General features: G+C 38.4%; 1 protein-coding gene and 4 long non-coding RNA genes across 5 annotated transcripts; 3 read left to right on the forward strand and 2 right to left on the reverse strand.

Annotated features, from left to right (window-relative positions):
• The first annotated feature begins 317 nt into the window (after positions 1 to 317).
• LOC110865107 (cytochrome P450 71AV8) lies at positions 318 to 2148 on the forward strand. The gene is made up of 2 exons (XM_022114323.2): positions 318 to 1222; positions 1421 to 2148. The coding sequence occupies exons 1-2, from the start codon at positions 329 to 331 to the stop codon at positions 2036 to 2038; spliced, it is 1512 nt and encodes a 503-aa protein (XP_021970015.1). The 5' UTR covers positions 318 to 328; the 3' UTR covers positions 2039 to 2148.
• A 5252-nt stretch (positions 2149 to 7400) lies between these two features.
• LOC110865112 lies at positions 7401 to 9570 on the forward strand. Its single transcript, XR_002550367.2, has 3 exons — positions 7401 to 7675; positions 8434 to 8491; positions 9243 to 9570. It is a non-coding gene; the product is annotated as an uncharacterized LOC110865112 (long non-coding RNA).
• Positions 9571 to 9761: 191 nt separating this feature from the next.
• On the reverse strand, positions 9762 to 12264 carry LOC110865134. Its single transcript, XR_002550393.2, has 3 exons — positions 10584 to 12264; positions 10374 to 10497; positions 9762 to 10255 (listed from the first exon to the last, which is right to left on the reverse strand). It is a non-coding gene; the product is annotated as an uncharacterized LOC110865134 (long non-coding RNA).
• A 5316-nt stretch (positions 12265 to 17580) lies between these two features.
• Positions 17581 to 20084, forward strand: LOC110865165. The gene is made up of 3 exons (XR_002550429.2): positions 17581 to 19262; positions 19349 to 19472; positions 19591 to 20084. It is a non-coding gene; the product is annotated as an uncharacterized LOC110865165 (long non-coding RNA).
• A 191-nt stretch (positions 20085 to 20275) lies between these two features.
• On the reverse strand, positions 20276 to 22457 carry LOC110865141. The gene is made up of 3 exons (XR_002550403.2): positions 22171 to 22457; positions 21355 to 21412; positions 20276 to 20603 (listed from the first exon to the last, which is right to left on the reverse strand). It is a non-coding gene; the product is annotated as an uncharacterized LOC110865141 (long non-coding RNA).
• Positions 22458 to 72089: the final 49632 nt, after the last annotated feature.

The following is a 72089-nucleotide window of genomic DNA, read 5'->3' on the forward strand; positions in this document are numbered from 1 at the left end:
CTATGATGTGGCGCCTACGTGGCGGATACTATACCCTCTAGCCTGATAAATGGATCATAAACATAAACATGTGGTTGACCTATTTGCTGTTATTTTAATTGTGTCAACATGTGTTAAATAATCATTTGTTAAATAAACGTTCTCTATTTTATTTCTTTACGTAATAGTGTCAACAGAAAGCATATTTTTCTCTATATTTTGAAGTGTACCCAAATTTTTTATCAGATGCACTTGAATTTGCATAAATTTAGAAATACAGGTGTAAGAAAACTTTTGCATTATAAATATACTCAAAATGTGCTTTTAAACTCGCTACAAGTTTTCTTATATGGATATCCAGTTTCTTTGTTCAGCCCTTTTCTTCTCTGCTGGCCTCTACTTCTTTTTCTCAAAAATAATCACTGGGTTTAGAAGCTTCAACCCACCTGATTCAAACAAAAACCTTCCTCCACAGCCATGGAAGCTCCCTCTAGTTGGCCACTTACATCATCTCCTAGGAACACCACCACATCATGCTCTAAGAAATATAGCCCGAAAACTAGGACCAGTTGTTCATCTACAACTGGGCCAAGTCTCTGCTGTCATAATCTCATCTCCTCCTTTGGCAAGACAGATAATGAAAACTCATGATCTCTCTTTCGCAAACAGGCCCAAGCTTCTCAGTGCTGAGATCATCGCGTACAACTACAAGGACATAGCATTCGCCCCTTACGGTGATTACTGGAGACAAATGCGTAAGATATGTGTCTTGGAGCTTTTAAGTGCGCGAAAAGTTCAATCGTTTAGATCTATTCGTGAACAAGAGTCATGGGACCTCATTGAGTCCATCTCTACTCAAAGATTGAAAACAATCAATCTTTCAGACAAGATTTTCACCATGATTAACACCATCGTAAGTAGGATTAGTGTTGGGAGCAGATGCAAGGATCAAGACATGCTTCTTGAATTGATTAGGGAGGGTATGGATCTATCTGGTGGTTTTGATGTTTCTGATCTATTTCCATCTATCACATTACTGCCTCGAATTACTGGTACAAGGAAAAAAATGGAGATGATAAGCAAAAAGGCGGACGCGATATTGAATAACATCATCTTGGAGCACAAAGAACGCCATGCCAGCCACGCGAATGAAGAAGATCTTGTTGATGTTCTATTGAGGCTCAAAGATGATGAGTGCTTCAATTTTCCGTTAAATCTTTACAACATTAAAGCAGTCATAGTGGTTAGTTTTACCAATTTACAGTTGCTAGAGTATTTTAATATATGGTTTAACATATCAAAAGGCAAGGTTTTTGTGAACTAAATCGAGTAGAAGTTAAAGGGCTTAATCACATACACACTGATTAACATATGTTTAACTCAAAGAAGCAAACATGGACTTAATAATATTCTTGTAATGACCTTGAAAACTATGGCACAGGATATGTTTGCAGCAGGATCTGATACTTCTTCGGTGACAGTTGAATGGGCTATGTCAGAGCTAATGAAGAATCCAAGGGTGATGAAGAAGGCACAAGATGAACTCAGGAATGTACTTAAAGAAAAGACAAAAATCCACGAGTCGGATATTCAAGAACTAGACTACCTTAAACAAGTTATTAAGGAAACCTTAAGGTTGCACCCTCCTCTTCCATTTTTATTACCTAGAGAGTGTCGTGAGGATTGTGAGATTGGAGGATTCCATATACCAATCAAAACAAAAGTTATAATCAATGCGTGGATGATTGGGCGCGACCCAGATTATTGGATTGACCCGGAAAGTTTCATACCGGAGCGATTTAGTGAGAGCACTCTTAACATCATGGGAACAAATTTTGAATATCTCCCTTTTGGGGCCGGAAGAAGAATGTGCCCGGGCATCCTCTTGGGGTTGGCTAACGTGGAGCTTCCTCTCGCGATGCTACTCTATCACTTCGATTGGGAACTTCCAAGTGGACCAACATCTAAAAATTTTGATATGTTCGAGTCTTTTGGAGCTACTCTAAAGCGAAAGAATGACTTGCTTTTAGTTCCACATCCTTACAACACCGACTATTAATGTATTTTGTATTGAAATGTTTGTTTTTGATTGAGTTTAAGCTCTTTAAATGTAACAATGTTGTGACTCAAGAAATAATTTAAATTTATAATATCTTTTTAAACAAAAAAGGATATCTTTTTAAACAAACCAATCGACAATATGTAAAAATAATTTGAAGGAAAAGAATCCATCACTGTTATCATCACCATTCAACACAATCCCTAAAACATCGTTAATTTCCTGCACTGGAATCTTAAATACTAAAAACTAACTCTCAAGATCCATTATTTTGGGACATTATATCTTTAACAATTAAACAAACCAAGATCTGGATTCGTGTAAAAGATTCTAAAAAATTAATACGATTTCTTTAAGATCAAGTCAATCATAAATGTAAGACCTTTTACAATGCTGGACCTCATCCAAAATCTAGATTTACCATATCAATTCAAATCACAATCATTCCAAATTCAATTTGTCCCCCAACACTAAACCACTTCAAACCTCCAATTCATTATCCATCTCATCTTGGGCTGTAAACGAACCGAACGTTCAGCAAATAGTTCGTGAACCGTTCGGCGGGAAGTTCGTTTATGTTCGTTCGTTTAGTTAATGAACGAACACGAACAAGATATTATGTTCAATTAAACGAATGCCGTTCGTTCTACTGCGTTTGTGAGCGTTCAATAATGTGTTCGTTTATATTCATTTGTTTACATTTATTTGTTCAAAGTTTTTTTTTTAAATTTTTAATATTTCACTCTCTCTCTTAAGTTTTACTTTCCCCACTTTTTATTTTACTTTCCTCCCTAAACAATAATTAATAATGATATTTTATGAAAATAATAAAATGCAAACCTTTATCTAACCATATGAAGAAGTTGGGACTAACGACAATTTTTGGGATATGTCTAAATAAGTTTAGATAATTATGTTTTAAGTTAACTAAACTTGTTTTATCGTATGGTGCATGTAGTGTACTTCCCATGTCTTGAGTTGTTCATTTATTATTTAATGGTTGTATTTGACTATTTTTCTCGGATGTTTAAGATTAATGGTGTTTTTTTAATTTCATGTTTAATGTTCGTTTGTTTGATTTGCGTTCGTTTATGTTCATGACCAGTGTTCATGAACTGTTCGTGGACAACTGAAATTCTTTAACAAACGAACACGAACATGACCTAGTTCGTATTCGTTTGGTTCGTTTACAACCCTAATCTCATCAGCAACTTTTCATTTTATTTAAACTTGTGGATTCGCCCCGAGGATCGATTCTTTAACCGTTGAATGCGATGACACGTATCTTGTGCGGAATCCAAGTACGTGTGTAGATTAAGCACAAAGATGTAATTAAATGTTGTTTTCTATTGATGATTGACAAGTACAGAACCACGAAAACAAACAACAAGAGTTTCCCCAGTCACAAAGATACCAAATGAACAAGACCCATCAACTATATATAGGAGAAGTGGGTTCGTACCAAACAAACTACGAATAGGCTCAGTTCGTACAAACTGACTCCCTTCGTACGAACCTGCTATTACGAACGACCTTGGTTCGAACGAACCTGCTTGTACACATGATCTCATCTGAATGTGTTGGTTCGTACGAACCTGCGAAGGTTCCTTCGTACAAACTGACTATCACATGTTTCAACATTATGTTTTGCTCTGTTCAGCACCAGTCTTGTCTCATCTGATTAAGCTACGACACGTGATTGACGGAAGTGATAAACATGCTGCACTCACAGACTCCCCCTTGGATATTACTGCAGTCAATCTCGTAGCTTTCTATCTCTCTCCAAGTCTTCCAGAACTGTTGATATCTTTAGCACCACAGACTCTTCGTAGCTCTAATAGATTCCCCGTGGATATGCGTTCTGACTCCTCAGCTCCCCCTTTCATCTGACTCCATCTCCAGGCTCCCCCTTTCTTTAAGCTTCTGGCTTTTCGGGATGGACACCTGGCTCCAACTCTCACTACTAGAAAATAGGTCTAATGCAACTTTGTTGAACATAAGGGTTGCATTAGATATCTAATGTAACCTTTATCGTAAAAAGGTTGCATAATTATATTGAAGTTGCAACCTTTTTATATAAAAGTTGCAAATTTTATTGAAATTTGTAACCTTTGCTAGAAATGTTGCATTTTGAACATTCAAATGAAACTTTTATTTTAAAAGTTTGTATTGTTAAAAGTTAAATGCAACTTAATTTAAAAAAAAAATGTATTATTGAAAATTAAATTCAAATATATTTTAAAGATGTTTCATCCATATTGCCTTGTTAAAATTTTAATGGAGGTATATTTCAAATTCGTGGTATCCATATGTACGAGCGATGCCATGTCATAACGTAGTTTTACTTATTTGCTTACAAGCTTTTACAAAAAAAAAAGGTTTTAAGTTGAGAAATTCAATAAAACAACAACAAAAAGTATAGCGCAAATGTCGATTTTAAAAATAGTAAAGTGATATTCGAAATTTAAATACTATTTTATTTTCATTGAAGCACTTATCGATGGATTATTATTGAGAAAAAAAGGCAAGGAGACTTGGTGTAATTGACTAAAAAAAGAGTTTACAAAACCCAAACTCGAACCTGGATGGGTTGCAACAAATAAAATTGTTGAAACCATTGGGCCGAAAAGAAATATGCAATAAATGATTATTTAAAATCAATCTTAAGTTGCAAATTGTCTTGACTTGAATAAATAAAAAACCTAATTCATTCCCCACATTCATCGCACAAGTATTCAATTACTAACTACGTAAATTAACGATACCGAACATTCTTGGCATAAGTATTAAGTAGAGCTTCCAAGAAATAGTAATTCAATAGAAACAGAAATAGGGTTGTTCAAGTTATTCAATTACTAACTACGTAAATTAACGATGCCCATTCAAAAAATGTTTGGAACTTACTCATCCCATTCAACTCAATTGAAAAAGGCGTTCGGATCGAAGGACGAAGAACGCTTGTTCAACTTTGGCTTGGTTGAAAAACAATCGGTTCGGTTCGATTCAGTTTGTAAATGAACTGAACACGAGCAAAAGTTCGCTCGATATTGGCCAGAAAGTCTATACCCTGTGTACCCGGGTTCCGGTTGGGTTCGGGTTTTCAATACCTGGGTATTAGAATACCCTATTCCCGGGTCCGGGTAGGATTCGAGTATGGTTCGGGTATAGATCCGGTTTTTCGATTCATCTTTTTGGCATAAAACGGAGAAATATAATGGAAACCTTTATTTATACATATTGTATGCCTTGAAATCTGCCCAAAAAAGCCTTACACAAACTCTAAACTTTTAAAAAAAATTGTTGTACACAACGGGTCCGGGTATTACGAAAACTCGGTTACGGGTATTATGAAAACCCGGGCACGAGTTTTATGGAATCCCGGGTACACAGAAAACCCTGGTACAAACCAGGTTTGGGTTTGGGTATTGAACATAATATGCATATCTAGTCCTTACCCTACGCGTAGGGTCGGGTTCGGGTATTATGAAAATCCGGGTACACTGAAAACCCTGGTACAAACCGGGTATGAAAAAACCCGGGTTTGGGTTCGGTATTAAACATAATATGCATATCCGGTCCCTACCCTACGGGTAGGTTCGGGTTTTTTGTGCACTTCTATATGCGATCTCTTATTGCTCATTATGATTAAAGATGACTAGCCACAACCCAATATAACTTATTAAGACTTTATATTTCATTATAAAGCCCATCACGGGCCATTAAGAGTTACTAAGGCCCGATATGGTCCATTTGATACATGTATGACATGTTATTACCCATTATGATATAATATGACTTGTTATGGGTCATTATAACTATGAAGGCCCAATATAACCCATTAAAACACATGTGATCTCTTTTTTTGGTAAGGATTTAGAGTTCTTAAACTTTAGGTATAATGTGCATGGGACTATCTTTCTGCACCTATGTCTATATGTGGTCTTTTGCCTTATATTTTTTGTTCCTACTTCACTATGTTACTCATACATAATCTTATGTATGTTATTTGGTCACGGTCTTTTTTTTAGTGTTGGGGGTCTCTCTGTAAGCAGTCTCTCTATCTGTAGGGATAAGGGTAAGGTTTGCCTACATCTCACCCTCCTCAGACCTTGCTAGTAGCTTCGTTATCAGTGGGACATTCTTGGGTATGGTTGTTGTTGTTGTTGTTGATCTCTTATTACCCACTATGGTCAAACATGACTGACTATAACCCAGTATAACCCAATATAATCCTATAAGACATATGATGACACAATAATGCTAATCATCGTCTACTAAGAGCCATCATGCTATTAAGAGTCATCGTGACTATTGAGGCTCAATACAATCCATTTAGTGTGATATATTATCGCCCATTACGGTCTAACACGACCCACACCAACCCGATGGAACCCTTCATGGCCCAATATATCATAATGAAGCACACCATGGTCCATTAAGAGTCACTATGGCTATTAAGGATTAATAGGGTCCATTATGACATGTATGGTATATTATTGTCAAATCTAACAACTCTAGTGGTACACTATGTTTCTCGTTTAGATCTTGTTGTTTTTGACGTGTCTAATGGTTAATCTGGTTGGGATGAAACTAATATTGGTAGTGATGTAAAGGATCACAATTGTGGTTAGCAGTTGTGATGGAGATAGAGGTGGTGTTAGTGGAGATGGTAGTGCTGATGGTGGTGGGCGGTATAAAAGGCGGTGGTGGTGGAGGTGCCAAATCATTGTCCACGTCAGCAAATAATAAAGTAGTGTGTCATGTCAACGTCCACGGCATCAATAACTAACTTGATTACAAAATGATCAATAAGGGCCAAAATCTTACAAGTTAGGATTGTCACAAGAATTTTTTAAAGTTGGAACTTTGGATTGATAAAATCGAATAACCCATTATTAATATATCTTTTATTTGATATATTAAATATGTATATACATAATGACTATTATTATGTATATAATTATGATAAAAAAATACTAAACAATATATATTATGGTATATTAAATTTAAAATTATTGTTAAGAATATATAGAAAAGTATCACTAATGTCTACAAATTACTAAATAAAAAACTAGCGGAGATTGAGTCTAGCTTGAAAGCTACTCACGAGCCAAGCTTTGAAAACACAGATTGAACTAAGCTTAGCTCGAGTTTGCATCGACCCTGTACAATCTATTAAGATTGTTAAATTTGAATAGTTATTTTATAATTTTTAAAACACAGTATTTTTTTTTTTTCGAGTTAGAAGATGTTAGTTATTTTAATATTGTAAACTTATTAAAGTCATGATTGTATGAACAATTTAGCCTAATGTTAAATTCCCGCCCCAATTCACCAGTTCCTTCCCAAAAAAAAAATTAATTCCCTCCTGGATTCTTGTCTCCCCCCAGATTTATTATTTTTTTTTTTCTAAAAGGGGATCCCCCTTTACCTAAATTCACGTCCCCATCTCATCCATCTCAACCTCCATTCCCCCTCTTAACCCTAAATCGGCCCACATCCCCAATATCGTTTCATCGATTTCCTGCTTTTATATAACCGCTAAGGATGAGGGCCAGCAAGAGGAACCGCAATTGTGATGATCAATGGTGGTTCTCTACGATGATTCTCGATTCGTCTACCGCCGTTATTTTGAAGGTGAGGGTTTTCAAGTTATTAATTTATTCATTCAAACATCTGCTTTGCTTATTTGTTTACTGGATTGTATTTTGATTTATGTTCCTTCATGGTTTTGAGCTATGTATAGGAAATTCTTAACTTCTTGTTTACAAGAACCCCAAAGCCCCTGATTTCACCTTCATGTTTGCATTCATTTTTAGGTACCAGAACAAGTTTCTACTTTACTTGATTGACTGGCTTGTTTTTTTTTTTTAAGATAAATTGTTAGTTTATAAAACATGGTATTAGATTCAAATGGTTTTGTTTGATATGTTTTTATGGTTTTCATGTTTGCCTTTTCTAATGCTAACTTTGACCATGAGGTTAGTGTTCACTTGAACCAACTCAATTGAAGTTGTTCCTACATATCACTTATTTTGACTTTGTCTACATATTGATTTCAATTAAAACCTAAATAGACATGCTATTAATAAACAATATCATTATCTTTACTTTTATATAAGAATCAACTTTGAATTTATTTTGATGCTCAAGGTATAAAATTGAAGTAACTGTCCTAAAGGTTTCTATTTGAACCTCATTTGGCGAATCACAAAATCATGGGTTTTTAGTCTGTAAAGAAAATATAATATTTGTAGGTGTTTACTTTTTAAACTAATTGCAGGCTTTTCTCTTCTGGTATGTTACTTCTAAATCATGAGTATGTTTTATACGCACCATTGCTCTAGTTTTCTAGTTTACTTTCTAAATCAATGTTTTTTTTTTGTTATTGGCAGCAAATTACCAGAAGTACAAAAGTTCTTGAATGCATCAGCATGTTCATGGTATCAGCAGGTAATTTATACTCATGCATTCATATTGATTTTAAGGTCTTTTTTCTTTAGGCCTACTATTGTATTTCGTTTGTATCAAAACAGCAATAATAATATTTATTTAGATTAATACGAAAAATCATATTTTTTTAACGAACACCCTCCCAAAAGGTTGAGTTGGCACTTGCGTCACTATTTTTACTTGGGGTTTCTACGATCAATTAAAGTTTAGTTGAGAATCTTTATCTCAATGGTTTTTCTAAAAAAATATGTTTTATACACTACATCTTATTCACCGTTTAAGGACTTAACTATTTGTTGATGGGGTGAGGCTAAATGTCTATTTTCTTGGCCTTAAGACCTGATCTCGTAAATAAATTTCATATGGAAGTTGACTTGTTGAAAGTCAAACTGATATGATAGAAATTTGAAATCTAAATTTGAATAAAATGGCATAGAGATTTATGGAGGCCGAGTCTTCACAAGAGCAAAACATTCAACAACGGTTAAAATGATTTGAATATTAGTTCGATGTGACTTCCAATCCTACATAACTTCTGTTTGTAAATAGTTTTTGGTATTATGATTTATGATTTCATAGAAAAGCAAAAGTAAAGATACTATTAGCAAGTTTAGAATGATGCAGTTTGAATTCTTAGTATGTGTGTGCTTATAGCTAAACTGATTTTTAAATATTTACTATGTTGGCTCTTTGTGCGCACATAAACAATCAATAATTAAAAACATTATTTCTCGTTATGTGGATGGTATAGGTGATTGGAACCTGCTGGTACTCATTCTCTGTAGATTGGGCTGAAATAGGAATTTCAAAAGATCAGCCCTATCTTTCCAAAAATAGGTTTGATTAATTGGGTTAGATTGGACGTGAAGGAACGAAGATAGTGACAAAGCTTGAAACCAAGGTTAGATTTTGTCATAATATTAACAGGATACTTTTTTTAATCTTATTTTAGGTATGCATTTATCTTAAGTTTTACCCAGACAATACTATATTGGTTTACCGGTTATTTAGATATGGATGTTGCTCTTGTTAATTATTAGATAACGTAATCTAAAATCATGTTGGTCTCTTAAGGTTAATGTCGATTTGGATGCTGGACAGTGGTAATTTTGCTATAATTTTAATATATTTAATTCACGCACATCATAGACTCAAATGCAACCTTTATTATGTATAATTTTTTTTTAAAATGCAACAGCTTTTTTAATATTTTAGTTACAACAAATGCAACTCTATAACATCATTGTTTGAAGTACTAAAATTTCCATTATTATACAATAGAATCTCAATTACACAAACACAATAGTAACAAAAGTATAGATAATCTTATATTGTAATTTCCAAACTCAAAATAATAATGTAATAAAACTGAAGTTGTTAACTAAAACAATAAAAAGTAACAAAAACCTCCTACTCATTTCTAAGATGTTGAAGTACTTCAATAGGTAGCTTTGCTATAATACTTTGCTTGGTAGCTTCAAAGTTTGCTTGTTGGTTGTCAAAATCTTTCTACATAACTTCTAGCTCAGTTTTGAGCTTGACTTTGTTTTCTTTCATGGTCCTCTTTTAACTTCTTGATGCATTTCCATAAGCCCCCCTAAATCATGTATGATGTTTCAACACCATCAGCTTTTTTCAACAATTTATTGGTAACACCTCTACCATAAAGTTTACGACATCCATTATGCTCCTTGTTCGTCATTACCACAAAAGAATCTACCGAAACACTTTCATCTTACAGATATTGTAGTTGTTCATTTGTTCCTTCAATATTGTTCAAAAGAGAATAAGATAATATTATAAAATATTTATACCTATGTTTGAACTAATAATGTGTGTGACTGCTAATGTGTGAGCTTCTACTACATGATATAATGTATACCTGAAAAATAAACAGAATAGGACTGGCTGGGTAATGGTTTTGCAGCCTAGTCAACCGAGAACAATATCTGCTCGATGGTTCTTGTGAACTGCATCATATTTGCAATTTATCCTAATAGCTGCCCCTGAAATTCATAACCAAACAATACAAGTATGAGTAATGATGTTCTTTTAATTGAGGAAAGATTAATGAATGGTAAGTTGGATTAACCTGAAATAAAAAGGTTATGTTTAGGAAATAGTTCAAGGTTTGAGTTGATTTTTCCCTATGAAACATCCAGTACAAGGTAAGATATATAAATGCAAATCATATAAATCACTAACCACAGGGCCGGCTCAACCATTTTAGAGGCCCAAAGCGAACTAGAGATCCGAGACCTACTAAATAAGGTTATTTTTGCTGGGCTTGTACCAGTTGGATTTTTGGCTTTGCTTTTAAAAATAAATAAGGAAAAACGCGGCCTGAGCAGGTCTCGAACCCCCACCTTTTTGGTAAACAAAGAGGAAGTGTGACAACTCGACCTTTCGACTTTAAATGCACGTTGACTTTGACCATTGACTTTGACTGTTTGACTTGTTTGACTTGTAACTGCACACGTTATGTTATAATGAAACGAATTGTGATTGCATGATTATGTGTTCGATTGTATAACTTGAAGTCTGTTTGATAAACTTAAACTAATAACACTTGAACAACTCAACGAAACACAAGTGTGTTTCGCCAAGAACAACTCGACGGATCAGAGTTTTGATTCGCCAAGAACAACTCGACGAAACAAAGCCTGTTTCGCCGAGCCCAGATTCGCCGAAGCCCAGTTAGGGCCCAATACGCTGTTTCGAGTATAATTACGTGAAACGGTTTCAGTTTCACATCTTTGGCAAAACCTAAACCCTAGAACGCTCCCCTCTTCTGTGTGACGGCAATCTTGTGTCTCCGAAGCCCCGAATCAATTTGATTGTTATCTTGTTCATTGTGGTAAGTGTTTAACTCTTACGTGATTTTTAGTTCGTCTATCGATTAACTACTTTGCTAGAAGTATAGGCTCATACTAGATGTGATGTTGATTATGCCATGATTGGTTGATATGTGATAATACTAGAATCTATCGTATCAGTTACAAATCTGGGTACCGAAATCAAATTGGTTGTTATTGATAATCTGATTAGGGTAATTGTGATATTGTGATCTCATGATCTAGGGTTCATGCTAGAGGTTGATTGTTGTAACATGATTTGGTTAACGTAGCGATATACACGATAGTGGACGAATGATTACATTATGGTACAAATGATTTTCATGATGATTGTATGATTATGGTTTGATGATTGATGACGGCAGTTAACATGATTAGGGTTTCCGTATTTGACTGCATGATTTCCTGTAACTGATGTGTTAACGTAACTGCTGTTTAACGAATCTGAATGTTGGCGAATTAGGATGTTGACGTAACTGGCATATTGACGAATGTGATTGTTTGACGAATTGGAAGTCTTGGCGAAACAGAATTAGTTTCGCCAAGGATGATTGACGAATTTGAAAATGTGTTTCGCCAAAGGAGGTTTGACGAAACAGAATATGTTTCGCCAAACCTGTGTTTCGCCAATTGATGTGTTTCGCCAACTTGGACAAACTGCACAGTAAACTGATTTAATTCTGTTAAGTGTAACTAAGTTAACTAACTGATGTCAAACACTATGCATGACTGGAATGATTATGATTACGTACAACGTGCTATGTGGTGATCATTGATTATGCTTATAAGTGAGCTGTATGAATTTAAACTGATTATGAATACGTGCATACTCTAGGACGTGATTGACTTTCTTTGAGCACATACTTAGCATACCGAGCAAACCCAAGGTGAGTTCACACAGCCAAGGCATGGGTTCCCGGGTGGGGAATGGGATTTGATAGATTGTTATGCACACTCAGATGGTAGAACTTAACGAATACGAACCTACTAGACTAGTAACACTCATTGAACTGATCTTCGCACACCTGCCACGGGTTGGCCGCGATACTATGACATCTTCGCACACCTGCCTTTGGAAGGCCGCGAACTAAACTTACTAACCTTCGCACACCTGCCTGGGAGGCCGCGATACAAATAAATCTAGTCTAGAATACTTGGGAAGAACATCCCCTAATATCTTCGCACACCTGCCTGGGAGGCCGCGATGGAAATATGAAACATGATATAAACGAACGAACTTACTATTACTCATACCATATTATTACTGAACTGTTAACTGTGAACTCGCTCAACTAGTTGTTGACTCTCTGCTGCATGCCTTGCAGGACCTTAGGTACTTATGGAGCTTGCACTGGAGAAGCGGGTCGTTGTGGACAAGGATCGTGATTGTTACGATGAACTATTATGACATTTAAACTTATGATTTACTTTGGGTTTCACATTATTATGCTTCCGCTATTGATACTATGTTTGGTTTGGAACATCAATTGTATTGAATGAGGTTTTACGAACTATTTTATTTATATTATGCTATGTTCAATATGATTGATGGCTTGATCCTGGTCAGTCACGCTCCCAAGCGGTGGTACTCCGCGTGTGGATTTTGGGGGTGTGACAGATTGGTATCAGAGCCATTGGTTATAGAGAACTTAGTTTTAATATGGGAAAACGTTTTTATTAAAACCAGACTATAACCAGAACAGTGCTCTCAACGATCCACAACGACGCTTCGCTCCACGTGCAAGACTCGACATCCTAGGTAATAAGGTTTATGTTTATTACCTGCTTGCTAGAACTGCTTAGAACTTTGCTCGTAGTATGCTTACCCTACTATTGCTCGCTATCTGTTACTGCTTGAGAACACTTATGTGCTTACACTCTTCTGTCATCGCACTATTCGCGAACCTTTCTCACTTATGTTGCCTTTGATGTGAAGATCAATGCCCGCACGAATTAACATGACTCAAGCCCAGCTAGAGGCTCTCGTTGCTGCGGCAGTTGCAGCCGCTCAAGCAGGTAGTATACCCTGCAGTATAGACTCATACTAGGGTCTTTAGATCCTACATTAACTCCCGTATTTAACTTCGTCCTATTCGTACAATAGGTCAACACGCGCAGCATCCTGTCTGCACATTCAAGAACTTCATGGACTGTCGTCCAAATTCCTTCAGTGGCACCGAGGGGGCAGTGGGACTCCTCCATTGGTTCGAGAAGCTAGAATCTGTGTTCGAAATGTGCGAGTGCCCTGAGGCTCGCAAGGTTAAGTATGCAACTGGCACCTTGGAGGGAATAGCGCTAACCTGGTGGAACGCGCAGGTGCAAATTCTGGGGTTGGCAGCTGCTAACGCCACACCCTGGAACGATTTTAAGGAACTTATCAAGAGAGAGTATTGCACGCGTGAAGATATTCACAAACTGGAAGACGAGCTGTATAACCTGAAAATGGTTGGATCAGAGATTGAAGCATACACTAAACGGTCAAACGAGCTGGCCGTGCTGTGTCCAACTATGGTGGACCCTCCATACAAGCGTATTGAGTTGTATCTCAAGGGTTTGGCGCCAGAAATCCAGAGCCACGTAACATCGGCTAATCTTGACGACATTCAGGCTATTCAGCGCCTCGCTCACCGCATCACAGATCAGGCAGTGGATCAGAACAGACTGCCAAAACGCATCAGTGCTACCACTACTGCTACTACTACTCCAGCTGCTACTACTTCTGCCACAACCAGCGAGAACAAAAGAAAGTGGGGTGGGGATTCCAGCAAGGGATCAGTTTCGGTTCAGTCCCAAACTCAGCAGCGTCGCACCAACGATTATCAGAGCCCGAATCAGCAATCATCGGGCAACCAGGGGCAGAGTGGTTATAGGGGAACTCATCCGTGGTGTAACAGGTGCAACAAACACCACAGTGGAAGATGTCGCAGGGAACGTTGTCAAAGATGCCACAAGCCGGCCCATGAGGCTAAAGATTGTAGAAGCTCGCGACCAGCAAACCAAAACCAGCAACTCCCACCGCCAGCTCCATAGAACCAGCAGCAGCAGCCACAGCGTGGAAACCGGGGATGTTTCCAGTGTGGGGCTGAAGGCCACTACAAACGCGATTGCCCACAGTTGAACTAGAATCGCAACAACAAAAACAACCAGGGCAACGGGAATAACAACAACGGGGGAAACAACAACAACAATGGCAACGAAGCTCGGGGTCGTGCTTTTGTGCTAGGTCGGGGTGACGCAGTGAATGATCCCAACGTGGTTATGGGTAAGTTTCTTCTCGACGATATTTACGTTACTGTCTTATTTGATTCGGGTGCTGATACAAGTTATATGTCATTGAAAATGAGTAAATTGTTAAAACGTACACCAACACCCCTAAACACTAAACACGTCGTAGAACTGGCAAATGGTAAAAGTGTAGAAGCGGCACATGTAATCAAGGGCTGTAACATCGTTCTAGCTGGTCAGACTTTCTCGATTGATCTTATACCCATAGTTTTGGGTAGTTTCGACGTCGTCATCGGTATGGATTGGTTATCCCAACATCGCGCAGAGATTTTATGCAAGGAGAAGGTTATTCGTATCCCTCGCTTTAGTCAGGAACCTCTCGAAGTTCAAGGTGACAAGAGTGGTGCTGTGGTTGGCATCATCTCTTTCTTAAAGGCGCAGAAATGTTTACGAAAGGGACACACTGCCATTCTGGCACTTGTCACTGACGCATCAGCAAAGGAAAAGAAGCTGGAGGATATCCCAGTTGTATGTGACTTTCCTCAGGTGTTTCCTGAAGATTTACCTGGTTTACCTCCTCATCGTCAAGTCGAGTTTCAGATTGAGTTAGCTCCTGGAGCAGCACCAATAGCCCGCGCACCGTATCGTTTAGCTTCAACCGAACTGGAAGAACTGTCGAAGCAGCTACAAGAACTCTTGGAAAAGGGTTTTATTCGTCCAAGCTCATCGCCTTGGGGAGCTCCGGTACTTTTCGTGAAAAAGAAAGATGGTACTTTCAGGATGTGCATCGACTACCGTGAACTGAACAAGGTAACGGTGAAGAACCGTTATCCCCTTCCGCGTATCGACGATTTATTCGACCAGTTGCAAGGGTCGAGTTACTACTCCAAGATAGACTTGAGGTCAGGGTATCATCAGCTGAGAGTCCGGGATGAGGACGTCTCCAAAACCGCATTCAGAACTCGCTACGGTCACTACGAGTTTCTCGTCATGCCATTCGGGTTAACGAACGCGCCTGCCGTATTCATGGATCTTATGAACAGGGTGTGTAAACCCTATCTTGACAAGTTCGTCATTGTTTTCATCGACGACATTTTGATTTACTCCAAGAATCAGGAGGAGCACGAGCAGCATCTTCGTCTTATTTTGGAACTCCTTCGGAAGGAACAGCTGTACGCCAAGTTTTCTAAATGCGACTTCTGGCTTCATGAAGTCCATTTCTTAGGCCATGTGGTTAACAAGGATGAGATTCATGTCGATCCATCCAAGGTAGATTCGATCAGAAACTGGCCTGCACCGCGTACACCGACAGAAATACGCCAATTCTGGGGTTTGGCGGGTTACTATCGGCGGTTCATCAAAGACTTTTCAAAGATTGCGCAGCCGCTTACGCTACTGACACAAAATGGTGTCGTTTATCGCTGGGGAGAACCCCAGGAGACTGCTTTTCAGTACTTAAAGGATAGGCTTTGCAGCGCACCTATTCTCTCATTGCCAGAGGGCACGGAAGATTTCGTAGTATATTGTGACGCATCAATACAGGGTCTGGGTTGCGTATTAATGCAGCGGGATAAAGTGATTGCCTACGCCTCTCGTCAACTCAAGGTTCACGAACGGAACTACACGACGCACGATTTAGAGCTGGGAGCCGTTGTTTTCGCGCTTAAGATATGGCGACACTACCTGTACGGTACCAGGTGCACGATTTACACTGATCACAGGAGTCTCGAGCATATCCTTAAGCAGAAGGATTTGAACATACGTCAACGAAGATGGGTTGAACTACTGAATGATTATGAATGCGCTATCAAGTACCATCCAGGCAAAGCCAATGTTGTGGCTGACGCCCTCAGTCGGAGTTAATGTAGGATCTAAAGACCCTAGTATGAGTCTATACTGCAGGGTATACTACCTGCTTGAGCGGCTGCAACTGCCGCAGCAACGAGAGCCTCTAGCTGGGCTTGAGTCATGTTAATTCGTACGGGCATTGATCTTCACATCAAAGGCAACATAAGTGAGAAAGGTTCGCGAATAGTGCGATGACAGAAGAGTGTAAGCACATAAGTGTTCTCAAGCAGTAACAGATAGCGAGCAATAGTAGGGTAAGCATACTACGAGCAAAGTTCTAAGCAGTTCTAGCAAGCAGGTAATAAACATAAACCTTATTACCTAGGATGTCGAGTCTTGCACGTGGAGCGAAGCGTCGTTGTGGATCGTTGAGAGCACTGTTCTGGTTATAGTCTGGTTTTAATAAAAACGTTTTCCCATATTAAAACTAAGTTCTCTATAACCAATGGCTCTGATACCAATCTGTCACACCCCCAAAATCCACACGCGGAGTACCACCGCTTGGGAGCGTGACTGACCAGGATCAAGCCATCAATCATATTGAACATAGCATAATATAAATAAAATAGTTCGTAAAACCTCATTCAATACAATTGATGTTCCAAACCAAACATAGTATCAATAGCGGAAGCATAATAATGTGAAACCCAAAGTAAATCATAAGTTTAAATGTCATAATAGTTCATCGTAACAATCACGATCCTTGTCCACAACGACCCGCTTCTCCAGTGCAAGCTCCATAAGTACCTAAGGTCCTGCAAGGCATGCAGCAGAGAGTCAACAACTAGTTGAGCGAGTTCACAGTTAACAGTTCAGTAATAATATGGTATGAGTAATAGTAAGTTCGTTCGTTTATATCATGTTTCATATTTCCATCGCGGCCTCCCAGGCAGGTGTGCGAAGATATTAGGGGATGTTCTTCCCAAGTATTCTAGACTAGATTTATTTGTATCGCGGCCTCCCAGGCAGGTGTGCGAAGGTTAGTAAGTTTAGTTCGCGGCCTTCCAAAGGCAGGTGTGCGAAGATGTCATAGTATCGCGGCCAACCCGTGGCAGGTGTGCGAAGATCAGTTCAATGAGTGTTACTAGTCTAGTAGGTTCGTATTCGTTAAGTTCTACCATCTGAGTGTGCATAACAATCTATCAAATCCCATTCCCCACCCGGGAACCCATGCCTTGGCTGTGTGAACTCACCTTGGGTTTGCTCGGTATGCTAAGTATGTGCTCAAAGAAAGTCAATCACGTCCTAGAGTATGCACGTATTCATAATCAGTTTAAATTCATACAGCTCACTTATAAGCATAATCAATGATCACCACATAGCACGTTGTACGTAATCATAATCATTCCAGTCATGCATAGTGTTTGACATCAGTTAGTTAACTTAGTTACACTTAACAGAATTAAATCAGTTTACTGTGCAGTTTGTCCAAGTTGGCGAAACACATCAATTGGCGAAACACAGGTTTGGCGAAACATATTCTGTTTCGTCAAACCTCCTTTGGCGAAACACATTTTCAAATTCGTCAATCATCCTTGGCGAAACTAATTCTGTTTCGCCAAGACTTCCAATTCGTCAAACAATCACATTCGTCAATATGCCAGTTACGTCAACATCCTAATTCGCCAACATTCAGATTCGTTAAACAGCAGTTACGTTAACACATCAGTTACAGGAAATCATGCAGTCAAATACGGAAACCCTAATCATGTTAACTGCCGTCATCAATCATCAAACCATAATCATACAATCATCATGAAAATCATTTGTACCATAATGTAATCATTCGTCCACTATCGTGTATATCGCTACGTTAACCAAATCATGTTACAACAATCAACCTCTAGCATGAACCCTAGATCATGAGATCACAATATCACAATTACCCTAATCAGATTATCAATAACAACCAATTTGATTTCGGTACCCAGATTTGTAACTGATACGATAGATTCTAGTATTATCACATATCAACCAATCATGGCATAATCAACATCACATCTAGTATGAGCCTATACTTCTAGCAAAGTAGTTAATCGATAGACGAACTAAAAATCACGTAAGAGTTAAACACTTACCACAATGAACAAGATAACAATCAAATTGATTCGGGGCTTCGGAGACACAAGATTGCCGTCACACAGAAGAGGGGAGCGTTCTAGGGTTTAGGTTTTGCCAAAGATGTGAAACTGAAACCGTTTCACGTAATTATACTCGAAACAGCGTATTGGGCCCTAACTGGGCTTCGGCGAATCTGGGCTCGGCGAAACAGGCTTTGTTTCGTCGAGTTGTTCTTGGCGAATCAAAACTCTGATCCGTCGAGTTGTTCTTGGCGAAACACACTTGTGTTTCGTTGAGTTGTTCAAGTGTTATTAGTTTAAGTTTATCAAACAGACTTCAAGTTATACAATCGAACACATAATCATGCAATCACAATTCGTTTCATTATAACATAACGTGTGCAGTTACAAGTCAAACAAGTCAAACAGTCAAAGTCAATGGTCAAAGTCAACGTGCATTTAAAGTCGAAAGGTCGAGTTGTCACACTTCCTCTTTGTTTACCAAAAAGGTGGGGGTTCGAGACCTGCTCAGGCCGCGTTTTTCCTTATTTATTTTTAAAAGCAAAGCCAAAAATCCAACTGGTACAAGCCCAGCAAAAATAACCTTATTTAGTAGGTCTCGGATCTCTAGTTCGCTTTGGGCCTCTAAAATGGTTGAGCCGGCCCTGTGGTTAGTGATTTATATGATTTGCATTTATATATCTTACCTTGTACTGGATGTTTCATAGGGAAAAATCAACTCAAACCTTGAACTATTTCCTAAACATAACCTTTTTATTTCAGGTTAATCCAACTTACCATTCATTAATCTTTCCTCAATTAAAAGAACATCATTACTCATACTTGTATTGTTTGGTTATGAATTTCAGGGGCAGCTATTAGGATAAATTGCAAATATGATGCAGTTCACAAGAACCATCGAGCAGATATTGTTCTCGGTTGACTAGGCTGCAAAACCATTACCCAGCCAGTCCTATTCTGTTTATTTTTCAGGTATACATTATATCATGTAGTAGAAGCTCACACATTAGCAGTCACACACATTATTAGTTCAAACATAGGTATAAATATTTTATAATATTATCTTATTCTCTTTTGAACAATATTGAAGGAACAAATGAACAACTACAATATCTGTAAGATGAAAGTGTTTCGGTAGATTCTTTTGTGGTAATGACGAACAAGGAGCATAATGGATGTCGTAAACTTTATGGTAGAGGTGTTACCAATAAATTGTTGAAAAAAGCTGATGGTGTTGAAACATCATACATGATTTAGGGGGGCTTATGGAAATGCATCAAGAAGTTAAAAGAGGACCATGAAAGAAAACAAAGTCAAGCTCAAAACTGAGCTAGAAGTTATGTAGAAAGATTTTGACAACCAACAAGCAAACTTTGAAGCTACCAAGCAAAGTATTATAGCAAAGCTACCTATTGAAGTACTTCAACATCTTAGAAATGAGTAGGAGGTTTTTGTTACTTTTTATTGTTTTAGTTAACAACTTCAGTTTTATTACATTATTATTTTGAGTTTGGAAATTACAATATAAGATTATCTATACTTTTGTTACTATTGTGTTTGTGTAATTGAGATTCTATTGTATAATAATGGAAATTTTAGTACTTCAAACAATGATGTTATAGAGTTGCATTTGTTGTAACTAAAATATTAAAAAAGCTGTTGCATTTTAAAAAAAAATTATACATAATAAAGGTTGCATTTGAGTCTATGATGTGCGTGAATTAAATATATTAAAATTATAGCAAAATTACCACTGTCCAGCATCCAAATCGACATTAACCTTAAGAGACCAACATGATTTTAGATTACGTTATCTAATAATTAACAAGAGCAACATCCATATCTAAATAACCGGTAAACCAATATAGTATTGTCTGGGTAAAACTTAAGATAAATGCATACCTAAAATAAGATTAAAAAAAGTATCCTGTTAATATTATGACAAAATCTAACCTTGGTTTCAAGCTTTGTCACTATCTTCGTTCCTTCACGTCCAATCTAACCCAATTAATCAAACCTATTTTTGGAAAGATAGGGCTGATCTTTTGAAATTCCTATTTCAGCCCAATCTACAGAGAATGAGTACCAGCAGGTTCCAATCACCTATACCATCCACATAACGAGAAATAATGTTTTTAATTATTGATTGTTTATGTGCGCACAAAGAGCCAACATAGTAAATATTTAAAAATCAGTTTAGCTATAAGCACACACATACTAAGAATTCAAACTGCATCATTCTAAACTTGCTAATAGTATCTTTACTTTTGCTTTTCTATGAAATCATAAATCATAATACCAAAAACTATTTACAAACAGAAGTTATGTAGGATTGGAAGTCACATCGAACTAATATTCAAATCATTTTAACCGTTGTTGAATGTTTTGCTCTTGTGAAGACTCGGCCTCCATAAATCTCTATGCCATTTTATTCAAATTTAGATTTCAAATTTCTATCATATCAGTTTGACTTTCAACAAGTCAACTTCCATATGAAATTTATTTACGAGATCAGGTCTTAAGGCCAAGAAAATAGACATTTAGCCTCACCCCATCAACAAATAGTTAAGTCCTTAAACGGTGAATAAGATGTAGTGTATAAAACATATTTTTTTAGAAAAACCATTGAGATAAAGATTCTCAACTAAACTTTAATTGATCGTAGAAACCCCAAGTAAAAATAGTGACGCAAGTGCCAACTCAACCTTTTGGGAGGGTGTTCGTTAAAAAAATATGATTTTTCGTATTAATCTAAATAAATATTATTATTGCTGTTTTGATACAAACGAAATACAATAGTAGGCCTAAAGAAAAAAGACCTTAAAATCAATATGAATGCATGAGTATAAATTACCTGCTGATACCATGAACATGCTGATGCATTCAAGAACTTTTGTACTTCTGGTAATTTGCTGCCAATAACAAAAAAAAAACATTGATTTAGAAAGTAAACTAGAAAACTAGAGCAATGGTGCGTATAAAACATACTCATGATTTAGAAGTAACATACCAGAAGAGAAAAGCCTGCAATTAGTTTAAAAAGTAAACACCTACAAATATTATATTTTCTTTACAGACTAAAAACCCATGATTTTGTGATTCGCCAAATGAGGTTCAAATAGAAACCTTTAGGACAGTTACTTCAATTTTATACCTTGAGCATCAAAATAAATTCAAAGTTGATTCTTATATAAAAGTAAAGATAATGATATTGTTTATTAATAGCATGTCTATTTAGGTTTTAATTGAAATCAATATGTAGACAAAGTCAAAATAAGTGATATGTAGGAACAACTTCAATTGAGTTGGTTCAAGTGAACACTAACCTCATGGTCAAAGTTAGCATTAGAAAAGGCAAACATGAAAACCATAAAAACATATCAAACAAAACCATTTGAATCTAATACCATGTTTTATAAACTAACAATTTATCTTAAAAAAAAAAAACAAGCCAGTCAATCAAGTAAAGTAGAAACTTGTTCTGGTACCTAAAAATGAATGCAAACATGAAGGTGAAATCAGGGGCTTTGGGGTTCTTGTAAACAAGAAGTTAAGAATTTCCTATACATAGCTCAAAACCATGAAGGAACATAAATCAAAATACAATCCAGTAAACAAATAAGCAAAGCAGATGTTTGAATGAATAAATTAATAACTTGAAAACCCTCACCTTCAAAATAACGGCGGTAGACGAATCGAGAATCATCGTAGAGAACCACCATTGATCATCACAATTGCGGTTCCTCTTGCTGGCCCTCATCCTTAGCGGTTATATAAAAGCAGGAAATCGATGAAACGATATTGGGGATGTGGGCCGATTTAGGGTTAAGAGGGGGAATGGAGGTTGAGATGGATGAGATGGGGACGTGAATTTAGGTAAAGGGGGATCCCCTTTTAGAAAAAAAAAAATAATAAATCTGGGGGGAGACAAGAATCCAGGAGGGAATTAATTTTTTTTTTTGGGAAGGAACTGGTGAATTGGGGCGGGAATTTAACATTAGGCTAAATTGTTCATACAATCATGACTTTAATAAGTTTACAATATTAAAATAACTAACATCTTCTAACTCGAAAAAAAAAAATACTGTGTTTTAAAAATTATAAAATAACTATTCAAATTTAACAATCTTAATAGATTGTACAGGGTCGATGCAAACTCGAGCTAAGCTTAGTTCAATCTGTGTTTTCAAAGCTTGGCTCGTGAGTAGCTTTCAAGCTAGACTCAATCTCCGCTAGTTTTTTATTTAGTAATTTGTAGACATTAGTGATACTTTTCTATATATTCTTAACAATAATTTTAAATTTAATATACCATAATATATATTGTTTAGTATTTTTTTATCATAATTATATACATAATAATAGTCATTATGTATATACATATTTAATATATCAAATAAAAGATATATTAATAATGGGTTATTCGATTTTATCAATCCAAAGTTCCAACTTTAAAAAATTCTTGTGACAATCCTAACTTGTAAGATTTTGGCCCTTATTGATCATTTTGTAATCAAGTTAGTTATTGATGCCGTGGACGTTGACATGACACACTACTTTATTATTTGCTGACGTGGACAATGATTTGGCACCTCCACCACCACCGCCTTTTATACCGCCCACCACCATCAGCACTACCATCTCCACTAACACCACCTCTATCTCCATCACAACTGCTAACCACAATTGTGATCCTTTACATCACTACCAATATTAGTTTCATCCCAACCAGATTAACCATTAGACACGTCAAAAACAACAAGATCTAAACGAGAAACATAGTGTACCACTAGAGTTGTTAGATTTGACAATAATATACCATACATGTCATAATGGACCCTATTAATCCTTAATAGCCATAGTGACTCTTAATGGACCATGGTGTGCTTCATTATGATATATTGGGCCATGAAGGGTTCCATCGGGTTGGTGTGGGTCGTGTTAGACCGTAATGGGCGATAATATATCACACTAAATGGATTGTATTGAGCCTCAATAGTCACGATGACTCTTAATAGCATGATGGCTCTTAGTAGACGATGATTAGCATTATTGTGTCATCATATGTCTTATAGGATTATATTGGGTTATACTGGGTTATAGTCAGTCATGTTTGACCATAGTGGGTAATAAGAGATCAACAACAACAACAACAACCATACCCAAGAATGTCCCACTGATAACGAAGCTACTAGCAAGGTCTGAGGAGGGTGAGATGTAGGCAAACCTTACCCTTATCCCTACAGATAGAGAGACTGCTTACAGAGAGACCCCCAACACTAAAAAAAAGACCGTGACCAAATAACATACATAAGATTATGTATGAGTAACATAGTGAAGTAGGAACAAAAAATATAAGGCAAAAGACCACATATAGACATAGGTGCAGAAAGATAGTCCCATGCACATTATACCTAAAGTTTAAGAACTCTAAATCCTTACCAAAAAAAGAGATCACATGTGTTTTAATGGGTTATATTGGGCCTTCATAGTTATAATGACCCATAACAAGTCATATTATATCATAATGGGTAATAACATGTCATACATGTATCAAATGGACCATATCGGGCCTTAGTAACTCTTAATGGCCCGTGATGGGCTTTATAATGAAATATAAAGTCTTAATAAGTTATATTGGGTTGTGGCTAGTCATCTTTAATCATAATGAGCAATAAGAGATCGCATACAGAAGTGCACAAAAACCCCGAACCTACCCGTAGGGTAGGGACCGGATATGCATATTATGTTTAATACCGAACCCAAACCCGGGTTTTTTCATACCCGGTTTGTACCAGGGTTTTCAGTGTACCCGGATTTTCATAATACCCAAACCCGACCCTACGCGTAGGGTAAGGACTAGATATGCATATTATGTTCAATACCCAAACCCAAACATGGTTTGTACCAGGGTTTTCTGTGTACCCGGGATTCCATAAAACTCGTGCCCGGGTTTTCATAATACCCGTAACCGAGTTTTCGTAATACCCGGACCCGTTGTGTACAACAATTTTTTTAAAAGTTTAGAGTTTGTGTAAGGCTTTTTTGGGCAGATTTCAAGGCATACAATATGTATAAATAAAGGTTTCCATTATATTTCTCCGTTTTATACCAAAAAGATGAATCGAAAAACCGGATCTATACCCGAACCATACTCGAATCCTACCCGGACCCGGGAATAGGGTATTCTAATACCCGGGTATTGAAAACCCGAACCCAACCGGAACCCGGGTACGCAGGGTATAGACTTTCTTGCCAATATCGAGCGAACTTTTGCTCGTGTTCAGTTCGTTTACAAACTGAATCGAACCGAACCGAGTGTTTTTCAACCAAGCCAAAGTTGAACAAGCGTTCTTCGTCCTTCGATCCGAACGCCTTTTTCAATTGAGTTGAATGGGATGAGTAAGTTCCAAACATTTTTTGAATGGGCATCGAGCAACTTGAACAACCCTATTTCTGTTTCTGTTGAATTACTATTTCTTGGAAGCTCTACTTAATACTTATGCCAAGAACGTTCGGTATCGTTAATTTACGTAGTTAGTAATTGAATACTTGTGCGATGAACGTGGGGAATGAATTAGGTTTTTTATTTATTCAAGTCAAGACAAGTTGCAACTTAAGATTGATTTTAAATAGTCATTTATTGCATATTTCTTTTCGGCCCAATGGTTTCAACAATTTTATTTGTTGCAACCCATCCAGGTTCGAGTTTGGGTTTTGTAAACTCTTTTTTTAGTCAATTACACCAAGTCTCCTTGCCTTTTTTTCTCAATAATAATCCATCGATAAGTGCTTCAATGAAAATAAAATAGTATTTAAATTTCGAATATCACTTTACTATTTTTAAAATCGACATTTGCGCTATACTTTTTGTTGTTGTTTTATTGAATTTCTCAACTTAAAACCTTTTTTTTTTGTAAAAGCTTGTAAGCAAATAAGTAAAACTACGTTATGACATGGCATCGCTCGTACATATGGATACCACGAATTTGAAATATACCTCCATTAAAATTTTAACAAGGCAATATGGATGAAACATCTTTAAAATATATTTGAATTTAATTTTCAATAATACAATTTTTTAAAATAAAGTTGCATTTAACTTTTAACAATACAAACTTTTAAAATAAAAGTTTCATTTGAATGTTCAAAATGCAACATTTCTAGCAAAGGTTGCAAATTTCAATAAAATTTGCTACTTTTATATAAAAAGGTTGCAACTTCAATATAATTATGCAACCTTTTTACGATAAAGGTTACATTAGATATCTAATGCAACCCTTATGTTCAACAAAGTTGCATTAGAGTCAAATGCAACTCATTTGAAAAGGGTTGCTTTTAAAAAGTTGCATTAGACCTATTTTCTAGTAGTGTATTTACAGACAATATTTTGTTTGAGTTTGTGCCAGAGGATTATATCAGTTTATAACAAGTCACTAGCACCGTTGACCTTTTTAGACTTTAAGTTCTAAACGATTCACTTAGATTGTCAGTATACTGGTCCACTTAAATTTTCACAGAAACTTCAATTAGTTCGAGATACGAGATTTACAGTTTTAAGAACTTCACTTATTCGCGTATCCCACCTCAGAATATACTCCCGTATCAAGATTCCCTAGATTCAGTCTTACAGGTGAGTATACTATATTGATATTTGTACTCTGGGTTAGTGCGAGGCCTTGAGAGCTCAGGTAAGAACTACCATTCAGTCAAAGAGATGAAGGTTCGACTTTAGGTGTGTTCCACTTAGGAATCTTCTATACAACTGCACTTGATTCATATCTTTCGATATTTTTCAATTTTTATGCAGAGGGAAAACATTAAGCATGCAAAGTATTATACGAGGTCTAGGCCATCGCTGACGCAAAATCAGAAGACCAAGGATAATACCACAGATATCAGTAAGTATAAAGACCTAATATCTCAGAATCAAACAACCTCTCAAACGAAATTTCAGAGTACTAAGTCCATATATACGAGAGATGTTCCCCACGAGATAAGTGAGTTATTGATATTTAGATATATATCTCGAAATCAATTTACTGAGTGTGTAAAAACCTACTGGCATATCATCAGTGAGACCGTTTATCACATTTTGACATTTTAATTCTTTAGCATGCTGTGATTGTCTACTGATGTACTATCATTTCCTCTTTTTATTTTTTTGGGTAAAGGGTTACCCCGGTGAATCTATTAAAATGCAACCGCAAATAAGTACAAGTAGTGAGGATGTGTTCCACACTAATTCATATACAGGACATGCCCTATATATGTAGAACAAATAAAAACCAACGACCTATAACACCCCATAACCTAGTCTACTATACATCATGACACGACATCAGTAGACAAAAAATGCAAATTTTCAAATGTTTTTGTATTTTATGAAAATATATACTCCCCCTAAAATTCAAACATTTACGGAAAATTTGATAACCGATGTAGATAGCTTCATCTCGCCATCTATTTTCTGCTTGACATGTTCTGTTTTGCATAAAGTACCCCCATGATTTACAACACATTGATTTTTAACAATGTTAAAACCATTTTCAACTACTTGCAAAATTAGTCATGTTTGTTCAGCCGTGAGGGTTTCGGTGTATTCAATCAACATTTTTTAAAATTTTTGATTTTTTGACAATTTAAAAACAAACATATTTTTTCAGCTTTTTCAATTTTTGATAAAATAAAAACATATTTTTAGTTTTTCAAATTTTTATTTTTAGGGTTTTTAATTTATGTTTTATTTATATACAAAAACAAACAAACTCCCTGTTTTTCATTTCCAGGGTACTGCCTCCTCTTATGCCAGGCTGCTCCCCTTTTCAGGTTGACATTCAGCTTCTTTCTGGAGCGCCTGCACATTCAAGCAACTCAATCATTTAAACAATGCAACCCAAGCCTGTTTGACCTTGGGTATTGTGACACAATAAGAATTGTTCAACTTCGGAAAATCCTTTTCATTTTTAACAAATACTTTTTCGTTCTTATTTTCAACCTTCTTGGTTGAATTGATTTTACGGTTATTGTCGCTCACAGAAGTACTTGGTTTCTTGACCACTCGAATCTGTCCTTTAGAAACATTTCTTTGATAAAATCTTGAATCACTTTGAACGTTTTGTTTTGACAAATCATTTTTAAGTTTCCAGATTTTTTTTGGTTGAAACTTGGAAGTTTTTGATTCCCAAGTTTGTTTTGATTTTGGTAAATCAACATTTGGTTTCCAAATCTATTTAAATCCAAACTTGGTTGACTTATGTTGTTCAACCTCAGTTTTCTTTTCCTTAACATCAACAGGCTTTAGATTCGGACATTTGCGACCAACATGTCCAATTTGATCATATTTAAAGCATGTTTTCTTTGAAACATCTTTAGCCTGTTTTTGTTTCTTCCTCTGAGCATAGAACTTTTCATTAGTCTGTCGACTAAATTGGAGTTCTTTCTCTTCTTCTGAACTTGTTCCGTGAACAAAGTTCATCTTTTTTCTGAAAAATTTGACTTTTCAGCCCTTTTCCTTTGATATGATTCTTTTTATAACCCATCCCAGACTTCATGTTTTTCTTTTTGTATCCAGGTTTGTTATAAAAAGTTTTCTTGCTCGCTTTACCGGCAAATTTATCAATTTCAGCCTTTTCAATTTCTACCAATTTAAAGACTTTGTCGATTTTGTCCGTAATCACATTTTGAATCGGAAATTCAATATCTAAGAATAATTTGTCCAATCCAGTCATGGTATATGCTAATCGTATTGAATCATCATTTGCATCTTTCTCAGATTTTGAATTCTTTAGATAATTTTTGTGAAAACTTTCCTCATCTTCATCATGTGATTCAGACTTATCTGTTTTAGTAGAATCATTGTCATTAAACATTTCCAACGACCTTACCTACCACCTCTGAATCACCAATATCATTAGATTTGGAATAGATTATGTCAATATTTTCTGGAAATTGATCAACCATGTTGAAAGCTTTTTCCACCTTCTCGTCATCATAGAATGTGAACTTTTTCTCAAACGGTGGTGGAACCTGATGATATTCTGAACCAATTCCTTTCTTGTTTCTTTCAGAATCTTTCTCATTAAGTTTTATATTGAAAATACGTTGAAGAACATATGAAGAAGCGTGATAACTAAGCAACTTGTTATTATCTTGTGCTAAATCAGCCATTTTATGTTTAAGCTTAGCAACTTCTTCAATATAATAATTTACAACTTGTTGTTTTATTTCATGCTGGTTTTTATGTGTTTGTGATATTTCAGAACATTGTGAAAGTCTAGATTGAACCAGTCTCATTTGACTTTTCACAGCTTTCATATGATTCTTTTGTAATATGATATGCCATTTTTATTGAATCATATTCCTTTTTCATTTCTTCAACCGCATTTTCTTTTTGTAAACATTCTTCTGTCATTGTTGAACACTTTTGTTTCAAAATTTCGTTTTCTTTTTCAAGAAGATTACATTTTGTGTCAGCTTTACATCATTATCTTTCAAAACCTTTTCTTTTTCAAACATTTCTTTACATTTATCTTTGAAAACTCTTTCAATTTTAGAAAATTCCATATCTCTGGTTTTAAATTTTTCGTCCTTTTCAGTACAAGCACTGCACATTTCCATTCATTTCTTGCATTGCTTATCATTTTTATTATCAATTTTATTTAACAATTCAGAAGATTTAGTTTGAGTTGTTACTTCAGTTTTTGGCACCTCGGCTTCTTTTACCGTCTGCTTCTGACCTTCTTCAATCACCTGTTGTTTTTCAGCAACAGCTTCACCAGCCAGCTTCTCCAGATTTTCATCAACCTTCTCCTGATTTTCTTTTTGACGTGTGTTGGTGTGTATATATTTTTAGCCCTTTTTACACTTTAGTCAAGTTTTAAATTTATAAAACACGATATTTTACTAACACTAAACACACATATGGGCAAGTGCACCCATCGTGAGCATAGTATAGCGTTGGTAAGATACCAAGGTCGTCCAAGGACACAACAGCTTTTAGTACCGGTTTATCCTCAACGTCTAATCAAATCAAAATTTTAGAAAAAGGTTTAAACATGAAAATAAAAACTAAAAATACTGAAAATAAAAATAAAATAAAAAACAGATAGACAAGATGAATCACTTGGATCCATGTTGGGAAATAGAAGCTTCTACAACTTTGTCTCCATATATGCAGACACTTCGGCACGCCCCCGTGCTCAATGAGCACGGGGCGTGTTCAGCCTTCTATTCTCTTGTTTTTTGCTTGGGGAGATGCTGTCGAGGGGTCGGGCATGCCACGTTTATTCCTTTTCTTGTATTATTGTTAGATTTGGCTGCATTTTTGCTTCTTTTGTTCATTTAAGCTCATTTATCCCTGAAAATACAAAAGGAAGACAAAAGCACACTTTTTCCAACATCAGTACTAAAAAAGGGTTAGTTTTATGCCACGTTTGATGTAATTTATATATTGCATTTTGCACACATCAAATACCCCTACACTTGAATCTTTGCTTGTCCTCAAGCAAAACTCTTTATAATGTGGCTTACACTCCCAAATGGAATGGGTAGAAGAGAAGGTTTTGGCTTGTCTTAAGTGTCGGGATTTCCAAGATTTTTATTAGGTTTTATTTTTATGTTATTTACAATCCTATTCGTTATGATTTATTTAGAACATTACATAAGAGAAATTACTTATTTAGGTATAACATGCCTCTTTAAAATTCCATTTATAAAAAAGTTCACATACCTCACGGGAGATCACTCAACACTCGACCGAAGATGTATTTTTGTGAAACACTCGGGACCGGCATGGAACTTACTTCTACCATATGCATGCCAAGCAATCAATCCTCCTCCTTTTTAACTATACACCTTTGTAAATATCAAGAGGACTTTGGGGAAGGGTTAGGCTTGGGTTAAAGGTAGGTGGTTGGGTTAGTGGTTAGTAGAAAAGGGCGAAAGGTGTAAAAAGCATCGGTTTTTGTAAGACTTTTTATTTTTGTAACTTTTTATTTTAATGAAGCAAATCTTCAAACAAAGTTCTTTTTTATGAACTTATTTGTTTATTTCTTGATTTCATCATCATTATATATATATATATATATATATATATATATATATTCGATAAGGAACATCATATGAAAAACCAAGCTTTTTACTAAAATAAAGGGTTTAAAATGAAAAAGGGTTTTGGTGGGTAAAGGGTGTTTGTTTTGTGGGTTAAGAAATGAAAAGGTTTAGGCTCAAAGGGGTTAACTAGGGGGATTTTGGGTTGGTGGTAAAAAAAAGAAAAATAATGGTGTTGAAAGAAAAAGGGTTAGTCCTAATGCCTCCATCATTTACTTACTTGGGTTTAAGTTGGTAAGGACCGGGAATGTATTGTCATGGCAAGTTCTAGAGTCATAAGAAACCAGGCAACTATTCACACAAGAAACGAAAAATGAGCATTTAATTTAAAGATGTGTATTTGTATGCTCAATAAAGGCTCAAAACTCACTTTTTGTGGGAATGGGTTTTTATGTGATCAAGTATATATAATCAAATTTTAACTAGATTTGTCATGCCATTTCATAATTTTCTTATATTGGTTCTTTTTATCATGACGCTATCGGTTGTAAATTTGTAAAAATATAACCTTTTTAAAGCTTGTAATTCCCAAATTAAACTAAGACAAGTAAAAAAATGAAAAATTTTTGAAAAAAATATGGGGTGTTTAGCGGTTCCAATAGAGTTTTGTGTAAGGCTTGTGATTAGGACTTGCAAAATTCAAGGTTTTAGCATCCCCCCTCCACACACACACACTTAAATTACACATTGTCCTCAATGTGTCCCAAAAATAAGTTTTTAGGTTGATTGAATGTGTAAAAGTTGTGTTAAAAACAAAATTTAATGTTACTGGGCATCTGGACACGGGCCCGTGTTGGATGAACACGGCCCCGTGGTCAGATTGCCAGTAACGGGAACTTACAGAAGGTGGACACGGGGGCGTGTCGGGTGAACACGACCCCGTGTTGGGCAAAAATATGCAAAAATTAGACAAACAGCAGGTCTGGGCGGTGGGCACGGGGGCGTGTCGGCTGGGCACGACCCCGTGTGGACAACTGCAAAAGTGTAAAACAGGTTTCTGGCTTCGGTTTTCCTGTTCTGGCTTTAGTAGCACTAATGTTTAGTGCTCTAAGCCTCGTATGTACCTATTTAACTAATAAATACCACATCAATCATAACAAACATCCTAAATTACCAAAGTTCATCATCCACGTCACAAGTTAAAATGAAAAAGAAATACAGAAATTAAAAAGAGTTAAGGAAAGTAAATTGTTCAACAAGTGGCATGCAGGCAGAAATTGTTCATAAGATAAGGGGGTTAACCTGTAAGACCTCCAACCGTGGGATGCTACCTCCTACTCCTCCCGCTCAATCCATGTCCTCGTCTTCATCATCATCACCTCCTCAGTGGCCCGCCATATACTCCCGGATGTTTCCAGTGTCATCCTGCATGTCGGAGATGTTTCTCTCTATCACTCCGACCCGGGCGTATGTGTTGATGGCCATATTGTAGGTGTTCCTAGTGCACATGAGGTTTTCCTGCAAAATCATGTAAGCTTTGAAAGTTAGGAAAACCGCCTCCTTGTGAGGAGGATTGACCCGGATCACCATGGTGCTAGTAATGGTACTGAGGAGGAGGATGGATGTGTGGAGCGTGTAAGATAAGTGCTTCTTGTGGGTTCCATGCATGCCCTTGAACTCTTTGAAAACTGAACGTCCCGTCATCTGCTTCATAAATCAAGTTCATGGAGCGGCAAATGACCATATCCACTCTCCCCGACCATGGGCTCTTTTGGAAAGACCTCGGTATCCTATCAACAAAGTGTTTGAAAAGGCCGTAAATCCACCTTCCAAAGAAGATAGGAGTTTGGGGAGTAGCAAGTTGGTTCAAGTGCATGTTTCAGAGTAGCAAGTAGGGCACATCAAGGTTGGTACAGGTGTGAATGCAATAGAGGACCACCAGATCTCGTAACCCTACAATGCCGCTGCTGTCGTGCCTCTGGCTAAGAGAGTAGGTGAGGACCCTGTGGATGTAGCGGTAAAGAGGGTCTCTTAACTGTGTGCTCTTAGTTCGGCTCGGATTATAGTTGCCTTCTCCTATTTGAGCCCAAGCAGCTTGGCGTTGATTTTCTGGAATCTCACGTAGACCGCCGGTGTTCTCTTCATCCCCAGCATCCTCTTCCACATACAACCCAACTATTGCCCCGAACTGTGCGATCGAGATCGAGTACCTAGTCCCCCCACAATGGAACTCTACCCCATCATTGTCAAACGGATCAGCGCTTGTCTTGAAGACGAACGTGCTGTAAAATTCCATGTTGTATTCATGCACGGAGCGAAGTCGAGTGCAAAGGGCAGCTTGTAGTGGGCCGGTGACAATGTTGTTGAAGCGGTCTAGCTGGTTCACTGTTTCTAGAAGATTCGTGCATACTTGTCGTGGATATTCCTCGGGCGTAGTTCTTAGCACATCGTATCTTGCTTGAGCATCCAACTCATTTGCATTGAATCGAGTAAATTTCTTGGCCATCTGAAAGAAAACACCAAACAATTAGCAAGAAACAGTGAAATTTTCGAAGAAAACTGAAAACAGTCAGCTGAACACGGCCCCGTGTTCAGCGGACACGCCCCGAGTTCGTCTGGATTTGGCTGGACACGCCCCCATGCTCAGCGAGCACGACCCCGTGTCCAGACATTTGTTTCCCAAAAATCACATTTTTTGACCCGGTCCCGAAAACTTGAAAATTTTTGGTCCAGTAGGGGCGGTTTTCCCCGAAAATGAAACCCCAAGTGCCGTTTTTCCCAAAACAAACCGTTTACCCCTTCAATTTTATCTTTTTCGGTTTAGAAAAAGGGTTTGGGGTTTTTGTGAGAAATCAGGTGAATCTACAAACAATACAAGTTGATTTACTTCCTATAACATGTATCTATACTAATGCTAACAGATTTATGCAAAAATTTGAGGTTCGATCCGGTTCAAGTTGAAGAACCCTAGATTTTTCCCCAAATCTTGATGTTAAATTACATGCAAATACTTAATCTAACTACTAATGATGATCGAATCATACCTTGATGTTGTTAGAATTAGGGGAGATGTCGAAATCTTGCAGAAAAATCGCCGGAACTAGAGAGTTTTTGGGGAAACGGGGCGTGTGGAATGAAGAAACTGTTTTGAAAAAGGGGTTTTATTACGACAGTTGCGCGGACACGGCCCCGTGCTCGCTAAGCACGGCCCCGTGGGCGGGAAAAATTAAATTTTTTTAGTGCTCGTGTGAGTGCCCTGTTTCCCAAAACTTGGTTTTAGAGATCTTACCGATTCAGATGTTTTCCCGATTGTTCGTAACTTACCAAGTATGATGTTGATGCTTGAACCTTTGTTTCATTCTTCAACCATTTGAAGCGAGATTTCTTTCTCTTCATCCTCAATGAATCCTTGATAGAGCTTCAGCCGTTGGCAATTGACTTTGAATGGAATTCCATTCCGAGATTTAATTTCGACTGCACCGTGTGGGAAAATATGGGTGATGGAAAAAGGTCTTGACCACCTAGACTTTAACTTACCAGGAAACAATCGAAGTCGTGAATTAAACAATAGAACTTGACCCCCTACTCGAAATTCATTAGGTTTAATGTGTTTGTCATGCAAATTTTTCATTCTTTCCTTATAAATTTCGAAGTTAGAGTATGCATAATTCCTTAATTCGTCTAATTCATTTAATTGGCAAAATCGATTTTTACCGGCAAATTCTAAATCCAAGTTTACATTTTTAATTGCCCAGTAGGCCTTGTGTGCTATTTCTACTGGCAAATGACAACTTTTTCCATAGACGAGCTTATATGGGGTTGTACTTGTTGTTTTATAAGCAGTTTGAAAAGCCCATAAAGCATCGTCTAACTTATCTGCCCATTCTTTTTTATTTAACCCTACGGTTTTTTCGAGTATTCTTTTTAAACCTCTATTAGTCACTTCGGCTTGTCCGTTTTTTGAGGGTGATATGCTGTTGAGACCCGGTGATAGACCCCATATCTTGTTAAAAAAATTTCAAGTTGATGGTTACAAAAATGGGTACCTCTATCACTAATTAATGCTTTTGGTGTTACAAAATGAGAGAATATTTTTTTCAGAAATCTTACCACGACTCTTCCATCATTTGTTGGAAGTGCCTCAGCCTCGACCCATTTAGACAAGTAATCTACCGCGACAAGTATATATTTGTTTCCTTTTGAAGGTGGGAAGGGTCCCATAAAGTCGAGTCCCCACACATCAAAAATTTCACACACAAGAATGCCGTTTTGTGGCATTTCGTTTTTGGAAGAAATATTACATGTTCTTTGGCAAGCGTCACATGTCTTGACAACACTTTGGGCGTCTTTGTAAATGGTTGGCCAATAAAATCCTGAATCAAATACCTTTCATGCGGTACTAGCGGCACCATGATGTTTTCCGTATGGACCTTCATGACAATGGCGGAGAATTATTCTTGCTTCACTACCATGTACGCATCGGCGGATGAGTTGATCGGCACACATTTTGAAAAGATAAGGATCTTCCCAAAAATAATGCTTTACATCAGCAAAGAATTTCTTTCTTTGATGACTGTGGCCATCCTTTCACGACTATACCGCTAGCTAGGTAATTAGCATAGTCGGCGTACCATGGCTCTTCTCGGTATTCCACCATTTCTAGGGGCTTTGTTGGGAACTTTTCATTTATTTGCTCATCCCTTGTTGCCTCCAAAGCTGGGTCTTCCAAGCGCGAAAGATGATCTGCTGCGGTGTTTTCTGCTCCTCTTTTGTCTTTTATTTCAATGTCAAATTCTTGGAGGAGTAGAATCCACCGAATCAAACGCGGTTTAGCATCCTATTTTTTGAAGAGATATCGAATGGCTGTATGATCTGTATAGACTATTGTTTTAGAAAGAACAAGATAAGAACAAAATTTATCAAAAGCAAATACCACGGCTAGTAACTCTTTTTCTGTTGTTGTGTAATTTTCTTATGCATCGTTAAGTGTTTTACTAGCATAATAAATTGGGTGAAAATGATTATCTTTTCTTTGTCCCAAGACGGCTCCAACTGCAAAGTCACTTGCATCGCACATAATTTCGAAAGGTAATTTCCAATCAGGCGCTATCATGATAGGTGCATTGACTAGCATTTCTTTTAGTGTTAGAAATGCTTGATTGCAATCCTTGTCATCTATAGAATCCGGCATGCCCTAGGAAACTTCTGATAGCTCTAACGGAGGATGGGGTGGTAATCGAGAAATAGTGTCTATTTTTGCTCGATCAACTTCCATTCCTTCGCTTGAGATTTTGTGACCGAGTACTATTCCCTCCGTTACCATGAAATGGGATTTTTCCCAATTAAGGGCGAGGTTAGTTTCCTCACATCGGGATAGCATTCGTTCAAGGTTATCGAGGCATTGGTCGTATGAATCTCCAAAGATAGAAAAGTCGTCCATGAAGACTTCCATTGTCTTTTCTATCATATCATGGAAGATGGCCACCATGCAACGTTGAAAGGTTGCGGGGGCATTACATAGACTAAAAGGCATGCATCGATAAGCAAAAGTTCCATAAGGACATGTGAATGTTGTCTTTTCTTGGTCTTCGGGTGCTATCGGGATTTGAAAGTAACCTGAAAAACCATCTGAGAAACAATAAAATTTGTGACCGGCTAATCTTTCTAACATTTGATCAATAAAAGGTAAAGGAAAGTGATCCTTCCTTGTTGCTTCAGTTAATCGACGATAATCTATACATACCCTTCATCCTGTGACGGTTCTCGTTGGTATTAATTCATTTTTCTCATTAGTTATTACCGTCATACCTCCTTTTTTTTGGAACTACTTGGACGGGACTTACCTAAGGACTATCGGAAATTGGGTAAATAAGTCCGGCATCAAGTAATTTGATGACTTCGTTTTTAACCACTTCTTGGACATTTGGATTTACTCTACGTTGTGGTTGTATTACCGATTTATAGTCATCATTCATCAAAATTTTGTGCGTGCACATGGAAGGACTTATTCCTTTAATATCTACAAGCTTCCAAGCGATCGCATTTTTGTGTTTTTTCAAAAGTGTAATTAATTTTTCTTTTTCTAAACTACTTAATTTTGACAAAATAATTACAGGTGATTTACCATCTTTGTCTAGAAAAGCATATTCCAAACCTTTTGGGAGTTCTTTGAGCTCAAGAGGTGGGTCTTTAGGAGACTCCTTATTTGGTTGCTCATTTTTGTCAAGAATCACAAAGGTTTGTTCTGTGGTGACCTCTTCTTCAACAAAGTGGTCAAATTCTTCTCTTTTATCGGGTGGTTTATCTTCATCTTCAATTAGGGGGTCATTATTGCCGAATGGATATTTCATTGAGCGCTCAAGATCGACACTCTTTTTAAATGCCCATAATTGAATAGATAGATTGTTGTGCTTCCGGTTTTTCAAAGCTTCGTGGGTTTTTACAAAAGGTCGTCCCAACAATAGAGGAGCGTTATCAAGGATGACAAAGTCGGTTGGGATTACCATTTGGTTGGTTTGGACCAAGACATCCTCAACTACCCCGATTGATTTTATTACTTTCCGATTAGATAGAAAAATGGGTATTTGAAGTGGAGAAAAATCACTAATACTTAATTTTTCTAAGATGTAATTTGGCATTATATTAACACAAAGATCTTTATCAATTGTGATATTACTAATAAAGGAATTTTGAAAAAAAAACATGGAACCGGTGTAATGTTAATTTCAAACGGGTCTTCTTTTATTAGCGAAGTTTGATCATTTGTTAACTTAATGCTTGTCGTTTCGTCAATTTTAGTGTTATTGTTTAACTCTTTTAAAAACTTAGCATGAGTGGGTACTAAACAATGATTTTCGAAAGAAGGTGACAAGAGATTAATTTCTTGAAAATTAGACTTTTCTTGAATTTTAACGTTGTCGGACTCACCTTTTTCGTTGTTTAACTCATGTGCCGGTTTTTCACTTACTTGTTCTTTCATTTTTACATTTTCAACTATCTCTTCTTTATTACGAGTTAATTCTTCTCTTACGCGGGACTCCTCTTCCCTTGCGCGAGATTCTTTTATGCAACGTTCGATAGTTTTAATGTGTTCTATTATCTTATCGTCCATGTGGGTGATAGAGTAAGGATTAGGATCCTCAAAGCTTGAATCCGGATGTTCGATCCTTTGTTCCTCATAATACTCATAGGAAGTAGATGGTTCACACCATCGTTCTTCATTGTAAGTATATGATGGATAAGGGTCGTAATTTTGTTCTTCATAATATTCATATGAGGTGGGTTGTTCACGCCATGGTTCCTCATAATAAGCATATGAAGGTGGAGGCTCATATCTTGGTTCCTCAAAGTATGAGTATGAAGGCCCATACCTTGGTTCGTCAAAATATGAGTATGAGGGAGAAGATTCATACCTTGGGTCTTCATAGGATGTGTATGAAGTTGATGGCTCGTACCTGGGCTCCTCATAGTAGGTATATGAATTGGATGGTTGAAGTAAGTCACAATATTGTACCGAGTGAGGGTCACCACAAATGGTGCAATAGTCTTCCCTATAATCATCCTCCTCATAGGTGTAGTTGTAGCCTCCTGAGTATTGATCCATAAAAATCACTCAGCAGACCACAACAGAGTCTCGAGACTAGAAAACAAAAATAAAAACGGAGACAGAGGCTGGACACGGCCCCGTGTTCAGTGGACACGGCCCGTGTTCAGGTTCTGTATCTGGGCGTTTGAATTAAAGTGATTGGTTTTGTGCAGTACGGGGGCATGTTTAGTGAGCACGACCCCGTGTTTTGACTCTGTGTATCTGGGTGTTTTATGAAAAAAAAGCAGCACGGCCCCGTGTTCAGTAAACACGACCCCGTGTTCAGGCTACTGTAAATGCAAAAACTAACTAAAATGCAGAAAATGTGCGCGCGTTTTAAAAAGGTTTTGAAAAACTGATTAGGCTGTCGATTTTAAGCTTTCTTAAAATCCTTGTGTCCGCGGAAACGACGCCAAAACTTGATGTGTGTCGGTGTGTATATATTTTTAGCCCTTTTTACACTTTAGTCAAGTTTTAAATTTATAAAACACGATATTTTACTAACACTAAACACACATATGGGTAAGTGCACCCATTGTGAGCGTAGTATAGCGTTGGTAAGATACCGAGGTCGTCCAAGGACACAAGAGCTTTTAGTACCGGTTTATCCTCAACGTCTAATTAAATCAAAATTTTAGAAAAAGGTCTAAACATGAAAATAAAAACTAAAAATGCTGAAAATAAAATAAAATAAAATAAAATAAAATAAACAGATAGACAAGATGAATCACTTGGATCCGACTCGCCTTTAGTGTAACCTTTGATTATTTCTGCACTTTTGCACTTTTTAAGAGATTATCTTAGTTATAGCAGTAGGCCCCTCTTTTGAAGGTGACGTTACCCTCAACCCAGTAGTTTGAGTCAACAAGGATACAATCCTAAAGGGTTGGATTATTGAAAGATAATTAATTAAGTTATTAATGCGTAATGTGGTAGGCCCCTCTTTTGAAGGTGGCGTTACCCTCGGCTAAGTTGTTTGAGTCAGCAGGGATACAATCCTAAGTAGCCGGGTTAATGTTTTAATAGTAGCTTACATATGAGGGGATCAAGAAATTCGAACCCCCGCCATCCAATACCAGTGGGTATTGAAGGAGGTCCTACTAAGCTTGACTCAGGTCCTTGCAGGATCTCTACACTGAACAAGGCAAGACTCTTACCAAACCATTCCCTTAACCCCCGACCAGGTAGCCAACATATCTCCATATAGACCGTGGAGATATGAATCGTGTAAATCTTTTATTTTATATAGACAGTAAAATAACGCCAAGACACCACTGACAAATGATAAGGAAGATTCACCTTCAACATAAGAAACTAGTTATTAAAGTCATTAATACATAACCAAATAAAAAGTGCGAAAAGATTAAAAATAAAAAGTATTACACAAAATGCTTGTCTTCACCAAGTGATGTAAGAGACTTAGGCAAACATGGCCTTTGATTGTCAAGAACTCTTACTATCAATCTTGGATCCCGAGACTACTACACACACTCTATGATGGATGATGGATGATGGTGGTGGATGTGGGTTGTGATGGTGGTGGTGGGTGGGTGAAGTGTGAGAGAGGTGGTTTCCCAAGGGATGATTTGCAAGTGAGCCAAGCACCCCTATTTATAGTCTGTACAGAAGCCCGAACACGGCCCCGTGTCCATTGGGCATGGCCCTGTGTCCATCCCTCTTCTCTTTCTTCATTAAATGCAGTTTGTCTGCATTAGTTGACCACGCCCCCGTGTCTGCTAGGCACAGCCCCGTGTGCAGAAGCGTATCTGTACTATGAAGATTTGCCTGGATTTTGCGAATCTTAGCGGTGATCACGGCCCCGTGTCCGTTGGGCACGCCCCCGTGTTGGGAAATAAAAGCTTCTACAACTTTGTCTTTTCTGCAGACACTTGGGCACGCCCCCGTGCTCGGGGCGTGTTCAGCCTTCTGTTATCTTGTTTTTGCTTGGGGAGATGCTGTCGAGGGGTCGGGCATGCCACGTTTATTCCTTTTCTTGTGTTATTGTTAGATTTGGCTGCATTTTTGCTTCTTTTATCCATTTAAGCTCATTTATCCCTGAAAATACAAAAGGAAGACAAAAGCACAATTTTTGAAACGTTAGTACTAAAAAAGGGTTAGTTTTATGCCACATTTGATATAATTTATATGTTGCATTTTGCACACATCACTTTACCAGCTTCTTCTTCTTTCTTCTTCAACTCGTCAACCTTCTGTTCACTTTCACCAGCGTCCTCTGTTGTCTTCTTCAACTCATCCACCATCTTCTCTACACTTTTCTGTAGTCTCTCTTTTTCTCTCTTTCTCAAACTTGTTGTCATCACTTCTCTGATTTCCTTATCCAACTTTGAAAGATAATCTTTATCTGCTTCTTTCTTCGAGTAATATTCTCCCGAAAGAGGAATGACTGCAAGTAGATCATCATCCATCATAAACTACCTCACTCGAATCTACAACCGGATTCCATTTTTAATCGGTGTAACATTCTCTCTTCTTGTCCCATATTCCCATTCTCCTAGCTTCATCGTAATCTTTTTGCATTTAATCTAATCTGATATCTGCAAATTGTCTTTCTCTAAGTGTTTTCTCTTGAAGAATTTTCTTTTCAGCAACCAAAGCAAACTTTTCCTTTGGTAGATACTTGTTCCAGTTAAACCCTTTGTCATCATGAATTGTCGCTAAAGCCTGTTTCTTTTCTCTTGTTGATCCTTCACCAATTTGCTTTACAGTTGATCTTAACGATTGTTCATTGTTTTTATGATAAATGGCTTTCTTGTAGTAATCGTCATGAAATGGATTGACATGATCAGCTACTTCCCGGTTAACACACTCTCTTTTAAAATGACCTTTCCGCTTACATCGAAAGCAAGTAACCTTCGACTTGTCAAACTCTAGCTTTGTATTTGAACCTACTGCCTGCCTGTTATCTCCATAAAACACTGTGCTCTTCTAATGCCACTAGCCAAACACCATCGGATGTCGATAAGTTCCATCTCTTCCGAATCTATCTGGTCATAGTCTTCTTTTGTCATTTATGGGTTTCCGATTCTACCTGCCACCAGACTTTCATACGACTCCAGAATTGATGCTAAAAACTCATTTGTACATATAGGTCTATATGCAGCGTATACGCTCACATGCGACTCCTTTGGCAGAAGATGTCTAATATTGGAAATTATATAACACTATACGCTCCGTATTGGTCTATACGCAAAGCATATATGGTGTCAAAATTGGGATTTGGGGTGTTTCCTTTTTTAAATTTATAAGAACCCTATAATTATAATAATAATAATAATAATAATAATAATAATAATAATAATAATAATAATAATAATAATAATAATAATAATTTAAGTGATTTAAGAGCATTCACATCATATTTTTATCCATGTAATTTAACTAAAAATAATTATTCCATAGGTTTAGGTTCTTGTAAAAATGACAATTTTGTGAGAAGTGTGAGAAGGCATAGGAATTGACATGTGGGCATCACGTTTTGGACTTAAGTATGATGTTTTTGGTTGTTTTGGCAAGAAAAACACTAAAAATAACAATTTAAGACACAATGCAATGAACTCTAGGCTTAAAAAAACCATGCCAAGAACGTTTCGTGTATTTTAATTGTTAAGCAGTGTGTTTTAGTTGTATTTTAAATTTCATGCCTATAATACATTACATTGTGTTTTAAATTGTTATGTTTGGTGTTTTTCTTGCCAATACAACCCAAAACATCATGCCTAAGTCCAAAACATGATGCCTACATGTCAATTCCTATGCATTCTCACACTTCTCACGAAAAATGTCTTTTTTACAGGAACCTCATATTTAGAGTTAAATGCCCGTGGAGTCCCTGTGGTTTCCCCTCTTTCACCTTTAGTCCCTAACTTTCTAAAATTACAGCTATAGTCCCCAACTTTTGCAATTTCGTTCCCGAATAGTCCCTAGGCCTAACATCAGTTCGTTTTCTCAGTTTAGAGGATGTGAAATGACAAAATACCCTTATTATAAAATAAAATAACTTAACCTATTAAATAGATTTAAGTATTTATGAGACCCACTCATTTTATAAAAACAAAATAACAACCTCACCCTCACCCCACCCCCACCTTCCTCTTTCTTCTCTCTATATCAGGGACCACCACCACCTAAAGCATCACCATCGCCGTCATAGCACCACCGCCATCAGATCACCACCCACCTGCCACCACATCCTCACTCCCGAAATATCTCCCACCAATTTCACACCTGATCTCCTAATTTCTTCATTCCAAATCCAATGCCAAATTCCTTTTCACCATGTGTATATACACAACATAATCTTGAACCATATCAAGAAACACCCAACAGTTTTCTTTAAAATCCCACCTCAAAAAGGAACAAATTTACAAAATGCTGGCAACCCACTTCATAAAGATCCCCAACTCAAAAAAACCCAAATGGCAAAATGGATGTTAGAATGTAAAGATTCAAACTTTATTCTCATACTGAAAAGATCTGGTTGTGTGTTGTTGTTGAGTCTTTACTCTTTAACATGTATATCTTGAAGAACACCTCATATAATAATAAGAATAATAAGATTGAGATTGAGATTGGGGGTTCACAAGGAATTTAGAAAAAGGAACAACGAAGACAATTGCTTTATATTCAATGAAATGTTACATAAAAGTTTTTTTTTTTTTTTTTTTTTTTTTTTTTTTTTTTTGCAGGTAAAATCATGGCAGATCACGTGCTTGCTTGTCTTCATCTTTGTAGTGTTTTTGGTTGGTGGTGACACGTGGTATATGGAGTGTGGAGGTGGTGGCAGGTGTGACAACCCTCACAAATCCAGGTATCCGTACAAATTAATTAATATTTAATTAGTGCTTAATTACTGTGCTTGATTACAATTACGAGTAAACTACTTTCTGATACATACATACATACTCATGCATCATACTTTATTACTGTCACTTCATTTATTACACACAAAACATTAGTGACAAACTTGATGCACGAAAGCACAGTTAGCGTAGTGAGCGGATAACCCAGTAAACATGCTGACATTGCCAGCACTAGACAGACATTGTTTTGAGGTCAGTATGAGCCGGGAATAGATTACTACACTGGTAGGGAGTGTAGGGAGGTGAGGATCATAAAACTGTGTCGCTAGGTGATAGTTATAGTGACCGGAAGTGCCTAAAACATACTTTAATTACAAAATTCTACACTACATACAAAAATTCAGCTTTTAACAAAACTAGTAAAGTGCAAAAACTTGGTAAAATAGTCCTAGACACTTTCCAAAGTGTTAGGAATTTAATGTGTCACTAAAAATAACATAAAAGACACTTTATAGCTTTACTTAGCACTTTAACGGATCAATATCCAACCGAACAATCGGACTTTACCCGGAACATAAAAATATTGCCAAAGATATTGTTTCTACTTTTCTGAGCCAGTTAGGGTCCCCGAACACCCTAACACCCGTTATATTAAATAACATACTTAACATACTAACTAATACCACTTGATTTCAACTAGTTTATAACTTAACCATCACCACCCAACCCTTACCCCCCCCACTTGACGGTCACCCCAAGGGGTGACCCACTTCCATTTTTGTTGATTATTTTATTGCCAATGTTGGGTATCTAGACTACACTTTACATGATGGGTTTAGTGAACTTGGTCTATAAGAATGCATGGAAGTTAAACCATCTCTCACTTCAAACACCACAACATCAACCAACTTATCTTCTCTCCCTCATAACCACCTACGGCCGCCACCCCTCTACCACACCACCACCACTTCCAACCATTGTTCAAGTATTTCTCATACATCCAAAGGTGCAAGGAGCTCTACAAACAAGCCCGGTGCTTTCAAAAGTTCAAGAACCGCTCTAGATTTCTTTTATCCACCACATTTATATCTTGTTTCTTCCCTAGCCTTGAGCTAGTAGTAAGTGTTTCTAATCATCATCTTGATCTTGTTTATGGTGGTTAATAGTTGATTTAATGGTTAAAAATTAAGAACACCAATGAACATAACTTAAAGTCTTGAACATAAAATGAACAAGGTGGATAAAGAGAAGCTAGGTTGTAAATCATGTGAATCTTGTATAGTTGTGATTATTTGATATCGTTTGTTACTAAAAGTATGATGGATCATCATCTAGACATACTAGATCATGTTCAAGAACATGAACTAGTAGTATGTTAGTGTTAGAAATGTGAAAGATGATGAAACCATCCACCATGAACTTGAAACTTGAATAAACATAATTTTTCTTGTAAAATGAAGTTGTAAACTTGTGGATCTAAAGATCTACAAGTGGTTTTTCGGAAGAACCAAGCGGAAAATACTAGTTTTGTTAAAATCCGGATATTTTAGGAGCTAGAAGCATTTATAGTAACTAAACAAGTGTGTAAACACTTGTGTAACAATGAAATTTCATGAAGAAGTATTTTTGTAAATCTTGACTAGAAGTTGTGAAACTTCAAGTTCTTTAAAAATGAAGTTTTCAAGAAGCTAAACATGTTTTTAGAGATAACAAGACCCACTAAATGTGTCGGTGACTTACTACATATTTTAACAAGAACCTTCAAGTTCATGAGTTTATGATTTATTCCTATTTTTGTCAAGTTTGATGAATAAATATTGTGTATTGTTGATTGGTAAATTGTTTGGTTGATTTTAACAAAAGAAAATGATATGCTAAAAGCATGGACCCCTCCAGTTACAGAGGAAACTCTAGCGAAATTTTTCCAGAAATATTACACCTAGAAATATTTTTCTAACAAATATTTACAAATCTATTTTTAACTTGTTTTTCAAAAATAAACTTCGCCATGATTTTTATTACAAAATTTCAAAGCATCGGAGGTGGATTTTTGCAAATAAAACTTGATAAATATATATTTAGAATATATTATTTATAGTAAAACGCTTATGTGACTTTGTGGTTATTTTGTGAACTAGATATATATATATTATTTTTAGGGTTAAAAGAATATTACTTGAAATATCGTGACAATATTACTTCCAAAATAATATCAACGCTCTCACAAAAATAAATATTTAAGTTATATAAGTATCGTAATATAACGCGAACATTAAAAATGTAACTTATGTATTTTTCGGAAAAATACTCTTATTAGAATATTTTTGGTGAAATATTATTTTGGGAAAAATATATATTTTGGAAATTAAAACAGTTTTAAACAAAGTAATTAAAATATATTTTTCAAATGAGACTTAAAAATATATTTTTGGAATTATAAAGCACACATGTATTAATACCCCCATCCTTGAGAAGGAATATCCTTATTTAATAATTAAGAAGTGTAAATACGAAATAGTTGTCTAACTATTTCCAAAAAACGTTAAACCTTAAGCCAAGGCACGGCCGTCCGTCTAATAGAAGTTAGTACGTGTAGGTCGTTATGCAGCAGGTTGATTTGGGATCGACTATTTCGAGACGCACTTCTGTGAGTTCATGTCCCCCTTTTCTCTTTACTGTTTTCACTTTTATACTTCGGGGGTGAAATACATGCGACAACTATTACAAACATTTATTACATGGTATGGTTAGCGTAGGGAGGGTTTATACAACTAGATCATGTGAGGGGTGGGTACAACACTCGAGGCCATTAATCCTCTTTGTTAGGACCGAGGGACACAAGAGTGATAGATCTATTTGGGTGTAGCGAGCCCACACCCGTGAGGTCGGGGAGGCCTATAGAGGTTACTGTGTCTTACAGCCGGAAGCCCGGTACAAATTTGCTAGGTTTGAGTTTCCCTGCACTTTCTCACACATACCAGTGGCTTTGCAACCCATTGGTGATCTCTTTTTCCTTATTGCTACATACCAGGGACTTTTATACATACTTTAAAGGTTTATTCATACTCACTTTTACATGAACTCGCTCAACTTTTGTTGATTTTTCAAATTACATGTATTTCAGGAAATTAGGGATCTGGCAAGGTATGCTATGTCGTCAAGCTGCGTAGGAGAGATGATCTCATCCGAGGTTAGGGATTGTGACTTTTGCCTGGACAAGTCACAAGTCTTAAACTGTGTTTATTTCATGTCTTATGGTTGTGTCGTATGAACAATATTTTTAATGTGTCGTGTTGTAATTTCATTGCATGTGTCGACTTTGAAAACAATGTTGTCGTATTTTATTTTTAAAACTTGAATTAATGGATGAACATCATGGTTTTACTTTCATATAGCTTTGTTGTGATTAAGTTATGGTATTAAGAAGTCACACCAAATAAACCCACGCTTCCGCAAAGCCAGGGTGTGACAGCTTGGTATCAGAGCATTGATCATAGCGAACTAGGATTCCTTCTCGAGTCTAGACTATGATCAGTAGGGCTCTCACAAAAACATTTTTACATTGCATACATTATGTCCAGATCCAGGATACAAAACATTTTTACAAACAAAAAGTATGAGCACTTTTCAAAATTTATGGTTCAGTCATGTTGACTGAGGAAGTTCAGCCCTAAAGGCTGGGGAGGTTCAGTCATGTAGATTGAAGGGCCAATCTTTGAGATTGGGGAGGTCTGGTTTTAGAGGCCAGGGAGTTAGTCTGAGAGACTAGGAGCTTCAGTCTGAGAGGCTGGGAGGGTAGTCTATTGAGACTAGGAGAATTACTTGTTTTCTTATTGGTGACTAACATGTTTATTTGATTATATGTTGATTATTTGTCCATGTGTGTGATTGTGTTACAGACATCATGCCTTCTTCATCAGACACTGGAGTTTCAGATACTTTAGATCCCATGGCGATAGTATCAGATGACAGAGTTTCGTCAGAGCGAGGGGTCTACACTTCTGACACCACCAGTACCGATGATGACGATTTCCAGCCCTTTGCGCTGCCTGATGTCGGAGCCGAGCCTGCTGATGGCCATCCCGCTGGGGATTTACCACTCGTGGTGATCCCTGCTCCTATACCCCTTGCTGCTTATCCAGTTGTTGATATGCCCCTCGGTGTCGTTTCTGACGACGATGTCGATCTGTTTGAGGAGGACCCACCTGAGGCTGACCATGAGGGCGGGGCCCCTATTGTTGCTGATGTCATCCTGCCCATTGCCGATGCTCCTGCAGAGGAGGCTCCTGTTCATTCACCTGTCCCAGATTCCTTAGAGTCTGTGGCGTCTACATCCTTGCACACTTAGGGAGCGCAGCATCACTCTCACGACGCCGACCCTGACATGGCGTCATCAGCTGCACCTGCTCCCGCACATGATCTTGAGTTCGATCACGAGGTTGACAATGATTTCGATCATGTCTTTCCCCCTGGTTTTGATCCTGACCAGGATATCGAGTTCATTCACTTAGACCAGCCCCTAGAGGAGCCTGTAGCCCCTATCGATCCCTTGTTTGATGATCCAGCTGATTTTGATATGGATTTTGTTGACCCGGAGCCTGTCGTGGCCCCTGAGCCAGTCGTTGCTCCTGACCCTGCATTAGAGCATGACCCTGTTCATGATGATGCACCCGCTGTTGCTCCTTTTGTTGATGATATACCCATTGCCGATCATCCTGTTTTTGCTCCGCCATTGGTGGATGATCATGTTGTTGACGCTCCTGTTGACGCTCCACTCTTGATAGAGGATCATGTTGTTGCACCATTTCCTGATCCAATGCCGGTGCTGTTCGACCATGCACCTTTTGCTACCCATATAGATCCACGTTACGCCGACACCCGTAACGGGTGGATTGATGACGATGACGATTACCCACCATTCGTGTTACCTGTTACACCTCCAGCACCACCCATTTCAACACCCATTTCAGCACCCACTGATATCCCACTAGTTCCCCCACATACCACAGATGTTCATCGCACAGTTCTTCCTGTTACGTTCCTTCAGGACATACCGCCACCGCGTCCTGGAGAGGGGTCATCTAGACAGCCTCCTGTCCGTGTTCCACCCATGATGTCATCCCCTTTTCCATTCGCGTCTCAGTTTCCCACTGTTACACCACCTACTGCACCGTCCTTCACTCCGTCGAGCGAGCCATTTCTATGGACTACGCCCCCTATCATGCCACTGTCTGATCCGTATCACCCATACCATGTTGGGTACTCCACGGAGGACATCCTTACTTCTCTGATGATATAGCAGGAGGCACTGACCCGTCGCATACAGGAGTTGGAGAGAGCTCAACGACCACCTTGCCATTGTCAGACCCCGTTTGCAGCATCACACCCTCCACGTCCACTTTCCCCTGACTCAGACGCTCGCTTTTGGACTTTTGAGCAACATATAGCATATTTGCTGCGCGTCTGTCGCGCTTTAGAGCAGGATTGGTTACATGTTGGACCGTTCCGATGACCTTAAACGTCAGTAGAAGTAGTTCATCTCAGTTTACTATGGCGGAATCAAAGTAAACTAAGTCAAAACAGCTTGTTCCTTCCAATTTCTCTTTCTATTACTGATTGCAAGTCTTTACAATGATTCTGATACAAATCCGGCAGCACCTCGACTCACAAGCACACACATCTACTACTGACCGTTTGAACTAAACTAGCTATTTATAGATCCAGGCTGTCCGTTTGAACATGTTCAAACGGACGTGCTTCAAACGACCAGAGTTCAAACGGCCAAGCATCCTTTCAAACGACCAGGACTATTTCAAACGGCCAGGATACTTAAAACCTATACAAACTCTAATTTAATCACGTTTATGCACCCGTTTAACCTATCTAGACACAAGACTTAATAAGACGTAGTCAGCAGACATTTCGTGCACCAACAGACTCCCCCTTGGATGTTGACGTAGTCTTTAGCGCCCGAGTCTTTAGTCTTGGTCTTTTCTCCAACTTTGTCTCCTCATTGTAACAACTCAATCTTCACAGGTTCAAAATCTTTTCCGATCTCCATCTTCAGACTTCCCTTTTGTTGTTGATCCAGACTCCCCCTTTCACAGACTCCCCCTCTCAGTATGCTGGGATCTGAGGTTTCTGGTTCAAGCTTTGACAATTAGCTTCTGTGAGAATGATGAAGTCTCCAAACCTGTTACTCAACCAATAATCATTAGACTTTATCTTTTCAAACAATAAACACAAATTCAATCAGCTCTAGAAATCCACTCAAGTATTCAAGTTCAAATTAATGACCCTGATTACTTGATTTATCTACCAAGTTCAATTTAATGACCCTGGTTGTTCTTTTGACGAAACCAACTGATTTTAGTAAAATCATTTTCAACTTTTTCTAAAAATAACAAGTATCAAGTTAATGAACTTGTTTTTGTCTTTGAAACAATTCAACTTCCAACAATGCAAGCTCTCCTCATTCTTCAGCTCAGAATCTCCTGCATCTGCTTCATCTTTCTAGAATCCGACAATCAACTTTCCACTCTGGTTTGTCTAAAATAAAGCAGAAATAAAATGTTTTTGGATTTTAATGTGTTCTAAACTAAGCAATGAAATAATAGAAAACTTAAATTGCAGAAAGTAAACTATTTACAAATTTATTTTTGGCGAGCGTGTCAGGGAATCATATCAGCTTTTCAGACAAAATACTAGTACCGTTAAGCAACATTACATACTCAGACTTAAAAAATTCACCTCGATTGTCGATATACTGATTCATCTTAAATTCTCACACAAACTTCAATCTATTCAGGATACAGTTTACGTGTCTTAAGAACTTAGTTCAATTCATGTGTCCCACCTCTTGAATATACTCCCGTATCCAGAATCCCAATATTTAGTCTTACAGGCAAGAATACTACAATGATATCTGTTCATAAATTAGGGGTTAAATGCGAGAACTGAGGAATCTCAGGTCAGAACTTCCGTTCAGCAGAGAGATATCAGTTTCGACTTTGCAGTATGTCCCCTTTACAGGATCTTTTCAGCTACAACAGATGATTATCAATTTTATTGTCTAATCAGCTGAGGGCTTTATGCTATATTTCAAGCATTTTTGGATAAAGTATTAGCCAAGGACTAGGTCAGGACTACCGTTCAGCAGAAGTCCCAGAATAATACCCCAGACATCATAGAGTATAAACACCTAGTATATCAGAATACGAGACCTTTCAAACGAGATTTCAGGGGTTACCTATATATCCAAGTAGTGTTCCCCACGAATTTCACAAGTTTGAAATTTTAGGTTTATATCCCGAATAAATTTACTAAATGTACGAAAACCTATCGACACATCGTTAGTGAGACTGTTTAACTCATTTTGTCTATCCAAATCTTTAGCATACAGAAATTGTCTAGCCGATGTACTATCATTTTCCCTATATACACAAGCTCTTTTTCATTTTTATCATGTTTTTGTATTTTTCATTTTTTTAACTGTTTTTGTATTTTCTGAAAGTATAACTATGTACAACTATCTATCTCCCCCTAAATACCAAAACACGTAAAAAATCGACAAACCATCGCAGATTGTTTCTCGTCTTCATCCGCAACAGTACTCTCATCAACGCTCACAATTCCATCCGACACCGAAAGCAATTTCATACCATTAAGTTTTAACAAATATTGAAACCGATTTTTATCAAAAGCTTTGGTATGCAAATCAGCTTTTTGTTCGTCAGTGCGGATTTTCTCAATTCGTATCAACTTTTTCTCGAAGCAATCGCGAATAAAGTGATGACGAATTTCTATATGTTTAGTTTTAGCGTGATGTACTGGATTTTTAGTAATGTTAATTGCGGCCTCATTATCAACAAACAGAGGTGTGTTAAGAAACTGCAAACCGTAGTCGCGCATCTGTTGCTGTATCCACAGGATCCGAGAGTAGCAACTGCTAGCAGAAACATACTCCGCTTCACATGTAGATAGCGCCACAGATGTTTGTTTCTTACACTGCCAGGTAACCAATCTCGGACCAAAGAACTGGCATCCTGCAGTTGTTGATTTCGCGTTGACTTTGCAGCATCCGAAATCTGAATCGGAATACCCTTCGAGCGTAAAATCGCCTTTCCTAGGATACCATAACCCCAATAACGGAGTACCTTTCAGGTAACGTAATATCCTCTTGACAATAGTCATGTGCGATGCTCTCGGGTTAGACTGAAATCTTGCTGCGAGGCACGTTGGGTACATAATATCAGGACGTGAAGCAGTTAGATACATCAAAGAACCTATCATGGAACGGTAGAACATTTCATCAGCCTTGTCTCCGGTGAGATCTGGGTGAATCCCATGATTAGTCGCAAGTGGGGTAGCAGCTGGAGTAGAACTTGACATTCCAAATTTCTCTAGAATATCATGCACGTACTTCGTTTGATGAATGAAAATTCCCTCAGGAAGTTGTTCAACTTGTAGACCCAGAAAGAATTTCATCTCCCCCATTGATGACATTTCGAATTTCTGCTTCATCACCTGTTCGAAATCTTTGCACAATTTCTCATTTGTTGACCCAAAAATTATATCATCCACATAAATTTGTACTATCAGAAGATGACCATCAACGACTTTAGTGAAGAGAGTGGCATCCACTTTTCCACGTATGAACTGGTTAGCGAGTAGGTGTTGAGACAAAGTCTCGTACCAGGCTCTCGGCGCCTGATGTAGACCATACAACGCTTTGTCCAGCAGATAAACTTTGTTCTTGTGGATTGGGTCAGTAAAGCCCGGCGGCTGACCAACATAAACCTCCTCTTTGACCTTCCCATAGAGAAACACTGATTTTACATCCAACTGATATACTTTAAAATTCTTCCAAGACGCAAATGCTAGGAAAATTCTGATAGCCTCTAGTCGAGCGACAGGAGCATAGACTTCGGTAAAATCAATCCCCTCCTGTTGACTAAAGCCCTGAACAACGAGTCGAGCTTTGTTCCTTACAACCACTCCTCTGTCATCCCTCTTACATTTGAAAACCCATTTTGTATTGATTTTCCTTTGACCCTCCGGCAAATCAACTAACTTCCACACCCCCAACTTTTCAAACTGACTTAATTCTTCTTGCATCGCTATGACCCAAGAATCTTCAGTAAGCACCTCTTTGTAAGTTCTCGGTTCGACCTGCGAGATAAAACAACTTAATGAAAATTCAGTTTGTAAAGGTGCTACTGTAGAATAAAAACATGTTAAGCCCTGGTCAATTTGACGTCTCGTGCGAACGCCCGATTGCAATTCTCCTATGATCAACTCCTCTGGATGATAAGAAAGAGTTCGCGACATCACTTCGCTTGGAACATCTACATTTCCCTCCAGATTAGTAACATTCTGTTCTGCATCTTGTTCACCAACTTGGTTTGTTTGACTTGATAACTGGATCTGCTCCCCCTCAAGATCTGAATCACCATGGTCAAATACTGACATGTTATCAGCTTCTTGATCATAATTCACCTCCGACTGATTACCAGGAGCAACTTCATCATCATGTTCACCAGCATTACTAGGACCTGCTTCATCGTCATTTGAAGTTTCCCGAGGTCTTCTAGAATACTCTGCTGGGAACCTGAGATGCGACTCATACTCTCGCAAAATATCCAGCTCATCAAAGAAATCTTCTTCTTCCTCAGATTCTTCCCTCATGTCAAATGAATCCCAAAGTTTGTCATAATGATATCGCCATGAATCACCAGGATTCTGTGGCGGCATAGTGTACCCCTGACATTCAACATTCGCTGCATCAATAATCCGCTTCTCGCTTGGAACAAAGACACGCCGTGTAGGACTTGAATATCCAACAAAGATTCCCTCAATGCTCTTTGAACCAAACTTGCCATTAGGCTCTATCACCGTACAGGGTGACCCAAACGGTTCTAGATACTTCAAATTCGGCTTGCGTTTATTGAGTAGCTCAAAACACGTCTTGTTGAACTTCTTCACAGTAAGAACTCTGTTGAGAGTATAGCATGCAGCAGAAACAGCTTCAGCCCAGAAATTAATTGGTAACTTAGAATCTGCAAGCATCGTTATGGCTATCTCGATTAGCGTCCGGTTTTTGCGTTCTGCAACTCCATTCTGCTGCGGAGTGTACGGAGCACTAAACTCATGTAGTATACCTTGTTCATCACAAAATTCTTCCATCTTACTGTTTTTGAATTCAGTACCATTATCACTGCGAATTCTACAGATAGGCCTCTGGTACAGATTCTCAATTCTTTTAAACAACGCTATCAGGCTGTCAAATGTTTCGTCTTTGGATTTCAAAAACATAAACCAAGAAAATCTGGAATAATCATCAGTCACGACCAAACAGTAGGAATCTCCTGTTATACTCTTGACATTCACTGGACCAAACAAATCCATGTGAAGTCGTTCCAATGGTCTTGAAACTGAATTAAAATGCTTTGTAGGGTGTGACTTTTTCTTCTGTTTGCCTTTGACACAACTTATGCACTCCCCTTCCAGATGAAAACCTTTGACATGCACTCCTGTGACCAAATCGTTATGCACCAAGTGATTCATTTTCCTTAGGTGAATATGCCCCATCTTTTGGTGCCATAACCGTGATTCTTTTTCCGTTGCTCTGGACACAAAACAATGAGCCTGACCCGTGGTTGTAGTAGCAACGCTCATGTCCAACACGTACAGATCGTTGACTCTTGGTGCCCTCATGATGATCCACTCTTCAGGTATCACAAATCCCGGTTTCAAGATCAAACATTCTTTGTCGGTGAAATGAGTAGTATACATCCTGTCACAGATCTGGGAGATACTTAGGAGGTTGTTCTCCAGCTCAGCGATGTAGTTAACTCTCTCAAACGTTATAACGCCATTTGACAACGTTCCTTCACCTATGATCCTTCCTCCTTGATTACCCGCAAAACCCACATAACAACCGTTAATGTTATTCACATCATACAGCAGTGCGGTCTTCCCTGTCATATGCCTTGACGCTCCACTATCCATTATCCACCTGGATACAAGTTTTGGAAGATCCTGCACATAAAAATCATCATTTAAACAACTTCAAGAAAGATGCCGATTCATGCTTCGCGATCCAGGAAGCTCTGGCAATTCAAACTGCTTAATCAAACATGGTGTCCACCCAGGCTTCATCAGCCTTAGGTGTAACCTTGACTCTCGCAATTTGAATTTTGAAATTTTCAGCCTTGAGAGGTGGAAAATTTGCATCATAATCAACTGTAATTGATTCTTCAGCCTTCTTCACCTCAGAAGTTGAAACTTTCTTCTCAACTTTTGATTCAATTTTAGGTTTCCACACCTGTTGAGTTGATGCAACCCGTTTGTAAACTGTGTCATTTTTAGTTACCAACTTCTTTACGGGTTCATCTTTCACTTTGATGTTATCAATTTTAACATTCTTTTTCTCAACAAACATCGGTGTTTTACCCTTCATATCAACCTTCTTCTGTTGAACTTTCACAGCTTCAGTCTTAGGCTTCACATAAGTACACTTTCGTGCAATGTGACCAACTTGATCACACCTAAAACAAGTACGAGTATCAGCTACCCGACTCGTGCCTTCAGACTGAGCCTGTGACGCTCTCTTCTCAAAAAATTCTTTGTTTGATTTTGAAAAAATTTCTTTCTCTTCATCAGCTAGTGAACTCGAACTGTTCACAAACTTTTTCTTCTCGACAAACCTCTTGTTTGGAACATTTCTTTTCTGATATGGTTTACCCCCCTGATAACCACCCGACCAGTTATTTCTGTTGTTATTGTAAAAACGTGGTGGATAAACAGATTTCTTGTTGTAAACCCTATCTTTCTTTCGACTCAGATTATTCACTGCTGACAACTCGACTTCAACAAGTTTGAAAACATTTGTCAATTTGTTCAAGTTTACATTCTCTATCGGAAACTCAGAATCCGAAAACAACTTATCCGATCCTGACATCTTGTACATGACAAGACCAGGCTCATCCTTTAAGTTGTTCTTGGACTTTTGTTTCGGAATATATTTATCCAAGAAACACCCATCCTCCTCAGAAGTGTCACAATCCGGTTTAAGCACTTTGTCTATCACACTTTTCACCACATCATTTTGGACATCCTCGTCATTGGAAGACGTGAACATGACATCAATGTTCTCAGGAAGTTTAACATCACTTTCTTCCTCAATTTCCACCAAACTAGACTGCTTTTTCGTGTAGTTGTCTAAAATTGGCGGTGGAACTTTGTGAAACCCTACACCCGTTCCATCAGAAAACACATCCTCGCCAGCTTTTGTTTTTCCCTATAGGTTAGGAACAATATGCTGCAAAACAAAGCTTGCTGAGCTATAGCTATTTAACTTCAACTGAATTCTTTCATTTTCAATTTCAGCTTCTTGAACTTTAAGTTTCAGTTTAGCAATTTCATCTAGTTGATTGTTAATTGATTCTTCTTTTATTCTCACCACAGCTCTTAGATGTTCATTTTCTTTAAATGTTTTGCCATTGCGATCATCACTATCTTTCACAATAGTCTTAAGTTTTTTCAAACTTTTCTGAAATCTGACGGTGTTCAAAAATTAACTTTTCATTTTCACACTTTATTTTCTCACGTTCAGTTTTATCAAGTTCAATTTGAGCCGTTAATTCTTTAATCCGTTCGGTTGAAGCTTTTACAGTTTTGTCACGACCGAGAATCTGATCCTCAACACTTTTAACTTTTGTTGTCAGATTCTTGATTTTCTCATTGTTAAGATACGTGACAGTGCTACAAAAATTGCATTGTTTGGTGCAATTTTTGCAGTCAGCATTTCCATCAATCTTGTTACCTGACGCATTTGTTGACACATTTGGACTGACCTGGCCCTTTGACTCAGTCACAGAATTAGAGTCTACCTCAAGTGCTTTCGCGGCCAGCACTTTGTCAGCCATCTTTCCCAGGTTCTCTGCCGTCAACTCCTGCGTAGTATCAATTAAGCCAGTATCAATCTGCTTTGCTTTCTCAATCTCTTCTTTTTCTTTCATCTCTTTCTCTTCCTTCTCCTTTCTCTCTTTTTCTTTCTCTTCTTCAATCATCTTCTCAGTTGGCGTTCCCCACCACTTGTGCTGCCAGTATTCATCTTCTTCTTTGTACTCCTTGATGATGGCTTCGATATCTAGCGTTTTGTCATCAATCGCGATGTTGCCATACCTATCAAGGTAGCATTCTCTGTCTGGATCCCATCTATTTGCTCTTCTAGCTTCCAGAAAAATACCAGAAAGTCTGATAATCTTGTTTTCAGCAATCATCTTCCGATATTTATACTTCTGCTCTTCAGTACGATCATCTTTCCACGGAATCGGTTCATCGTTACTTGCCATGAATGCGTAACCCACCGCATCTTCTTCCGGTAGAACTTCCTTACTCCAATCGTACCCCTCATCATCGTAAATCACAGCCAGAGCCCTTGATTTGTCTCTGTTATCTTCAGACTACTTCAATCTAGGCGGCTCAGATTTATTCTGATGGTAGATTGCCTTTTTGTAATAATCGTCTCTAAACGGATTTTCTGACTCATCAGCGTATGCGTTTCTGCATTCCCGCTTGAAGTGACCCTTCTGCTTACACTTAAAGCATGTCACCTTGGATTTGTCGAATCCCAACTTTGTAGACGGACCACCGATCGTCTTTCTCCCGGTAATTTCCATGAAACGCTGAGCACGTCGAACAGCACTTGCCATCGCCCAACGAATGTCGATAAGCTCCATTTCTTCGGGGTCTATCTGATCATAATCTTCTTTCGTCAGATTTGTATTCCCGATCTTACCAGCCACCAACCCTTCGTAGGATTCCAACACCGACGCCAAAAAGACCATTTGTTGCTTAGCCGACTCCTCATCAAAATTCTGTGCGTTTTTCAAATCTATCGCGATATTGCAAGAAAACTTCGCATCAGAACGATTTGCAGAAGACGTAGATCCACTGTGAAAACCACTGTGACTTCCGCTGCTTGGACTGCTTTGACTTTCTTTGCTTGCTGAAGATACATTCTCAGCTGAAAATGCAGTCTTTGGAGAAGTTGCTTTTGGCATCATGCTTTTTGGATAATAGAGATCCAAATTCTGCTGAGAAGACGAGTGATTGACTTTGTAAGTTTTCTTCAGTTCCAGCTCGTGACTTTCAAGTCTCTCAATCACCAAATCAGGAGTCAAATCTTTAGGAGCAATAGTGTTCTTCAACATAAGAGCATAATATCTCCAATCAACCTCATCTGGTAATGAATCGAACAGTTTGTCAACTAGTTCTTCATCAGAAAACTTGATTTCATGTCTTGCTAATTCTAGTTTCAGATGACCGAACTTCTCTATCATTTTACACACCGATTCATTCTTTAGACAACCAAAAAGATCAAATTCTTTTCTAAGAAGCTTTCGTTTGTTCTTTATAATCTCTTTGCTTCCAAGACACTTCTTTCCGAGTTTATCCCACAAATCTTTAGCATTGGAGTAATCTATCAGTGAAATGATGTCTTCCCGCACCGACTGAAACAATAATGCCACACACTTTTGCTCGGCCACAAAACTCTCAATCTCTTCAGCCGATCTCAATGCTTCACCATTCTTCTTTCCCTCGGCATAACCATTCTTCATACTTTTCCAGCTAGGAAAAGCGAATGCCATCAACCAGTCTTCAAACTTTGTTGCCCACCTGCTGTAATCTTCTATAGCCATCAGCTTAGGAGGTTTGTTAAATGTTCCAAATGTGCTTTCTGACTCCCAAGCTTCCTTCTTTCTTTCTTTCGGTGGACTCTTGTTTGCATTGCTTGAAGAAGTATCGTTGTTTCCTGAACTACCCGTGAAAGCATACATGTCGCTAAACGGATTCAAGAAAATATCATCCATCGTGAATGTACCTGTAAAATCAGACAACACTTAGAAAAATTTTGATTTTTGAAAATATCAGATTCAAACGGAACTGTTCAAACGGAATGGTTCAAACGATGTGGTTTCAAACGGACTAGTTACTTTCAAACGGAATGGACTGTTCCGTTTGAAATAACAATAGTTTCAAACGACAGATAGTCAAACGACCACCTTCAAACGGAATGGACTCAAACGGCCACGATTCAAACGATAGTTTTTCAAACGATCACTTTCAAACGATCAGTAACTATTTTCAAACGATCAGTAACTATTTTCAAACGACAGAATCTCTTTTCAAACGATTGGAAGTCAATTTCAAACGATTGGACTTGTTTCCAAACGATAGGTTCAAACGGACTATGCCTTTTCAAACGGATGACGTCACTTTTCACGAACAGTTTCAAATGGACATGATTATTTCGGTAAGTTTTAGGTCGAATTTTAGTTCCAAATTGTCAAGGATTAGTTAATAGTGAATTTCGTTTGATATGTGAACGTTTCAAGCCATTTTAACTGTGACAACTATTCAAAATCAGAAAAGAAAGGTAGAAGTGAGATAATCCGGCGATTTCAAGCTGTATTTGGTATGAACTCCTCGTCCTGAGCTCTGATACCACTTGTTGGACCGTTCCGATGACCTTAAACGTCAGTAGAAGTAGTTCATCTCAGTTTACTAAGGCGGAATCAAAGTAAACTAAGTCAAAACAGCTTGTTCCTTCCAATTTCTCTTTCTATTACTGATTGCAAGTCTTTACAATGATTCTGATACAAATCCGGCAGCACCTCGACTCACAAGCACACACATCTACTACTGACCGTTTGAACTAAACTAGCTATTTATAGATCCAGGCTGTCTGTTTGAACATGTTCAAACGGACATGCTTCAAACGACCAGAGTTCAAATGGCCAAGCATCCTTTCAAATGGCCAGGACTATTTCAAACGGCCAGGATACTTAAAACCTATACAAACTCTAATTTAATCACGTTTATGCACCCGTTTAACCTATCTAGACACAAGACTTAATAAGACGTAGTCAGCAGACATTTCGTGCACCAACATTACATATGCGTCGTCTGTATTACTCTCATTTTCCTCATCCTCCTCCTCCGCCATCAGCATAGGCATTTTGATTCAACGCAGGTAGACTTTTGGTGAGAGGACCGCGGTTGTGCAGATTACATAGCTTTTTGGAAGACCGCATTTTGATGACATTACTTTTGATGTTAGTTCTTGATTGTTGTTGTAGTTGATTAGACAGATCAGACAAGGACGATGTGGTCCTTAGTCACTTTTGATGTATGATACAGTCACAAAACTTGTAAACATTATACTGTGGTCTTGATTTATGATAGCGCAATCGCAGTATTCTCATTATATGTGATGTTGGATTGATTGTTTATATTCTATAACATGTGGTGTTATGTGCTTGATCTATTTATAACATGAGATGTTATATGTTTGATATTGTTGTTGCGTACGTATACTATTTACTTACTATGACCTGACCAACGTGAAACATCTTTTAGAAGATGCCACCAAGACGTGATCCGCGCATGCCCACTAATGAGGCAGAACTTCAAGGAATCATTGCCGCTGCTATTGCGCAATACGCTACTTCGCATGCAGAAACAAGTGGAAATATCTCTCAGAATCACGACAATAACAATCCACCTAATGGTAATGTTAAGTCGTTTGAGATATACCATGATACATTTGGATATTCTTAGCATGTTCGCTAATACCATTTGTAAATCCTAACGTATGTGCAGGGTGCACTTACAAGCAATTTCTCGATTGCAAGCCCGTGAATTTCGACGGCACAGGAGGTGCTGTTGCGTTTGTAAGATGGGCGGAGAAGACTGAGTCTGTTCTTAGAATGAGCAAGTGTGCTCCCGAGCAACAAGTGGCCTACATCTCAGGGCTATTTCTGGATGGAGCCCTATCTTGGTGGAATTTGCAAGTGCAAACCCTTGGTGAAGCTGTTGCTTATGCGATGTCATGGAATGAGCTGAAGGAGCTCATGAGAAGGAAGTACTGCTCACGTGCTGAAATTCAGAAGCTGGAGACTGAATTCTGGCACTTAAAGATGGAAGGTCCCAAGATCGCAGAGTATGTTCAGAGATTCCATGATTTGTCCCATGTAGTGCCATACATGGTTACACCGGAGTTCAAACGTATCGAGGGCTTTATCTGGGGATTGGCACCTCAGATCATGAGTATGGTTACTACTTCCAAGCCAGCAACCATCACAAAAGCCATTGATCTCAGTGTGGCTTTACTGAGGAGGCCATTCGCTTGAACAAGTTTTCGAATGTTGAACCGAAGAAGAAAGAGACTCACGTGGAGTCGTCTAGTGAAAATAAAAGGAAATTTTCGAACTTCAAGCAGGGTACAAGCAACGTGAACAAGAAAGGTGAATCAAGCACACCGGCAAAAGCTGCAACCGATGTTGAAAATAAAGGGAAGGGTTATATGGGTACTATGCCCAAGTGCAATACATGCCAGCGCCATCATCATGGCCAATGCAGATTGAGGAAGTGTGAATCATGCGGAAGGAACGGCCACACAAAGGATACGTGTTGGGCCGGAACTAGTGCAGGGCGTACTGGTAATCGAGAGTTTGGGAATGGTAATGTAAACCGCCAGCAGGGAGGAAACGGCGCGGAAATGGAAACCGTGGAAACAATGCAAATCAAGCTGGTAATGGTAATCGCAACCAAAACAACACTCAAGCTGGAAACGGAGGTGGTAAAGGTCACGGACCGGGCTATTTTAATTGTGGAGAGGTTGGGCACTTCAAGAAGGAATGCCCAAAGCTGAATCAAGCCCGTGGAAGAGAGTTTAACATTGGAGCGAGGGAAGCGCGCCAGGATCCCAACATTGTCACTGGTACGTTCCCTATAAATCAACGTTTTGCATCTGTTCTGTTTGATACTGGTGCCGACTATAGCTTTGTGTCGTTAGAATTTAAGAGTATGCTTGGGTTAGCTGCTAGTAAATTAGATATTCCGTACTCAATTGAACTGGCTAATGGAAAGCTAGTTGAAGCCAATGAAGTTGTCAAAGGTTGTGTAATTGAGCTGGGAGAACGCGAGTTCACTTTGGATCTACTACCAGTCAAGTTGGGAAGCTTTGACGTGGTAGTAAGGATGGATTGGTTGTCAAGCAACAAGGCTGAGATTGTTTGTCACGAGAAGATCATTCGCATCCCAACAGAAGATGGAGAAACGATCGTGGTTCACGGAGAGAAGCACGATACGCCTCTGAGAATCCTCAGCTGTCTGAAAGCTAGAAGGTGTTTAAAGAAGGGATGTGTTGCCTTCTTGGCACACATTGTGGATAAGGAAGCTGCTAAGCCGAAGATCGAAGACATCCCTGTAGTAAAGGAATATCCTGAAGTCTTTCCAGAAGACTTGCCAGGATTGCCACCCCAAAGGTAAGTGGAGTTCCACATTGACTTAGTTCCAGGTGCTGGGCCTGTGGCTAAGGCACCTTATCGACTTGCACCTTCAGAGATGCAGGAGTTGTCGACACAACTTCAAGAGTTGCTAGACAAAGGATTTATCAGACCAAGCTTCTCGCCTTGGGGAGCTCCAGTTCTGTTTGTCAAGAAGAAAGACGGTAGTTTCCGCATGTGTATTGACTACCGAGAGTTGAACAAGTTGACGATCAAGAATAGATATCCCCTGCCAAGGATTGATGACCTATTCGATCAGCTTCAAGGTTCAAGCTACTACTCGAAGATCGATTTGCGATCAGGTTATCATCAGCTGAGAATACAAGAGGAAAGTATTCCCAAGACTGCTTTTAGAACTCGATATGGACATTACGAGTTCCTGGTTATGCCTTTTGGGTTGACAAATGCGCCAGCTGTCTTTATGGATTTGATGAACAGAGTCTGCAAACCGTACCTCGACAAGTTTATGATTGTGTTCACAGACGATATCTTGATCTATTCGAAGACGAAGGATGAGCACGAACAGCATTTTAGAGCTATCTTGGAACTACTGAAAAAGGAAAAGTTGTATGCCAAGTTCTCGAAGTGCGAGTTTTGGTTACGCGAAGTCCAATTCCTTGGACATGTAGTGAATGTTGATGGAATCCACGTGGATCCCACAAAGATCGAAGCAATCAAGAATTGGGAGACTCCAAAGACGCCAACCAAAATTCGATAATTCTTAGGCTTGGCTGTTTATTATCGAAGGTTCATTGAGGATTTCTCAAAAATCGCTCAACCATTGACCTTCCTCACGCAGAAGGATAAGAAGTTTGATTGGGGAATCAAACAAGAAGAAGCATTTCAGTTATTAAAAGACAAGCTTTGTAATGCACCGATCTTGTCGCTACCCGAAGGAACTGAGGATTTTGTGGTATACTGTGACGCCTCGCGTCAAGGTTTGGGTTGCGTGTTAATGCAGCGCCAGAAGGTCATAGCTTACGCATCACGCCAACTGAAGGTTCATGAGAAGAATTACACCACGCACGATTTGGAGTTAGGCGCAGTGGTATTTGCGTTGAAAATTTGGAGACATTATTTATATGGTACGAAGTGTACAATCTTCACGGATCATAAGAGTCTGCAACACATATTCGACCAGAAGGAGCTAAACATGAGACAAAGACGCTGGGTGGAATTATTGAACGACTACGACTGTGAGTTCAAGTATCATCCAGGGAAGGCGAATGTGGTCGCCGATGCCCTAAGTCGAAAGGAAAGGATCAAGCCCATATGGGTTAGGGCTCTAGAGATGATTATCCAGACAGATCTTTCATTGCACATTCGCGCCGCGCAGAAAGAAGCTCTTAAAGAAAGGAACATTGAAGAGGAATATCTCCGTGGAATGGAGAAGCAATTGGTACCAAACGAGGAAGGAACGTTATGTTTCATGAAACGGATTTGGGTTACTCTGTTTGGTGGTTTGAGAAAGGTTATTTTCGATGAAGCTCACAGGTCACGGTATTCTATCCATCCCGGAGCGGATAAAATGTACCAAGATCATAAGGACTTCTATTGGTGGCCTAGGATGAAAGGCGATGTAGCAGTTTATGTTAGCAAGTGTTTATCGTGCGCCAAGGTAAAAGCTGAATACCAGAAGCCTTCAGGACTTCTGCAACAACCTAAAATACCCAAATGGAAATGGGAACAAATTTCAATGGATTTCATAACAAAGTTGCCAAGAACACCCAAAGGTCATAATACTATTTGGGTAATAGTAGACGGTTAACGAAATCTGCACATTTCCTGCCAATCAGAGAAAAAGATAACACGAGCAAGTTGGCCGAGATATACATGAGAGAGATCATTGCACATCATGGAGTGCCTCTCTCGATCATCTCTGATAGAGACGGAAGGTTTGTGTCAAGGATTTGGCAGTCCTTCCAAGAAGCATTCGGATCCTCGTTGAACCTGAGTACAGCTTTTCACCCGCAAACTGATGGATAGAGCGAACGGACGATTCAGACATTAGAAGATATGCTGCGAGCTTGCGTTATGGATTTAGGTGAAAGTTGGGATACTCACCTGCCATTGGTCGAATTTTCATACAACAACAGTTATCACGCAAGTATTCAAGCTGCACCGTTCGAAGCTCTTTATGGACGCAAGTGTCGATCACCGATTTGTTGGTCTGACGTAGGTGATAGACAATTAGTTGGTCCAGAAGTGGTCTAGGAAACCACAGACAAGATTGCACAGATCCGAGAATGCATCAAGGCGGCTCGCGATAGACAAAAGTGTTATGCGGACCGAAGAAGGAAACCTCTGGAGTTTGAGGTAGGAGACATGGTATTGTTGAAGGTATCACCCTGGAAGGGTGTGGCACGCTTCGGAAAGCGTGGAAAGTTGAATCCGCGCTATATTGGTCCATTCAAGATTCTGGAGAGAATTGGATTAGTAGCATACAAGTTGGACTTACCTGCCGAACTTAATGGTGTTCACGATACATTCCATGTATCAAACTTGATGAAGAGTCCAACACAAGAAACGGTTGTCATTCCCGCAGACGAGATTCATATTGACGACACGCTCCACTTCGTGGAGGAACCAGTTGAGGTTACGGATTGGAAGATAAACAAAACACGCAGGAGCAGTGTTAAACTCGTCAAAGTTCGTTGGAATGCAAGACATGGTCCAGAATACACCTGGGAACGTGAGGATCGTATGAAAGAAAAGTACCCCCATTTATTTCTCAAGACCCCTGTAACTAGAAGCAGAACTTAAAATTTCGGGACGAAATTTTCTTAACGGGGGGAGAATGTGACAACCCTCACAAATCCAGGTATCCATACAAATTAATTAATATTTAATTAGTGCTTAATTACTGTGCTTGATTACAATTACGAGTAAACTGCTTTCTGTTTTCTGATACATACATACTCATGCATCATACTTTATTATTGTCACTTCATTTATTACACATAAAACATTAGTGACAAACTTGATGCACGAAAGCACAGTTAGCACAGTGAGCGGATAACCCAGTAAACATGTTGACATTGCCAGCACTAGACAGACATTGTTTTGAGGTCAGTATGAGCCGGGAATAGATTACTACACTGGTAGGGAGTGTAGGGCGGTGAGGATCATAAAACTGTGTCACTAGGTGATAGTTATAGTGATCGGAAGTGCCTAAAACATACTTTAATTACAAAATTCTGCACTACATACAAAAATTCCGCTTTTAACATAACTAGTAAAGTGCAAAAACTTTGTAAAATAGTCCTAGACACTTTCCAAAGTGTCGGGAATTTAATGTGTCACTAAAAATAACATAAAAGACACTGTATAGCTTTACTTAGCACTTTAACGGATCGATATCCAACCGAACAACCGGACTTTACCCGGAACATAAAAATATTGCCAAAGACATTGTTTCAACTTTTCTGAGCCAGTTAGGGTCCCCGAACACCCTAACACCCGTTATATTAAATAACATACTTAACATACTAACTAAAACCACTTGATTTCACCTAGTTTATAACTTAACCATCACCACCCAACCCTTACCCCCCCCCCACCACTTGACGGTCACCCCAAGGGGTGACCCACTTCCATTTTTCTTGATTATTTTATTGCCAATGTTGTGTAACGCTCCGCATTTTCGAACCTTTCTTATTTTAGCAAGTCGTGTTGTACCTTCCATATTTAGACACATGAACTCTCTTTGTAATCTACTTTCGTTTCGTTTGTAATTCGAGACTATTGATCATAATGAGAACGAAACTATTTTGTGTAATCATCTTATGTGTAATTGATAAACAATTCTTGTTTGAACGAAATAATATTCAAGGATTCTCGATTCTATATTTATCGACACTTGACACTCATTAAACTAATTGAAATTATTAAAATGACGAGATTCGGATCCTAAATCTCGAAACACGAAAGCTTTATGAAACGAATAATCGTTTAAAGAATATTTTCTATTATTCATTATATTTATGGTCATCATTTAAATTAATTAAATTAATTAATTTTGTTATTTAAAAGTGTATTTTTATTAATAATCTAGTTAGTCTCATTAAATTATAAAGTTAGTAAATATAAACTAACTTAGTTAGTTTAAACTTCAAAGTTAATCTTTTAAAACTATATAAATATAGTTAAATAAAGTTCAGGGACCGATTATGCAATTCCTAAAAGTATAAGTGTAGGGACTATTATTGCAATTGTTAAAAATTGGAATTATAATAATAAGACACAAAAAAAAAAGGATGCAGACCATGGGAATCTAACCCGGGTCTGTACCCTCACACACACACGCATTAACCAGCTGAGCTGGGACTCCTCATTGAACAATATCAGCCCAGTAAAATATATATCAACTCGTTAAAACGGCCTGATTCACAGCCCAGCGCGGACAGACTCGTTTTGGGCGGGTTTTTGGTGAGTTTTTGAGTTTTAAATCATGTTTTAACATTAATTACTCAACCACAACCTAACCTAAACCCTCTCCTATAAATACACATCCCTTCCAAGCTCAAAACACTTTACAAACACTCTCTAATCTCTCCAAAATTACTCTCAAAACTCTTGCAAATCAGAAATTCGGGCAGATTCATACCTCTTTACAAAAGTAGGCATAACTTGCTCAAAACTCAACCAAATTACTTGATTCTTCTTCCTATTTGCTTGGTTAATCATGGAGTTTGATTTCTTGACTTCTCCTTGGAGAAATCAGACCTGGAATTGCTCCGAAATTGACCAAAAACTATCTGTTTTGTTACAAACTTATGCAAACTTCATCCAACTTGTGTTTAACACATCTCATACCAATGTCCTAATGCTTACAACCTCTCTTATGGTTGGTTAAGCTTAAAAACATGGTTGAGACACTTAAATCAGAGGTTACAACCTCACAAACTTTCTGTTTTAATTAGGGTTTTACCCACAAGTAGTGTTCAAGTGTGAAACTTGATGTATGTGTGATGGTTGGTTTAGCCTAGGCTATCCTTCATAAGAATCCACTCATTACTTGATGTTTTTCTATAGATTAGTTGTTGTTATTACCTTAATACTTGTATGTTCATGACCCTCCTTGTTGTTTATAACAACAAGTGTAGTGGTGAACAATAGAGGTGCCTAAATGGAAGCTTGTTCTTCCTACCTCATGTATGAACTCTATGTCACAAAGAGGTACCTAAATGGAGACATTAATCTCCTACCTCATGCTTGAATCTTAAGACTTGTAATCTATACTATCTAAGTTAACCTATATGTATATACCTAAGTAACTAAACTTGATGATAACTTAATAGTTACTTGTTAAGAATATGTTACATCATCTATGACCATGCCCTTGTTACGACTCTAATGGATCGTTGAATCCATGAAATCATACCAACTCTTTTGAGTTTAATAGTGTCAAGAACAAGAGTTATGTGTACAAGATGATTATTTTCACTTATGTTATTTTTATACATTTTAAACTCCGAATCTATAATCTTCCGATTTCCCCAAACTCACACACCTTTGCTTTCCCGTGTAGAAGGACAAGGTGCTCCAAACTAATACATCCACCAACTTGCTCTCGGAACTTCAAGTCACGACTTGTAAACTGTGAGTATACTCGATCCCTTTTTCCCCTTTACACTTTGGGATGCAACATGTATACCTATTCAAAACAACTTTTATGCTTAAACAAAACATACTCTATCTATGAACGTGACATGAAACTATTGTGAATATTTGCTATGCTTGTATGCTCTATGAACGATCTGGAACGTTATATGCTCATTAACTTTGCTAGCCCACCTTAACAATTATAGCGCTATAGGATTGACGCCCCGCCCGTTATTCTTGTGGGTATTGTTAAGTTAAACTTTACCATCCCGCTAAACTTTTGGGATTAGGCTTGTTATGCGTTGTATTCTTGGGTTTGATCATATTGTACGCCAAAAATTGCATTGCTAGTAAATTTATTCATTATGTAACATGTTGGATATGAGTTTTTATTCTATTATGCTATGTAGTCAAACTTGTATACTCGCCTTTGCTTTTGCATTGAACTCTATTTTAATACATGTTGCAGGTTAATTATTGAGATGATATGCAAGACGAAACAAGATTTAGGGTGGACTAGATACACACCTAGATAAATCTATCTTTTGTTTGTTATGTTATGCTATGAAACATTGTTGTTATTTCTTTTGAATCTTGTATGACAATTTAGTATTGCAATGAAATTTGAATTTAATTAAATATTGTCACATAGTGTTATGACGTCTCTAGCAATCTATACACACTTCGTCTCATCCCGATGTTTCCGCCATCGGTTGGGGTGTGACAGATTGGTATCAGAGCCATAACTATAGGGAATTAGGAAAAATTGCCATGCTTTTGCCCTAATCTATAGTTCTAGGAATTTTGCCTCTTATTTGTTGTTTAAAACTGTTGTACTCTACCATGCCTGCTTCCTAGCTATACTTTTGATTAAATTTATGTGCCTTTCCTAAGGCTAACACGAATACACTTATGCTATTTTTATACTCTTGTAACACCAACGAGAAAAATTTACCAAAATAGGCGTGAAACCCACAATTTGGTAAACGACTCTCATTCTACCTTTAATCTATTTTTGCACGAAATTTCACCATTAAGCTAGGAGTGACATCCACAACTTAATGGTAATTTCCATTTCAACACTAGTGGACCCTCGTTAAAGTGTCAAAATTTTATTTTGGCCGACGAGTACCAACCACATTTAGGGTACGAAATCGTCAAGTTAGGGGTGAAACCCGCATCTCGTCGATTAAGTCCCATTCCTCGATTTTTATTCTCGCCAAAGTCCCGAATGTTTCGATCATTTAGAGATGTGTAGTAACCGGAAGGGTAAGATACCGTTAATCGCTTCTCGACGAGAGTATCTTACTTATAGGCCAAAGCACAATATCTCTAAATCGAAAGAACTTTCGACCCACTTTGGAATAGTCGACGTTTCTCTACCCGAAACAATCCAATGTTTTATTGAGCCTCTCTTTTATGTATCTCAATTTATATGTGATTTTATACTAGAACGTTCGTTCATTTCGAAATGTCGTTTTAAACATTTCGCACGTTATCGCAATCACAAACAATAATAATCCCTCGTGAACAAACTAAATTTACGATGCTTTCGTTTATTCATGTTATGCTATGTGGAATTCATGATTATGCTATATGAGACGTTTAAACTTTTATGCTATGTTAATCAACTTGAAACATTATGCTATATGACCCTTTATGCTATGTGATCAATTTCATTTTTCTAAAACAAGCATTATGACCAAGTCTCACTCATTTCGTTATTTTGAATCTTAGATGTCTTCTCGTCACTCCAACGCGTCTAGGAAGTCAAAGTCTCGCTCCACCAAGAAGATGATGGCTTTCATGGCCGATCAATTTGCTCGCGTCGTTCCAAAGGTCATTTCCGAGATTCGAGCCTCTGAAACTCCTCACTCTTCCGTCGACTCTAAGGTCGAAGCACGCAAGCCCGTCTCGTTCAATTTCAAACACTTTTCATCGTGCAATCCAAAGCCATTCACTGGCAATGATGGGGTGACCGCCATGCTTGAGTGGTTTGACAGCATAGAGGTCACATTCATCAATAGCGAGTGCCCCGATGAGCTCAAGACGCGCAGCGCGACTGGGGTATTCCAAGCCCGAGCTCTCGAGTGGTGGACGAATGAAAGAAACATACGTTCGAACGAGCTGGCTTATGCTTTGACATGGGAAGAGACTAAGGCCCTAATGATGGATGAGTTTTGTCCTCCGCATGAGCAACGAAAGTTGGAGGAAGAATTTTGGGTATTAAAGCAGATTGGTGATGACAACCTAGCCTACACCACCCGTTTCAAACAACTCTGTTTCATTGTCCCTCACCTTGTTTCGACCCCTGATCGCAAGAAAAGCAAGTATATCAATGGTTTACCCCCTAGTATGCGTGACACAATCGAGGCAGCCAAACTCGATAGCATCGAAGACATTTACCGTTTGGCCGCGTCTTTGAACAACAACCGTGTTCGCGATAAGCAAGCCGCAAACCCCGTTCCTTCGAAGCCAGCCAATTAAATCACCCAACAATCGAATAACAATAGGGGAAAGAAGCGAAAGCAATCCAACCCCGTTTGTAACGCGATTGTGCCACCTGTTAACCCAAACCCTGTTGCTCCTGATAACGCCCAAAGGTCGTACATTGGGATTCACCCCAAGTGTGCCACTTGTAACTATCATCATCCCGTCAATGCTAGGTGTCGCCGTTGTGGCATTTGTAACCGTTATGGACACGACACCGCCTTTTGTCGATACCAACAACAACAAGCACCACAAGCTCAGCAAGCACCACAAGCTCAGCAAGCGCCACAAGCTCCACCTGCTCCTCAGAACGCAAGACCACCTAGGGCATGTTTCAAATGTGGGGATGTTAATCATCTTCGTCCCCAATGCCCTCAATGGATCCAAGAGCAGCAGCAACCTCCTCGTGGACGCGCCTTCAACCTAAACGCGAATCAAGCACGCAACGACAATGATGTCGTTAATGGTACGTTTCTTGTTAACCATCTTTATGCTTCGATACTATTTGATACTGGTGCGGACAAAAGCTTTGTGTCCTTAGAATTCGAATCATTGTTAAATTGCACACGCTCTAAGCTACCTAAGTCGTTTTCCGTTGAAGTCGCCAATGGCAAGTCCATCTTAGTCGATTCCATTCTCCTTGATTGTCGTCTTACTCTTAACGAGCATGCTTTCTCTATTGATCTCATACCCATGCAATTGGGTAGTTTCGACGTCATCATAGGCATGGATTGGCTTCAAAAGAATCATGCTGAAATCGCTTGTCACGAGAAATTCGTTCGCTTACCTCTTCCATCCGGAGACGTTTTGCATGTTTATGGAGACCGACCTTCAAAGGGACTAAAGTTGATGTCCTGCACACAAGCGAACAAGTACTTACGCAAACAGTACTTTGCCTTTTTAGCCCACGTTGTGGAAGAAAAGGGCAAGGGAAAAAGTTTAAGTGATGTTCCAGTGGTGCGCGATTTCCCTGACGTCTTTCCTGAAGATCTACCCGGTCCTCCTCCTCCTCGATCTGTTGATTTTCGTATTGACCTCGTACCTGGTGCGACTCCTGTTGCCAAGGCTCCTTATCGTCTTGCATCTTCCGAGATGCAAGAATTGTCTTCTCAGCTTCAAGAACTCCTCGATAAAGGTTTCATTCGTCCAAGTACCTCTCCTTGGGGTGCTCCTGTGCTCTTCGTTAAAAAGAAAGATGGTTCTTTCCGCATGTGTATCGACTATCGTGAGCTCAACAAACTCACCGTTAAGAATCGCTATCCTCTCCCGCGTATCGACGACCTCTTTGATCAACTTCAAGGCGCTACCTGTTTCTCCAAAATCGATCTTCGTTCTGGTTATCACCAACTTCGAGTCCTCGAAGAGGACGTTCCCAAAACCGCTTTTCGCACTCGCTGTGGACATTACGAGTTCATGGTTATGCCCTTTGGCTTAACCAACGCACCCGCTGTGTTCATGGATCTCATGAATCGTATTTGTAAACCATACTTGGATCGCTTTGTGATCGTCTTCATTGATGATATTCTCATTTATTCTAAATCTCGAGCCGATCACGAGCGTCATCTTCGTCTTATACTTGAACTTTTGCGTGTTGAATGTTTATATGCTAAGTTTTCTAAATGCGAGTTTTGGATCAAAGAAGTTCAATTCCTTGGGCACGTTGTTAGCGAAAAAGGAATCCATGTCGACCCTTCAAAAATCGAAGCCGTGAAGAACTGGACCGCGCCTAAATCTCCTTTTGAAATCCGTTCTTTCTTAGGATTGGCGGGTTATTACCGTCGATTCATCTCGAATTTTTCAAAAATTGCCGTTCCTCTCACTTCGTTGACTCAAAAAGAGAAACCTTTTGCTTGGGGTCCTGAGCAAGAGGAATCCTTTCAAACTCTCAAGGACTTGCTTTGCAACGCTCCTATTCTCGCTCTTCCTGATGGGAATGATGATTTCTTGGTGTATTGCGATGCCTCAAATCGTGGTCTTGGTTGTGTGCTCATGCAACGAGACAAAGTCATCGCTTACGCCTCTCGTCAACTCAAAATACATGAGAAGAATTATACTACCCACGACCTTGAGCTTGGCGCAGTTGTTTTTGCGTTAAAGATTTGGCGACACTACCTATATGGTACTAAGTGTGTGGTTTTCACTGACCATAAGAGCCTACAACACATCTTTGACCAAAAAGAACTCAACATGCGACAGCGACGTTGGGTGGAATTACTCAACGACTACGACTGCGAGATTCGCTACCATCCTGGTAAGGCGAATGTCGTGGCCGATGCACTTAGTCGTAAGGCTCATGTAGATGTCATTCGTTGTTTTCATATCTCGAGCGATCTTCACAATCGCATTCGTGAAGCGCAGTACTCCTCTATCAATGAAGGTTCCATGGCTGTAGAAATACGTGGAGCATCTGAAAGTCAGCTCGTTTCAAAACCTGATGGTCTCCTCTATTGTTGCGATCGCGTTTGGATACCAGATCATGACAATCTTCGTGACCTTATCATGAACGAAGCACACAAATCTAGGTACTCAATTCACCCTGGCGCTGACAAGATGTACCATAATCTACGTGCATCCTATTGGTGGCCTGGTATGAAGAGAGACATTGCTGTGTACGTTTCCAAGTGTCTTACCTGTTCGAAAGTCAAAGCCGAGCATCAACGACCTTCTGGCCTACTCGAAC

This window comes from Helianthus annuus, chromosome 1 (assembly GCF_002127325.2).
Source record: "Helianthus annuus cultivar XRQ/B chromosome 1, HanXRQr2.0-SUNRISE, whole genome shotgun sequence".
NCBI lineage: Eukaryota > Viridiplantae > Streptophyta > Magnoliopsida > Asterales > Asteraceae > Helianthus > Helianthus annuus.

What these genes read in the sequence shown, in the direction of transcription:
- LOC110865107 (XM_022114323.2), top strand. Translation starts at nt 329, where the DNA reads ATGGATATCCAGTTTCTTTGTTCAGCCCTTTTCTTCTCTGCTGGCCTC. An exon ending in ACATTAAAGCAGTCATAGTG is followed by an intron (nt 1,223 to 1,420) that starts GTTAGTTTTACC and finishes ACTATGGCACAG; the next exon opens with GATATGTTTGCAGCAGGATC.